Source organism: Asparagus officinalis, chromosome 4 (assembly GCF_001876935.1).
Source record: "Asparagus officinalis chromosome 4, Aspof.V1, whole genome shotgun sequence".
NCBI classification, from domain to species: domain Eukaryota; kingdom Viridiplantae; phylum Streptophyta; class Magnoliopsida; order Asparagales; family Asparagaceae; genus Asparagus; species Asparagus officinalis.
The window spans coordinates 122,768,854-122,840,942 of record NC_033797.1 but is presented as its reverse complement, the minus strand read 5'-3'; positions in this window follow the sequence as shown (position 1 = coordinate 122,840,942).

Genomic DNA, 72,089 nt, shown 5'->3' with positions numbered 1-72,089 from the left:
GCATTAGTTAGTCCAAAAGGCATTCATTAAAAATTCATAGTGACCGTAGCGACTCCTGAATGTTGTCTTTGCTACGTCCTCAGGCTTAATCTTTAACTGATGGTATCCTGACCTTAAATCAATCTTGGAAAAATATTGAGCTCCTTGAAGCTGATCAAATAGATCATCTATCCTTGGGAGTGGATACTTATTCTTAATGGTCAATTTATTCAACTCTCTGTAATCTATACAGAGTCTCATACTCCCATCTTTCTTTTTCACAAATAAGACCGCTGCTCCCCATGGAGACACGTTGGGTCTAATGAACCCTTTATCCAATAACCCTTGAAGTTGTTCCTTCAGTTCCTTCATCTCAACTGGCGCCAATCTATAAGGGGTTTTAGATATAGGAGTGGTCACTGGGACCAAGTCTATGGCAAACTCTATCTCCCGATCTGGAGGTAAACCTGACAAATCTTCAGAAAAGACATCCGGGTAATCTCTTACAACAAGTATATCTGAAAGCTTTTTCTCATTCAATTGGCCACTTATCACACAAGCTAAATATCCACTGTAACATTGCCTCAACAATTTGTTAGCCTTCATAAATGAGATTAGGTGTGTGAGGGGTCTTCTACTTTCCCCTTGAAAAATAAAACTCGCCTCCGCTTGTGATTTAAATTTTACCAATTTTCTCAAACAGTCTACAGTAGCATGATGAGATGCTAACCAATCCATTCCTAAGATAACATCAAAATCTGACATGTCTAGGCATATAAGGTCTGCATTCATAACATGATCACTCACTAAAACTCCATAATTCTCATAAAAACATATGATGCTAGGAGACTACCACCCATAGGTGTGGAGACAATTATCTCACTACTTAATAGTGTCGGTGAATTAGGAAAGTTCCTAGCAAAGTGAGGGGATACAAAAGAGTGTGTAGATCCAGGGTCGAAAAGTGCACGAGCGGTGAATGAGCATATGGGAAGAGTACCTTCCACCACAGATGACGATGCTTGTGCATCCTTCCTTGTCAGAGCGAAAACTCTTCCTTGGTTCCTCTGGTTTTGCTGCACACTCTGGTTAGACTGAGCCTTCTGCTAGGGAGCACTTAATTGTTATGAGGCATTAGCTCGAACTGTGTGATTTCCTCCTGGTGCTCATTCTGTTATCAGTTGATTCCTCAAGGTTGGACAATCTCTCTTGAAATGCCCAGGTTGACCACACTCGTAACATCCATGGTGAAGTTTGCATTATCCGGAGTGATGATTTCCACATCTGGGCTAGACTACTGACTTGTTTGGCTGGTTCATTCGATCACGACGAAAGGGAAACTTTGTTGTTGATGACCTCCTGGGCTGATTCGATGCTGACTTGTTAGTTATGAGACCTCCTTCGGTCCGTGGGTGTTTAGCTGAATTCTGCTTCTTATTACGAATCTCCTAATACTCTAGTTGATCTTTCTCAATTTCAAACGCAGTCTCGACCAGTTCTGCGTAGTTCCTGATCCTGAGAGCCACTAGTTTTCCTCTGATATTTCCCCTGAGTCCTCATTGAAACTTCTTGGCCTTATCTGATTCTTCAGCAATCAGATGTGGAGCAACCTTGATAGTTGAGTAAACTTAGCCTCATACTCCTATACCATCATGTTGTTTTATTGCAACTCTTGAAATTCGATAGCCCACTAATCCCTAACACCCTTCGGAATATATTTCTTATTCATACGCTCCACAAATCTATCCCAATCAATCTATTTTTATGCAGCCCTTTCTAATCTTAATGTTGCCCTCCACCAATGTTTAGCTTCCCCTCTGAACATGAAGGCGGCAAATGACACCTTTTGCTCCTCTGTGCAATTTAAGACTGTAAATATATTCTCCATTTGTAAAATCCAATCCTCCGCCACCAAAGGGTCAGTGGTACCCGAAAAAGATGGAGGTGTGAGCTTCCAAAACTGTTCTAGGGCTGAGATAGCGGGTGTTGGTTGGTTGCCTCTAGGGTTGATACGCTGCTTGAGGATCTCCACCAATCATTCCAATGGATCTTGCATTGGTTCTGCTTGAGCAACAGACTATTTGCTGGCATTCCTTGTTATTCTGATAGGAACAAAAGATCCTTCTTCAAAATTCTCCATGAGTTGTCCTTCCCCATCTGGGGTCTATTTGCTCTTGTTCTCACCATTATCTACATGAAAATATAGGAAAGGCTTAGATTCCACAGTGAAATATCTCTATTACTCACATAATATATATACATAAGGAACGTCAACAATCAACCTAGAGTATACTGATCTCTCCAAAAGCTTTTTCATTGATATAATATTAACATACACATATTCATCAATTCAAGAGTTCTACAAAAGTATAATAATCCATATCTAAGATATAGATGAAAGTATGCAATCCCAAAATACACCATACTTGGGTGTCCATCCAAAAGCCAAAAGTAATAAGATTCCTAAGGTTAGTGACCCAATGGGTCAACCTCTAGGAAGAGGTGGAAGAGCTGCTAGAAGTAGACTCCGTATCGGAGTCCTCAATTGGCTTGGGTTCATCATCATCTAGGCTGATCTCCTCCTGCTCATCATCCTCAATAGGATCCTCCACCATCGCCTCATCCTCCCATGCCCAATCCTCCTCATCCAAGTTGAGCTCTCATCCAAGTGGAATTCCATCTAGTATCCCACCAAGTAGAGGCTCATGCACAACCTCAAATTTCCACTCCATGGGCTCCTCCTCTGGATCCTCATCCTCCATAGGGTTCTTCTCCGACTCCTCCTCCTCGGGATCCTCCTCTATAGGGTCCTCCTCTTCGGGGTCCTCCTCCTCAGGGTCCTCCTCTTCGGGGTCCTCCTCTTCAGGGTCTGCCTCCTTAGGGTCCTCCTCCTCATAGTCCTCCTCTTCCTCATCCCTCTTCACCAATTGCCCATGGATGTGATGGCCAATCGGCGAGTAATCCACTCTCTCCCCAAACATCTCCTCTGGGTCAGTCTCCTCAGAGCTGATCTCCTAATCCTCTGAACGTGTTGACCACTCCTCTCCACTGCTAATGGATCCTTCCATCTCAGAAGCACTCGAATCAGAATCTGTCATTCCTGCAAAAGTCATCTATCAGCCTCCAATGGTACAAAACCAATCTAATAGAAATCTAGATATTACAAGAATTTCATGGAAATATAATCTTTCCATGACTGGTGTTTGACACTGACTCGAATCATCCCTAAGTCTCATTGGTATTTTATGTATGACTCTTAAGGTGTCAACCTGTGCTCTGATACTACTTTGTAACGCCCCTCGGGGAGGTACATAAAAATTTGGGCATGACTTATTTGTAATAAGAATGGTCGACCTTCTAAATCTTTATGCACATCATAAATAGATATACTGAAGGGTGAAAAATAAGGCAGTGGAGATGTATATGCAATACTCAGGATCACGAGGTTGATAGCAGAGTCCATAGAATACCAAAATAGAAGAACACTAAAGGGAACTACAAAATATTATAATAATAGCAGTGGCTACAACATTAGTACATGTTTTATAAGTCAAAAATACTACAAAAGTGAACATAAATTAACTCCTACTAAGAGTTTCCTCCGGAGCTAACCTTTAACTTCAGGGTCTGCAATCCCCTTATCATTGCCAGTAGTATGACCTGCGAGTGGATTCAGAAATAATAGGGGTTAGCCTAAGGCCCAATAGGTAACCATAAAAATCTCGGGTACAACACAAGAGAACGAATGAAAATGATAGACATAGATATCAAACTTGAACAAAGGGATCTCAACATTAAGTTACCATTCTTACATCACTATCATTGGCCAAAATAAAATAACATGTAAAGATGAATAATTAAGGTCTAATATTTAGGATTCCAAACTCCCCAATCATGGGATAATTAATAAACCACGCATACCTTTATACACTCATCGGTGAGCGTCCTCACACAGGGCATTGTCCCTACCGGGACACATTACTATTACCACCCACCGGTGAAGCTTACTTCACACAGGGCATAATCTATGAATATAGACTATCAACCATCAACAAAGAATGGAATATTATCATTACCAATAGTCGAATCATCAAAGCAAGTCAAAATGTTGTAATATAATCTTTCAAGGATATCAAAGATATAAAACTGATATAAGCAATATTAGGATAATAATGGCTAAGCAATCACAAAGAGCCAATGCATAAAGTGAATCAAATAGGAATATTACGGAAGTGATAAAATATACAAATTAGCAAAGGAAACTAACTCGCAAAAATTTTAAGAAAGTAATTAATCGAACTCTCAAAGACTTGAGAGGAAAAAATGAAAGGTTACCTACCGATTATGTCGGGATCCTCTCAGCCAACGAATGAATCTAAGATTCTATGTCCTATATACATGTATACCCACATGAGATTCTAAACACTATTGTCTTTTATAATTTTCTAACTTAAAACTTATATTATGGTATAAGCTACACTCTAGATGATTACATCCAATATCTCTAACATGCACAGCAGCACCAGTAGTGTACATGCATCAGATTTAGGTGAATGGATGGTATAACAATTAATGTCCAAAATACATGAAACTAGTTCCAAATGACTCTATTATGAGTCTAATTTTATAATATAAAAATATTACATCAATGCATAGTGTATAGTAAGTGTTATGCTCTCAGCAAACTACACATATCAAAACTGTAGCAGAAAAATAAAGATTACTATCTGGAATGAATGATTTATTTCGGGTACTTAACACTATGCAAATGAGCTCAAATTTGGTATATAAGTGATATGATGGTTTAGATTCCAAGTCTCATTGTTTGGGGAGAAAGTTGATTGATTCATTGCTGTGTTCATTATAACTTTAACCGTTATAATAAAAACAAAAAGTTAATCTTTTTATAAGACCCTTACAGAATGAAAACAAAAAAGAGTACAACTCTCGTCAAACAGCGCAACGGGTGTTTATCGGTCACTGCTTGCGTGAGATCTTGGCCTGTGATAGGGATGTTAATATCCGTGGACCACCAAAGGATCAGATCAGATCTAGAGCTTCGTCGATTCGCGAAGGAATTAAGAAGCTGAAGCAATTATCTCGGCAATGGCGAGATAATCACTCTTCTTGAGATCACCGCAATGGGGCAATCTCAAGGCAAAGGACCGGGAAGTGTAGATCTAACGAGCTCCTCTTCTTTATGCCGATCCGATCTCCTCCTCTTTTCTGAAATTTATGTTCCTTCAGTCTTCAGTTTAGCAGGGCTTCGTCAACGCTCGAGAATTTCAAATCTGTGTAAATGAAGGCCCTATGACTGTATTTATAGGCTTTGGGACCTCCGTTTTTGGATAAGAACGACCGATTCACTCTTATCCTCAGTTGTAACCACTTAACCATGTTCTTGGATGATATCTTATTAGTTGGAACAAATCCAGATGGTTAATGGTTGAAAAATAGCTTAAATCTGCCAAAAATAGCATTTTTAGGCTGCGAACACCCGTGGGTGTCTCGGCCAAGCTTTGGCCGAGACACCACTTGGTGTCTTGGCCAAGCTTTGGCCTGAACTTGGTTTTGCGCGTTCCGTCCATTTTCGCCATATTTTTATCGTCCAAACTTAGAATTACGTGGTTCAAGATGCATCGGAAAGCTAACGAGGAGATTAATAAGCTCCCATAATTGAATCACATGTGAAGTAGATAGGACATGAGGGGTACTTCATCTTTCATAAGTGACGCGGAGCTCCCGGTCCATTCGTGTTTCCATTATTCTAAAGTTTCGATGCTTCGCATAGTTCGTCGACTCACTTAATGTGCTTGTCATCATCAAATGAGCTTCTATGACTCGAATAGCGATGTTTATCATCTTCTCTCTGTCTCGAGCCACGTGCGGGGACCTATAGGAAATTTTTGACGCCTACAGATACCCCCTCCAAAGTGTTTCAGTTTTATTTCTTTTATAGAGGAGCCTGAAATACTTTGGATGTGATCAGTCCAACCTTTAGTCAGTATAAGAGGACCTGTAGTTAGCTTTGACTCTTGACTCCTTCGATTTTTAGTAGGGGTGAGCATGGTTCGGTTCAAACCGAAAAAACCGACCGAACCGACCCGAACCGACCCGAAAAAAATGGTTTTATGAATAAGACGGTTCGGGTCGGGTTGACAATTTTTCAAACCGACCCGACCCGAACCAACCGAATATATTTGTGCCTTTGATTTGTGGGTTTACTGCTGTGTTCGATCACCACGAATAGCAGTTGCACGGAATTGATTCATACATAACCAATGTTCTAATGAGTTAGCTCCTTTTTTTGTCTCCACAAAGACCAAAGTCAAAGCTTGCTGCACAAAGACAAAGCAAGTCCGTTACTAAAAAATTACAACGTCAGAGTCTAGTATTTAATCCAAAAGGACAAGTTACTTCACTTAAAAATAATATACATACATGAGCAAGAATAATAAATTAAAGTGAAGTTAAAAAACAAATACATGCTGGCATAGGGTAATAATAATATATAAAAGATAAATTGAAGTGAAGTTATACTTGATGAAGTTAGAACCAAACAAACCGAACCGAACCGAACCGCACCGAACCGACTTGTAATGGTTCGGTTCGGTTTTGAATTGTAGGTGATTCGGTTCGGTTGTTCAAATTTTGGTAAAAACCGACCCGAACCGAACCGTGCTCACCCCTAATTTTCAGTCTATTCAATATGAATAGCTAAAATTCTTCCGACGCTGCATTTATCGCCTGACCGTCGTCGAAGTCTCGAATCAAAAACTGGTAAATTGATTTTGGCTCATGTCATCGAGTTGACTCAGAACTAACTATCTCTGAACAGTATTGACTTTAGGATTTCGGATCGTCCGGCATTGACTTTTTATCGCAACACGTTGACTGGCGTTGACCTAAGGTTATGCGTTGACCGGCGTTGACCTTAGGGTTTCGGATCACCTGGCGTTGATTTTTCATCGCAACGCGTTGACTAGCATTGACCTAGGTTACGCGTTGACCGGCATTGACCTTAGGGTTTCGGATCGCCCGCCGTTGACTTTTCATCGCAACGCGTTGACCGGCGTTGACCTGGGGTTACCTGTTGACCGGCGTTAACCTTAGGGTTTTGGATCACCCAGTGTTAACTTTTCATCGCAACGTGTTGACTGGCATTGACCTAGGGTTATGCGTTGATCGACATTGACCTTAGGGTTTTGGATCGCCCGATGTTGACTTTTCGTCATAACGCGTTGACCGGCATTGACCTAGGGTTACGCGTTGACCGGCATTAACCTAGAGTTTCAGATTGCTCAGCATTGACTTTTTATCGTAACACGTTGATTGGCATTGATCTAGGGTTATGCGTTGACCGGCGTTGACCTAGGGTTTCGGATCACCCGGTGTTGACTTTTCATCACAATGCGTTGACTGTGTTGACCTAGGGTTACGCATTGACCAACGTTGACCTTAGGATTTCGGATCACCCGATGTTGACTTTTCGTCACAACACGTTGACTGACGTTGACCTAGGGTTACGCGTTGACCGGTATTGACCTAGGGTTTCGGCTCACCCGGCGTTGTTTGGTGTTGATTTTCATCAGAATAACTAATCACCGGTGAAAATAGGCGAAAGAGGGTCATGAAAAACATTTGGGGGTCCGGCCTGGGCTAAGACACCGCTGGGCCAAGACACCCCATGTCTCTTTCTTTTTTTTGTTTTGTCCTCTTGTTGTATTCTCTCTCCAAATTTTCAAAAAGAGTTTTCCCCTCTAAACTCCTTCCTCCTCTTATCCAAACTCTTGTCCCAAATTCAACAATAAGAACTCTTAACCTATTGAAATTCTTACTTTTAAAATCTTTAACCCCTCAAAGAATTTCGGATTTTCATCTCTTTATTGGCCGAAATTCCTCTCCTCTCAAGGCTAGGGTTCATCTCATCTTCAAGCTCAAGACTTGATTTTTGGAATTGGGTTTTCAAGCTTCTTGGTTTGGGTAAGCTTCTATTCAAGGACTCTCTTTTTATTCTTGTAATGAGGGTATGCAATGCAAAGATCATGCCTTTTTGCCCTCATGAGGTGGGTTTTGTGAAAAAGATTGAATCTTGATGATGGGTTTTGAAAAAGGCCGAAAATTTGAGGGACTTTTGTGTAAAATAGGGATGAAATTTTGAGGGGCTTTTATGCAAAATAGGGCTAAAATTTTGAGGGGCTTTTATGCAAAATAGGGCTGAAATATTGGGGGTTGGATTGTATGCCCATTTGGCCAAAACTTTGAGGGGCTTTTTATGTAAAATGACCACACATTGTTGAGGGGTTTACTTGCAAAAGCAACCAAAAATTGTAGAGGGACTTATTTGCAAAAGGGGCTGAAATTCTTGGGACTGAAGTTTCATGCCCATTTGGTCGAAATTTTGATGGGTGATTTATGCAAAAAGACCAAAATTGTTGAGGGGTTTATTTGCAAAAAGCAACCGAATATTGTAGAGGGGCTTATTTGCAAAAGGGCTAAAATTGTTGGTGTTCATGACTAACTTTGAGCCTAAAAAATGAGGGGTATTTTGGGTATTTCATCCCAAAGTTGGTCAGGAAGGATTGGATGCGATTTGAACCCATTGTTTACATACATAGAGCTCGTAGGTTTAATTAGACTTCAACTACAAAACCTCATTTTATTTATAGGATTTTAGTCAAAGTTCGTAATTTCCCTTTTAATTTTCGGGTTCTTGTATTTATGATTGTACCTGATCCGTTGGTTTTCGTTGCAGGTTAACCATGTCTCCGCGTTGATCACGATTTCATAGGAGTCGCTCATCTTTTCAGCATAGTGAGAGGGAGGCTCCCGTAGCTTCTTCTTATGGGGGTGAGCTTTTACACTTTCCATATCCTCGTTTGACTCCTTTGTGGGTCATTCGGGAAGAACCAACGTCCTCTTTCGTGGGGATTGAGGTTTCAGGATGATTTTGGATTCTATCATGCCCTCGTTTGGCCCCTTCGAGGGTCATTCGGGAAGAACCGACGTCCTCCTTCACGAGGATTGAGGTTTCAGGATGATTTCTGGTTCTATCATGCCCTTTTTTGACCCCTTCGCGGGTCATTCGGGAAGAACCAATGTCCTCCTTCATGGGGATTGAGGTTTCAAGATGATTTCGGGTTCTATCATGCCCTCGTTTGGCCCCTTCACGGGTCATTCGGGAAGAACCGACGTCCTCCTTCGCAGGGATTGAGGTTTCAAAAGACGTGTTTTGCTTGGCCATTTCATGTCTTCCGACATGTTAGGGCGATTTCATGTTGTATTACACTGTGTGGGTCGGCGTACATTACCACGTTGTTTACGTGATGATGCATACCGCCCTTCCTATGTAGGACACTTGAAATCATCTCGCCAATCACCCAATGAACGACTCTATCTCGCTAGCTTATGAGATGAATTCAATCCTTGTATAATTTATGAATAATCTTCTGATTCCATATTTGTGTTGTCGTAGTTGAGTTCCTCACAGAAGGCTTTCCACCTCATGCTATGACTGGTTGCAATCGGGAGACATTCACTATTAATGTTGACAGGCAAGCTATTAGCCCGACCCCTCAGTTCAATGAGAGTCGTTCCGAGAAGGTGCGTCGATTGATACGAGACGGGGGTCGTCGTTCATTACGCCAGCTGATTACCAATGCTGCCTTCATTGAAGATTCCATTTCTACCCAGGCTTTAGAGAAGCCAGATTATTTATTCGGGGACCAAGCCGAGGATCCAGCTAAGTTGATTCTTGATGATGAACATTGGTTAAATAACGATGGTGGGAACCTTTTATATATTCCTTCTATTCCTCGTCACATTCTTTTGCTCATTTAGAGACGCAGGCTGTGCGATGACAGATGTCCTGGAATCTTACAGATGACCATGACCGAGTTCATTGTGGCTTTATTTCCCATCATAAAACCCCAGGTTCTGATAGTTATAATTATATCCGTGGCCTTCGACCGGAGATTCTGGGACTTGATACAGCGCCACTGGACGAGGTGTCAACAGTCACCCATACTGTAAGGAATCGTCTAGCTAGGCTTGGGAGGAGGTTACCCCCGAAAGAATTCAGATGTTTCGGTTGGTCGTCCTCACCGCCTAAGAAGTGGTGGACTCGTATGACTAGTTACGTCTTGGGACGTTGGGAGAGTGAGCTGAAGCGCAGCGGTTTGTATGCACCTATACGTGCTACTATGTACGGACTCCCGGTCAGCAGCTGTCATTTCTTAACATTGCTGGAGTTTTATAACCCTAATAGTAACACTTTTCTAACTTGCGGTGGAGAGTTAGGGTTAGCTCTCCATGAGATGCACAAGGTTTCTGGTCTTCCAATGGGAGATTGTCCATATCAAGAGTATTTTTCCCTCTAACTTGCAGTTGGGACAGCTACAGAGGGATTCCTCCGACATGTATGACACGCTCTGGGACCTTACGTGTCATTATCATGCATCACTGGTTAGTATGAGTCCTCTGTCGAAGAAGAAGAAGTAGGTCAGCTTGAAGCAGTTTGCTGATTATTTAATTCAGCATTTGGAGAGCAGTTTGGGCGAGACTATTTGTGAGTTGGCCCCTTTTACACCTTCTGCCATTAATGGCTTAATTGAGAAAGCCGATGCTTATTCATTTACCACTATTAGTGTTGAGGGTTCCTTTCCAGCGGGGACTAAATTTCGGACGTTTCTTTGCCATACACGGAAGCCTATTCGGCCTAAGGCCCTCCTGGCGGGCTATTTCGCCCTCTGGTTGAAGAAGTGCGTCGTTCGATATCAGTTCTATGATGTCTTGCCTATTGAGGTCCTCCTCCCCGCTGTTCAGTTAGCTCACGGGAAGGATCTTTCTCTGCTTCCGGCGATGATTGCCGGTATTCATTATGGGATTAGGTATTTGGTCGATGGTTTTACATATGTGGGTTCTAAATCATCGACCGAGATTCTCTCCGTAAAGGTTGAGCTTCCGTATATGTACTTGATGGCATGGCTCGTCCTTCACCGTCCTGATTTGATGTCGGCGCCTAGTACTACCGATGCCTCTGTCCTTTTTCTGCAGTTGTTAGAGGGGAGCAAATGGTACGCGAAGAACTTCACTGATGTACAGCGAGAGCTTCAAGTTCCTAGGAGTTGCCAGTTCTTCAGGTGTTTTCCTCGTTTCTCGGGTCATTATGACGACATATTGATTAATGAGGAGAAGCTGGGAGCCGGTCGGACCTCCCTTGATGTTGGTTGCTTCTGTTGGTTGGTGAACATTCGTGCTGGGTTCCTCGTTCTTCGGGTGAAGGGTCGTTGTCACATAGAGCCCTATCTTCCTTGCCGTTTTGCTCGTCAGTTCAATTATGACCAACTATATGTTGGGAACCCGAACCGAGGCTTGAGGACCGAAGGAGGTCTTATTGACGGCGCCCGAGCATGGCTCTGGACTATGACGGGTTATACCGGGGCCTATTTCGCTCTCCCTTCATCTAAACGCAAGCCATCGCTTACCTTTCTTAGCTGCAAATGGCTCCTTTCTACCAACGAGCTTCTAGATGTGAAGAGTCTCTCAGAGTTGGAGGTTGAGCACTTAGTTCAGACTACCATTAAAGCTACTCGTAAGGCTGGGCTTTCGAAGAAGCGAGGGAAGAAACCTGTCAAACCCTCCCGTTCGAGCAAAAGCCAGATGGAGGATGATGAGGAGCTCCTTCCTATTGATGATGAGGATAAGACTTCTAAAGAAGAATTTAGGGATATGGACACCGACGTTGGAGTTGACGAGGAAAAACCTGAGACAGGTCTGTCAGACTCTTTCTTTTCGGAATTAATGGATCTGACATTTCTTCATTGGTCTCAATGTTCTAGATCTCGACTGGCTCCTCCAGAGCCGGAACGAAAGGTTTTATTTACTTATCCTAATAAGATGACTCTTGTCACTCCAGGTAGGATGATTGACGAGCATGAACCTCTCATTTTCTGTTACTCAAGATCACGTTCCGGTGCCGAGGCTCCTACACAGGTTGAGATGCATACTAAATCTACGCATGAGCGACCCACTGGTCCTATAGAGGTTTGTCACCCAAAGCGGAAGAAGACCGCTCATAAGTCACACATTGGTCAGCGCGCCCGCGAAGCCGAGTTACGAGGTACTGTAACTGCTGGTGGAGAAGAAGGTAATGTTTCATTATTTTCATGACCTTAAAATGGTGCTCTTCTGGATTCCCTAAACCTAATCATGTCCCGTGTTTCAGGAAGCCATGGCGGAGGTGAACTTCCACGCGACTTTGTATTCTCTAATCCTGGCCATTTAGATAGCCGGAGCTTTGTGTAGTAAATGTGCGATGCCATTCGTAATGAGCCTACATATGTTGGAGCGAACCGGGATGCTAACCAGGATAATACCGTTGAGCCGAGTATTTTATGGGATGCTAACCAGGATAATACCGTTGAGCCGAGTATTTTATGCCCAGGTATATCTAACACCGGTAATACACCATTCGAGTGGCAGTTAAAGGAGTTCTAACACCGGTAATACACCATTCGAGTGGCAGTTAAAGGAGTTAGGCAATTCAGAATTCGTTCCCCTTTAATCACTTCCGCGCTTCATTCTCTTTTAGACAAATTGAAGAATGCAGGCATGAATATCGGGGTGGATGAGCCTCCTGCCACTGCCACAAGTGAGTCTGCACTTCTCTATTATGAACTTTTAGCTTCTTTTTATATATCCAATACTTAAATTCTCATGCAGATACTGTGCTAGAGAGACCAATCGAGGATGAGACTTTTCATAGCATGGATCTCGGGGGATTTAGTGAGCACATGTATGTTTCAGCATCGAGTTTCTCGGGATCCGACACTAGGTTGCTCGTTGAGATGTTGGCAGAGCAGGCTACCAGAGAAGCTTCAGGACCATCCGTTGAAGATGGTTCTTCTGTAGGTACGCATCTAATCTCTGACATTGTAATTTTCTTTATTTGTCAAAATCTCTATTTGACTGACAGGGAATTCTAATCGTAGGACCAGCCACTATAATCGATACAACTGCGATTTCTAGCATCTCTAGTTTACAAGAGGGTGTTTTATCCGCAGGTACGCGTGTAATCCTCTGCATCATCATTATCTTCATTTGTCGAAATTTATATTTGACTGACAAAGAGTTGTAATCGCAAGACCAGCCGCTAAGACTGATACTACTACGATTCTTGGTATCTCTAGTCTGTCTGAGGGTGGTTTATCCGCAGGTACGCACGTAATCCTCTGCATCATTATTATCTTCATTTGTTGAAATCTCTATTTAACTAACGAAGAGTTGTAATCGTAGGACCAGCCACTAGGACTGATACCACTACGATTCCTAGTATTTCCAGTCTGCCTGAGGGTTCTGTCTCTTCTCCACTGGAGAGAAGTATGGCCATGTGTCAGTCGTTCGATTCCCATCTTCAGGCTGCTATTCCCCCAAACCCTCTGGGCATGGCAGAATCTCCTAGAAGAGTCGATATACCATCGACAGTCGTGCCTGCTATCATTCCCGAGCCTGCCGAGACTAGATTGGTGGAGCCCGCTACAGGACATCAAACTGAAGGAACCTCTGTCGGCGTTGGTAAGCTCATAATTCACTTTGAATTTCCCCACAATTACTCTAGGGTTTCTTACCTCTTCATATGATTATTTGTAGGGTTTTCACCGTCTCCATATAAGCGCATTATGGCTTTATTATTTGATACCGATCCGAGCATAGACATGTTCCGGATAGATCTTGAGAGTTTCCTTACCTTCTTAGGCAAGATGTCAAGAGGGTCGTTCATCATGGATTCCATTTTGATTAGTACAGACGATCACTTGACCGTCATATGATGATGATTAGGAAGGAGGGGTACCCTGAGCTAGCTGATTCCCTTGTTGCGGATCTTGCCATACTGGAGCGCGAATCCCAAGAGTTAGGGGAACGAAAGACTAAAGGTGCTCCCTATTTTGTTGCTACTCAGTTGGAATCTGAGTTAAAGCAGTGGCATGACTCTAGAGTATCCATTGGACATGATCTTTAGTCACAGGAGAGCTCTGTTACACAGATGAAGGCAAATCTCTTGAGGAAGGATAAGGCTAAGGCTGATTTACTTAGCTCTCTAGCTTCGGCCGACGAGGAGATAGATGAACTTAAGAAGGCCTTGAAGTATGCCGAAGAATCTCGTGCTATTCTTGAGGATGACTTAGCTAATGCTGAAGACTCTCAAAGACAGACATTGGGGAAGCTGGAGCCTACAGAAGAGAAGTTGGCTAAGTTGAGGAGCGCAACCGCGAAGATACTGGATACATCTGAAGATTCCATTCGAGCTGAGTTGCAGGCTAAACTCGAGCGGAGTTTTTCCGAAGATCTTTCTATGCTGGAACACCGGATTCTCAGCCGCAAATTGTACTCGGAGCAATTGTTCCTTCATTTTGACTTTTTTAATGAAATAAAATCTTTTATTTAGCTCACTCTTGTAAAACCCTAAAATTTTGAATATTTTGTGATAAATAATAATAAATATGTTATATATTTATAAATAACATATTATGATGTTTGAATATGCTAGGAATTGGTTTGAGATCAATTCAATGTATATATGTATATATAAGAGCAAATGCACAAATCATGCTCGATGTGTAAATCTGGAAATTTATGACCAGTAGAGAGATTTTATATTATACACACTGATATGTTGTGAATATGGAAAAACTTAAAAGACCAAAGTTGTATATACTTCAGCAGCTTTCCAACAAACCTTTAATAACCTCATTCTGAGGTCGGATGCCAAAGTTACAGCCAAAATACCAAAGAGTATATTTCTAGTCAGACTGGGTTTTCTAATTTTGGGTTTCGGGTTTTGGGCTGTAGTTTTTCGGGTTTGCTGTCATATATATACATGTTTAAACACGAAAAATACCTCTTTTCTCCTATGTTCCAAACCCTAGCAGCCCCTCTCATCCTCTCTCAAACCCTAGCCCTAAACTTGTGTTCTCGGGGAAGTTTCATGAGGCGAAAGCGAGGAGAAGGCGATATTTGCAACGTTTGGCATCGAGGGATCATTCTCTTATGTTTTTGGGAGTTCATCAACACCCCTTAGGCAAGTAACATCTTACCCAGCCCTACCCCATGTTCTTAAAAGTTTTCTAATGATTTTAATGGGTTTTTGTTGAGCCTAAAACGTATATTTGAGTATAAAAAAGATGTTCTTTATAGCATATGATGCGAAAATCTTGTGTTTCAGTTTATCAAAAGTCCACCAACAGATGTTCTTTATAGCATATGATGCGAAAATCTTGTGTTTCAGTTTATCAAAAGTCCACCAACGTTTTGGATAATAAAGATCTAGAGCTGAAACAATTTAATCATGAGTTAAATCACAACTTCTTGTTTTCGAAACGTTTTAACATGTGTGTTTATGCTTGGGGTTATTGGCGATGTATTTTCGTGTTTAATTTTCACTGCATATTATTATATGACTATTAGAAATGTTAGATTTTTGCTTAAGAAGAAATTATCAAGTTTTAGATTTGTTTTGAAGCAGACAGAAACCTGTAGAGGGCTTCTGTCTGTTTTGCGGTCGACCGCGGTGGACGCGGCGGGTCGACCGCTGGGCGTGCAGAGATGGGGCAGAACTTCTGTCAGCCCTCTGCCGGTGGCGACCGCGGTGGCACGCAGCGGTCGACCTCCGAACATTTTTGTTTAGCAGCTTGTTTCTACTCTTTGCGCGGTCGACCGGAGTGACCTCTACGGTTGACCGCCAAATTGTTTGTGCACGTTTATATTTCGTTGTGTATTTTTGCGTGTACGAGGAGTTGCCTCGATTATCTGGTACTAGAATTCAGTGATTAACTAATCATTTATGCATGTTAGATGAATTGAGGGCATCAGTTTAGATCCGTACATCGAGACACATGTGAAATTAGTATATGTATATCTTTTCATATATCTCATAGACATTTACGTATTTTGTACAGTCCATGTGTTGGACATTCATTTCATTCAGTCCATGTGTTGGGCATTTATCTTTCAGTCTATGTGTTGGACATTCATCATACATAGTCCATGTGTTAGACACTCATTTTTATTAGTCCATGTGTTGGACACCTATTAAACTTTGAGTATGACACTTAACCGAGTTAGGACATGACATTTTACATGAGATGGAGACATGACAACTATGTATGCTGGGCACCACACTATTGTGGGTTTGACATATCTTTATGTGCAAGAGTTGAGATGAGTTGTTTTTATTAAATTTATTGTTCCATGTATTAGATTTAGAGATTTGGTATTTAGGGGTTTACAATTTAAGATACAAGGTATATACATGAGGGTTTCCTTGTTTGGATTATTTCGCTCGACGTACCTATGCTCATGTTGTAAATTTCTAAATCCTAAAATCCTCAATTTTGTTAGAATCAATGAATTTTATATTATTATGTATTGACTGTATTTTTTTATATACAACGAGCCCTCTCCCTTGGGGTTGGTTGTAATGTTACTCGCTGGTGCTTTGATGCTCGTTGCCCCTCCCATTTCAGGTAACGAGCCAGGTGCACGGAGAGTCGTAGGTTGATGGTGATACACATTAGTGTTCATCCTCTCTTTATAGTTTTGATTTATTTTGGGAGCTCCACTGTAAACATTTTATTGAGTCATTGAGAGTTCTATTCTAGAAGTTGTAAAGGCTGTGTGCCTTATTTCTTTTTATCAGACATTCAGTATTTGAGACTTGTTGAGATCTCCAGATTTTTTATTTCAAAGATTGACTTTGTATTTCTGTATGTTAGATGATGAAATATTAATTCGATCTCTATCATTTCATTAGTTATCTCTTGTATTATCTTTTACTTACTTTTGTACCTACACCTGTTATTGACTCTACTAGAGAGATAATAATTGTGATGGTGAAACATGTTATTGCATGATGTGGTGCATGGCAGGTTTGACATTCTTGCTTTCACCTTGGACTGCACCCTTGTGTGAACCCAGGGGCGCCACAGTTGGTATCAGAGCTCTAGTTCCAGTATCGTTAGGATCATCCTGTGTCGAGTCATGTAGCTAGGTTAGAGTTTCCTAGGATTTATGTATAGAGTCCGATAAGAATTTTCTAGTATGAGTGAGGACAATATATGCGTATATCTAAAAATTTGAGAATGTTTTTTTAGGACAACTATTTTAAGTTGATTGAAGGTATTTGCATGAATACTATGTGTTATGAATTCGTAAGTATTTGATCGACTTCATGGCACCATTAGCAGCAAGATCTTACAAAACTCGAGGAGCAAGAGGTGTATCCGTTTCCGTCAGCAGTACCACTTTCAGGAGTTCCATCTGCGGTTTTACCCATCGTGAAAGTAAAGAGGCAGTACCAATGAGGGTATCACCACCACCACAATCAGCTATTTATAGAGCCACAAAGCAGGAAGTTTAGCTCTGAAAGAATAAGAAAGATATCAGATAATAAGAGCACCAGAGTTTCAAGGCACACCAATTTCAATTGCAACCTATAAGGGAAGGAGTATGTGAAAATTTTTTGAACATCGACTTAGTACCAAGCAGAAGTTAGATGTATTCGGTATTGAGGACATCGCTGGAGGATAGCAACGACATCAAGATTTTTGACAGGGCAGCAATTATCACCTATTTGGGAGAATTTTAGTCACTACTTCAACAAGCAGTTAGAGCTAGTCTAAGTGAAGTAGGGGGATATACTCATAGTGAAGGAAAAAATCAAAACCAGAATAGTGGCAATGACAATGGCAAGAGAATTATTGCGGAATCTAGAGAATCCTAGTAGCGGGAGAATGATTTTAACCCAGCAACAAGGACAATATAAGAAAGGAGCACCATATGATTCGAGAGCGTCGAAGTAGCGCAGAGTTCGGAGTATATATTACAATCACAACAAGATCGAACAAAGAGTGAAAGATTTGTCGCAGTACACCAGCAGGAAGCCAGCATGATAGAGGTCACGGTCAATAGTCTCAGAGTCATAATTTCGCCCAGCAGCGGGGAAATAGAGACACTACTTGTTAATCCGAGGATTTAGGGGCTAGCAGACCAGATTTGCATTTATCCAGGAGATTCCTGAAGGACAGATGGTCCCATATATGTTACACCACCAGCAGAGTTTATACAGCAGTACCGCGTGATCAGGGTACGAGCGGAGCTTTCTTCGTGATTTCCTTTTCAGCTCGGATCTAGTTTGATTTAGGAAATTCGTTTATCTCTTATCTTTCATACCTTCGTTGATAGGTTTCAGCTTGTAGCACGTTCCTTAGATATTCCATTGTCAGTCTCTACTCCTCTAGGGGGAGTGTCCCTTCTATCTGTAGGGGATGTGTCATCAGACTAGATGAGTCTAAGTTAGTCATCGAGTTGATCATGTTGCTGATGTCAAATTTCGACATTCTTTCTTAGTATGGATTAACTATCATCATATCATGTTAGTATTGACTGTTTTACTGAAACAGTCAGCTTGTGAGCATTTGTTGGACTTGTATTGATAGTAGCAACCTCACAGGATGACCGGAATGTGGAGTCATTTCTGGTATACGTCGAGTAGGTGATGCTGAGGGACCGGAGTGCTGATTTGTGTGAGACCGGAGTTGTCTCAGAGTATCAAGATGTCTTTCAAGACATACCTAGATTTCCTCCAGTGAGAGAGGCTATTTCCTACATCGAGTTGCAGCCGAGCACAGTACTGATATCCCGAGCACCCTATCGTACATCATCTGCTGAGGTGAGGGAGCTACAGATAGAGTTAGATAAATGAGTTATTATCTTAGAGTATTACTCGCAGGAGTATCTTTTATTTATGGGAACACTGATCCTTTTCGGGAGAATGAGGATGGTAACTTATGATTATGTATAGATTTTTATAATGTGAACAAGTTCACTATCCGGATTTGATAGGATTTATAACTTGTTCGATCAGCTGCGCAAAGCGTAATATTTTCTTGAAGATTGATCTTCATTTTGGTTATCATCAGTTGCGGGTTCAAGAGATGGATGTTCCTAAGACCGTTTTTCTGACTCGATATGGATCTTTCGAGTTCATGGTCATACTATTTGGACTAACCAATGCACCCGCAGTATTCATGGATTTGATGAATCGGGTTTTTCATCCCTTCTTGGATCAGTTTGTGATTGTTTTTATCAATGATATTCTCATTTATTCGAGATCGGAGGCAGAACACGAGCAGCACCTACGTTTGGCTTTGCAAACCTTGTGAGAGCATCAACTATATGCTAAGTTTAGCAAGTGCGAGTTTTGGATTTCTAAGGTCAGATTTCTTGGCTATGTGGTCAGCAGAGAGGGTATAGTAGTGGATCCAGTTAAGGTTTCAGCAGTGCTTGATTGGGAACCGCTAAGGATAGTTATCAAAATTTGTAGCATTTTAGGGTTAGCCGACTATTGTAGGAAGTTCATCCAGAACTTCTTAAAGATTTCGACGTCACTTACACGCCTTACGAAAAAGGGTGTATAGTTTATTTGGAGCGTGGAGTGTCAGAAGGCCTTGATACCTTGAAGCCTAAGTTGACTACAGCGACAATTTTGACTATTCCGAGCAGCAACAGGACATTTGTGGTCTACACAGATACATCATTTGCAGGTTTAGGAGGCGTACTAATGCAGACTCAAATGGTAGTAGCGTATATCTCACGACAATTAAGGATGCATGAGCAGAACTACCCCACTCATGATTTGGAGTTAACAGCAGTGGTATTTGCACTGAAGTCATAGAGACATTATTTGCATGAAGTGCAGTTTGAGTTGTTCACAGACCATCAGAGTCTGAAGTATCTTTTCTTTCAGAAGGAACTCAACCAGAGACAATAACGGTGGATTGAGAGTATCAAGGACTATGAGTTCGCGATTCAGTATCATCTGGGGAAGGCTGGACACCAAAGATGTACAAGGACCTGAAGAGACACTTCTGGTGGAGTGGTATGCGTAGAGAGATTGTAGAGTATATGATTAAGTGTTTTACCTGTCAACAAGTGAAGGCAGAACATCAGAGACCGGTGGGAATACTTCAGCCTTACCCATTCCAGAATGGAAGTGGGCGGACATTTATATGGACTTTATTGTAGGGTTGTCAAAGTTGAAGAAAGAGAATGATTCTGTTTGGATGATAGTGGATAGACTAACGAAGTCAACACATTTTTATTCTAGTGAAGACTACCTATACAGCTGAGACGTATGCGAGGACATTTATTCGAGGAATAGTTTGACTTCATGGAGTTTCAGACACGATTGTATCGGATCGAGGTTTAGTATTCACTTCGTACTTTTGGAGAAGTTTTTAGGATTCATTTAGCAGCAGACTATCATACGGCAGTGTATTCCTCCCTACAAATGGATGGTCAGACTGAGAGAGTGAACCAGGTGTTGGAGGACATGTTGTGGGCCTGTATCATTAACTTTCAAGGCAGCTAGGAAGATCATATTCCACTGATAGAGTTCACTTATAACAATAGCTATCAAGCGATAATCGGTATGGCCCCGTATGAAGCATTGTACGGGAGACCTTATAGATCACCGATATGTTGGGTAGAGCCGGAGGATAGCTTAATGCTTGGACCAGAGCTTGTGAGGCAGACTACTGAGAAGGTAGCATCGATCAAATAGAGGATTCTAGCCGCTCAGAGTTGGCAAAAGAGCTATGCAAATAAGAGATGAAGACCTTTAGAGTTTCAGGTTGGAGATTCAGTTATGCTGAAGGTATCGCCTATGGAAAGCGCTCAGCGATTCGGAAGACGGGAGAAGCTTGCACCGATGTATATTGGACCTTTTTAAATGTTGGAGCGCATTGACCGAAGTTGGCCTCCGTTATTATGTATTGAACAGAGGAAAAAGCCTCTGTAACGGTTGGACGATAGTAAAAAGAGCTGTGTCATACGGACTAGATCTTCCAGCATCGATGTCTAGCATACATAATGTATTTCATGTTTCTATGCTCAAGAAGCACCTACATGATGAGGAGCAACAACGAGTGTTGGATGCACTAGAGATTGAGCTTCAGGATGATTTGACTACTATTGAGATTTCCAGTTTGTATACTTGCCAGAAAGGACAAGAGACTTAGAAACAAGGTAATTCCTTTGGTGAAAGTTTAGTTGAACCGAAGAGGCGTTGAGGAGATTTCTTGGGAGTGCGAAGAGGACATGCGTCGCGACTACCCACACCTATTTGAGCAGGTAAATTAAACTTTAGTATGACTTATATATGACTTATGGTTACATGTATGGTGATGTTTATACTTAACACTAAAATGAGGGTATTAACACTTAACTCCTAAATACTCAGAAAATATGGTATATATATGAGGGGTTTCTTGTTTGAATTTTTTGCTCAATGTACTTGTTCCATTTAGTTGGGGGTTAAGTGGGGGTATTTACATTTTAGATGGTTAAGTGTAGACATCGAGGATGATTCTCGGGAGCACGAAGATGTTATGCAGCGCGACTACCTGCACCTATTGAGGAAGTGGATTGATTTATGTGTGTGATTATTTGTATGGTTATATTTAGATTTAACGCTAGAATGAGGATATTTCCGCTAAATTCTTAATCTTTTGGAATACATGGTATATATATGGGGGTTCCTTGTTTGGATTTTTCGCCCGACGTACTAGTTCCATTTGATTAAGGGTTGAGTGAGAATATAGTCATTCTGGATTGTTAAGTATAAATATCCCTATATGCTTATCAAGAGTTTAATATTACGAGAGGTGTATGTACGGGTTGGATTTCACCCTCAACATGCTTTCTAATACTATCTTTCAGTTAAGTATGATTTCTGAATTTCGAGGACGAAATTCTTTAGACGAAATTCTCTTTGGGGGGGGGGGGGAATGTAAAACCCCAAAAATTTGAATATTTTATGATAAATAATAATAAATATGTTATATATTTATAAATAACATATTATGATGTTTAAGTATGCTACGAATTGATTTGAGATCAATTCAATGTATATATGTATATACATAAGAGCAAATGCACAAATCATGCTCGATGTGTAAATCTGGAAATTTATGATTAGTAGAGAGATTTTATATTTTACATACTGATACGTTCTGAATATGGAAAAACTTAAAAGATCAAAGTTGTAGATATCTTCAGCAACTTTCTAACAAACTTTTAATCACCTCATTCCGAGGTCATATACGAAAGTTACAGCCAAAATACCAAAGAGTATGTTTCTAGTCAGACTGGGTTTTCCAGTTTCGGGTTTCGGGTTTTGGGCTGTACTTTTTCGGGTTTGCTATCATATATACACATGTTTAAACATGAAAAATATCTCTTTTCTTCTGTGTTCCAAACCTTAGCAGCCCCTCTCCTCCTCTCTCAAATCTAGCCCTAAACTTGTGTTCTCGGGGAAGTTTCATGAGGCGAAAGCGAGGAGAAGGCAAGATTTGCGGCGTTTGGCATCGAGGGATCATTCTCACATATTTTTGAGAGTTCATCAACACCCCTCAGGCGAGTAACATCTCGCCCAGCCCTACCCCATGTTCTTAAAAGTTTTCTAATGATTTTAATGGGTTTTTGTTGAGCCTAAAACGTATATTTGAGTATAAAAAAGATGTTCTTTATAGCATATGATGCGAAAATCTTGTGTTTCAGTTTATCAAAAGTCCACCAACGTTTTGGGTAATAAAGATCTAGAGCTGAAACAATTTAATCATGAGTTAAATCACAACTTCTTGTTCCAACGTTTTGGGTAATAAAGATCTAGAGCTGAAACAATTTAATCATGAGTTAAATCACAACTTCTTGTTTTCGAAACATTTTAACATGTGTGTTTATGCTTGGGTTTTTTGGCGATGTATTTTCGTGTTTAATTTTTGCTGCATATTATTATATGACTATTAGAAATGTTAGATTTTTGTTTAAGAAAAAATTATCAAGTTTTAGATCTGTTTCGAAGCACTTTATGATGTTGCTCACTAGCGCTTTGACGCTCGTTGTCCCTCCCATTTCAGGTAACGAGCCAGGTGCACGGAGAGTCGTAGGTTGATGGTGATACACATTAGTGTTCATCATCTCTTTATAGTTTTGTTTAATTTTAGGAGCTCCACTGTAGACATTTTATTGAGTCATTGAGAGTTTTATTCTAGAAGTTGTAAAGGCTGTGTGCCTTATTTCTTTTTATCAGACATTCAGTATTTGTGACTTGTTGAGATCTCCAGATTTTTCATTTCAAAGATTGACTTTGTATTTCTGTATGTTGGATGATGAAATATTAATTTGATCTCTATCATTTCATCAGTTATCTCTTGTATTATCTTTTACTTATTTTTGTACCTACACCTGTTATTGGATCTCTATCATTTCATCAGTTATCTCTTGTATTATCTTTTACTTATTTTTGTACCTACACCTGTTATTGACTCTACTAGAGAGATAGTAATTGTGATGGTATTATCTTTTACTTATTTTTGTACCTACACCTGTTATTGACTCTACTAGAGAGATAGTAATTGTGATGGTGAAACATGTTATTCCACAGTGTGATACATGACAGGTTTGACATTCTTGGTTTCACCTTGGACTGTAACCTTGTGTAAACCCGTGGGTGCCACAACTCTTCTCTTTATTATGATTATTATCCAATCTAGGATGAATAACCATAATATTTGCAGGATTTTTGGCAAACCCTCAGCCATTAAAGGATTTAGCTTGCCTTTACCGATTATCGTTTGAATCGGCCTAGCATGCAGATTGTTCAAATCCGTTCTGCATGTGACGTTGTGCTAAAAGAATGAATTCTTTTAGACTTAGCGCTATGATTTTTTGAATACATAGACTTACTCATCCCTTGCGGGGTTCTCATAGGATTTTTGGCAAACCCTCAGCCATCAACGGATTTGACATGCCTTTACCGATTACCGTTTGAGTCGGGTTAGCATGCGATTTGTTTAAGTCCGTTCCGCATGTAACATTGTGCTAAAAGAGTTAACTCTTTTAGTGCTACGATATTGAATACGTAGACTTCGTCTTTCTTACGGGAATAGTCTACCCAACAACGCGTGTTAAGCGCTGACTTATCTCTAATTAGGGATCAAGATAAAATCCCCTGTGTATGAAGTGTACGGATTTGAAGTCAGGAATTATGTCTTTTCTTAGGGTAAAAGACAAACCCGATGCTGGAGAGGAAGAATTTTATATTCTGTCCCCAGGTCTTATTTATGGTAAAGACGAACCCAAAATGGGAGAGGAAGAATTTTATATTCTATCTCCCAAAACTGAAGAGGAAGAATTTTATATTCTATCTCTAGTTGCAAAGGAAACTCGAGGTGGGATCTCCACCCCCAGAATTCGAAAAGGTGAAACTAAGAGTGGGATCTTCACTCTGAGAATCAAAAAGATTCAAGCAACCTTAACTTTTATAGGATTGGTTGCTAAATCCAAGAAAAGAATCCCTTATTTATCGAGATGGAATTCCATTTTCGGCCCTAACTTTTATAGGTTTGGCTGAAATCGAAAAGGTGGACGTTTCTCGTTTATCGAAAGTGGGAATCCGATCTTGGTCCTAACTACTTGCAGGTTTGACCAAGTGGGGTTGGAGGCAATCCTAACTTTTATAGGTTTGATTGCTCAAATTGAAAGTGGACCTCTCGTTCATGGAAGGAATCGAGAAGGGATTTTGGCTTTGGCCCTAACTTTTATATGTTTGACCAAGAAAGTAGTAGGAGTGTAATACCGATAGCAGTGAAACCTGCCGATTTGTACTAGTCACTCGATGGAAGATTTTGATGTTAAGTGATCAAGACTTAACATGTCAAGTTTGGCCGATTTGTACTAGTCACTCGATGGAAGATTTTGATGTTAAGTGATCAAGACTTAACATGTCAAGTTTGAAAGACATTGAAGATTGGTGGATAGAAGTCAAGACTTAACATGTCAAGTTTGAAAGACATTGAAGATTGGTGGATAGAAGTTTTGGTGGACCCACCGTTAATTGATTTGATCAGTGGGGGATTTTGTGGAGAAAGATTGATCTGTCAAAATGGTCGAATCTCGTCTCAGCAAAAGAATTCACGAGAGTCGGTGAATTCAATATCAAGATATGTTCCAACTTTGAAAACATTCAGAGTCCAAGTGTGGATCTCTTATTTATCATTTTTGTAGTAACTGGGTTATCCCTAAGAATACTACACATAGTATTCTTCCGGAAACTTCCCAATACATGGGTTATCTTGAATGTACTAAGGGTAATACTTTTTCAAGAACTTCCTGTTTATCGGCATCATGAGCCGAGCGCCTTCCTTGGTGATAAGGCGGTATGTGTCGTTCGAATAGACTATCTCTACCACAAATGGTCCCTCTCATTTGGGTTCAAACTTGTCTTTCTTCTTGGAAGTGAGGATCATTGGTCGTCGGACAGCTAAGACCAAATCCCCTTCTCTAAAACTCCATTGTCGAACCTTTTTGTCAAAAGCTCGGGAAATTCTGGATTAATAGAATTCAATGTGCTGTTGGGTTTCTAAGCGCTTTTCATCAAGCATCTCTAGTTCTTCGAGATGTTTCTGATGTTGTTCTTCAGTGGTCATCTCTGTTGCAAGAGTGATCCGAAGTGATGTAATTTGGATTTCTAATGGAAGAACTGCTTCACATCCGTACACTAGAGAATATGGGGTTGCTCCAGTAGGCGTGCGAACTGTGGTGCGATTAGCCCATAGAGCTTCACCGAGTTTATCGTCCTAATCTCGTTTATTAGTCTTCACGAGTTTTGACAAAAGTTTTATGATAGTCTTGTTAAAGGCTTCGGCCAATCCGTTCTCTATGGGATTATAAGCTGTCGACGAGACGTCTTGAATTTTGAACTTCTCGCAAAATTTGATGAAGGTATTACTAACAAACTGAGGACCGTTGTCGTGTATGATTCATCTTGGGACACCATACTGATAACTAATATGGTGTTTGATGAAAGGCACCACGTTGCTCGTCTTAACTTCTCTGAGCGAAATCACTTTAGCCCATTTGGAGAACTAATCAGTAATTGCCAAGATGAATCAGTCACCTTTGACCGACGGGGGGAAAATAGGACCCACGACATCCATTACCCAAGTTTCAAAAGACCATGATGTAGCCAAAGGGTGTAGATGCTCCAGGGGTTGGTGCATATAATTCGTGTGCACTTGATACGCGTGACACTTTCGGGCATATAAGACTGCTTCTTTGATCATGGTGGGCCAAAAATATCACATCCTTCTGATGCGGTCATAAAGTTTAGGGCCGGGTTGGTGTGCGCCACAAACCCCTTCGTGCGTCTCCTTAAGGACATCTTCTGCCTCTTTAGTCGATAGGTAACGTAGTAGTAAGCTATTGTACCCCCGATGATATAGTGTTCGACTCTCTGTATTATAGAAGAATCACGATGCTCTCCGTCGGATTGAGTCCCTTTCCTTTACGTCTTCTGGTAAAATCCCGTGTAGGATGTAGTCTATGATAGGGAAGCACCAGTCTCGGGATTCGAACTCAACTTGGGTTGAATGCACTTCTTTAATATCCTCTTCTCTATCGTCTACATCGTAGATTAGTACGATGAGCTGGTGAGTTCTCACCGTAATGAAATTTTCCATTTCGGGAGGCTGTGCCAGAGATACTGCTAACGCTGCTAACGCATCCGCGTAGGCGTTCTATAAGTGTGGAATGTATTCGATGAAGAATCCTTCAAACGATTATGCCATCTCAACGGCCATCTTATAGTATGGTATCAAATCCTGATGTCTGACCTCATACTCTCCTTGAACTTGTTTAACTACCAGTTAAGAATCACTGAAAGCTTCAAGGTATTCGACCCCTAGCTCTTTAGCAAAGCTGAGTCTAATAAGCAGTGCGTTATATTCGGCTATGTTATTTGAGCACGGCTCGATCAGTGAGTAGGCTCGGGGTATCACATGTTTCCTGGGGAAACTAAGACAACTCCGAATCCGGAGGAGATCTTAGAACATCCAGGAGCACTTGCTACATTAGCTACTCTCAAAGCACCGTCGAAGTACAAATACCACACCTGTTGATGGGAAGTCATGTTGGCTTCGTAGGTTTCATCTGGCAGATCGTCGTATACTCCGACGGTATCCATAGTTAGGTTAGCTGCCAGTAGATCACAAATAGCTTGTCCTTTGACTGACTTTTGTTGTTTAAAGTGTAGGTCATATTAGGACAGGAGCAGTGCCCATTTTGCTAACCGCCAATTTATGAAAGCTGACTGCGTCATGAATACTCAGACTGGGTTAACGTTGGAAATAACATAAATAGTCTGTCCAACCAAGTAATACCGCATCTTTTGAATTGCAAACACCAAGGTAAGACATTCTCTCTCAATCATTGGATACCGGGATTCGGTACCCACAAGGGTCCGACTCAAGTAATATACTGCCTGTTCGTGACCGTTGTCGTCGTCTTATGCAAGTAATACACTTAACGAGTGGCTCGTCGCCTTGACATAAATCAAGAACGGTTTGCCCGATTTCAGTGCAACGAGTACAGGAGGTTTCTAGAGATATTCTTTAATATTCTCGAATGCTTTTTGACAAGTGTCGTCCCATACGAATGACACACCCTTCTTTGTGAGCCTGGAGAATGGTTGACATTTCCCCAAAAGGTTCGAGATGAACCGACGGATATAAGCTAACTGTCCTTGTAATCCTCTGAGTTCTTTAAGGTTTTTTGGGGGTTACAACTCGTTAATTACCTTCACTTTATCAAGGTCAATGTGAATACCCTTGGTGGTGACGACGAATCCAAGGAATTTGCCGCTGGACATTCCGAGAAAAGATTTGGTAGGATTCATCTTCAGCTGACGAGTCCGCATCAAGTCAAGCATCATCTTTAAGTCTTTGATGTGATCATTCTTGTCATGGCTTTTCACAACTAGATTGTCCACGTAGCATTCGATAGTCTTCCAAAGATGCTCCTGAAAAATCTTTGACATGGCTCTTTGGTATGTGGCACCTGCGTTCTTCAAGCCGAAGGGCATAACTATGTAACAGAAGACACCGAGGGGTATTCTGAACGTAGTATGTTTCTTATCATCTGGATGCATCTTTATTTAATTATAGCCAGAAAATCTGTCCATGAAAGACATTCTCTCAAACCCACACGTCTTGTCGATGATAATATCTATGATGGGAAGAGGAAAGTCGTCCTTCGGGCATGTCGTGTTAAGATCTCTAAAATCGATGCAGATCCTTATATTTCCGTTCTTCTTGAGGACTGGGATAATATTAGCAAGCCACTCAGGGTGTTGCTCCTCCCTGACGAAACTTAAGTTAATAAGCTTTTTAACTTCGTACTCTATCACCTCCATAATTTGCGGACAAAACCGTCTTTGCTGTTGTTTGACTGGTTTGGCATCCGGCTTAATATTGAGGTGATGCATTGCCACATTGGGATCGAGCCCTGGCATATCCTCGTAGTTCCAAGCAAAAACATCGATGTACTCTCTAATGAGGGCAATTATCTCTTCTTTCTCATTTGGCGGGAGATTGTCGCTGATGAATATCGGTTTCGGGGTTATTCTCGTCATCTATATTTACTTGGATTACTTGGTCCTCGGTAGGGGGTTCCCTTTGTTCAAATCTATCACCGTACTGCATATTCAGGTGATGAACCCAAGGGTCTTCCCAAGTTGGTATTTGATCGTCTTCTTCAACGGTGACGGAGTTAATTATAGTCATGTTCGACATTAGTCTTTTGAACATTTCCCCAAGACTAGCGTCGGAGTCCCAGGCTGAAGAATCGGAAGAATATCCGTCTTTACCCTTATTAGCTATTTGATTGATGACTTGCCAGTAGCACTCATCATCAGACGAGGAGACGTAGCCTAAACCTCTTCTGTAGCTATAATAATTATCGGGTTTTCCTTTTGGTACATAAGCCATACAAAGTGGAACTCGCGGACCTCGACCGAAACAAAGACCCTCTCCGAGTGCGAAGTCATATTCGTATCTCTCCATGAGGTTTTGTGCTTTTGTATCATATCTGAATAAATGAGGAGCATGTTTATCGTCATCATCATCTTCTTCCAAGAAGTGGTCTGGTATTGAAAATTCATTTCTTTTACCGTAGATAACTTCCTTTTCACCCCCTGCCTTTGCGGGGACAACAAGTGTTATTCCGAACGAATCCCGAACATGCTTCTTCATCATGCAACATGATTGAAGTGGCATATACAAGTCGGGGTCATCATATAACCCTTTCATGATGTTATCAAGACACAATGAGTACTCTAAATTATCATTTATTACTATTTCTTTGGCAAGTTGCCAATTACAACTACTATCCGATGACTCTCCATCGTCAAGATTGATTACAATGGGTATATGTTATTAAGAACAAAACCATCGTTATAATCAAACCCAGCTTCGGTGTCAGCTTCTTCTCCGCTATCCGTACCTTGGGCCGATGGTTCAGTATCGGATTCAGCCCCGTACAGAAGAGAGTCGGTAAAATAATTTTCTAACTCCTTAAACGGCTACTTATTCGCGACCACCATATTAACTTCATTATTAGTGTCTACATATTTAAGACACTGATGGAGGGTGGAAGGGACTATAACGTTACCGTGGATCCATGGTCGACCCAATAGTAAGTTATAGGAAGTATTTGTGTCGATCACATAACATGTGACTTCCGACTTCAAGTCTCCGATCTGGCACTTCACTCAGATTTTACCTAGTGGTCTGGACCCACTGATGTTGAATTCGTAGATCATAGTGCCCGTGGAGGCCAGCTTACTAGCCGGTATTCTGAGATTATACCTCAATTAAAATGGCATGATGCTAACAGTGGAACCCGGATCGGCTTGGATCCGGTTGACTACGCTGGAGCCAATGTGCCCGGTGAAATACAAGGGTCGATCATGCTTTGAATTCTTCATCTGCATGTAGGGAAAGTGGTGTGCTGCGAGGTTGCAATGTTGGACTGACGGCTCTGGTTCTTCAGGAGATGGCTTGATCTGAGTCAGGAAAATATCAGAATTTGTTAAGGCTTCTTGCAATGCTTCCCTCGTGTCTTTCGAAAGACGTAGCAGCTCATATAGAGTTATTCTGGTCGGTATATTGGCTAACTGTATCATAATATCGAAGCGGTGTGGAGTGTTCGAGTTCTCCGGTTTGTCTCTCCTAATTGGTTGATTGAATCGAGACTGCTTCGGGTTCTGGCCCTCTTGGTATAAAGGCTCTTTTTCCTTTAGCTTTTGTCGAGTCTTTTCAACAGGTGCTGGGGGAGTTGTGATCACTCCCATTTCTGCTAATATTTTGGAGGGAATGGTTTTGGTTACCCCCTGCTTAGCTAACTGCTTGGAGGCATCTGGGTATTTGCAATGGTATTCATTCCTACTCCGGGTAGCAAAGACCAATTCTCTGTTGGTTACAAATACTTTTTAATCATTTTCAGAGAGTGGGAAAGTAGGAATTTTTTCATCATCTTCTTCTGGAATGACTGCGGCTCCACAACAAGACTTCCATTTTCCCTTTGATTTCTTCTTGGATGATGATCCGGCCCACTGTTCATCTTCAATTAGATTGAATGGACCCAGAGAATCTCGTCATTTGGGGCTATGTGTGGCACAAGTCCTTTCTGGCGTTGTTCGTGAGGATCATCGTTGACGGTCTTCACCGCTACATTCATTATGGTTTCGGGCTAAAACCAATTCAAAGGAACAGACCCGAAGCTGATTGACACTGCGTTCGTACCCACCTTCTTTTTCTTAGACTGTTTCATAGTAATGACCCCGACATCGACCAAAGCTTGGATATTGTCTTTGAGGGCATAGCATGACTTAGTCGGGTGGTGGACTGCTCTGTCGAACGCGCAGTATTTCGGATCATTAACCATTTTGGCGTCTTCCTGATCTTGGATCGAATACAACTTGATCTTGTTATTCTCTATGAGGTATTTGAAAATACCGGGGACTTCGTCCTCTTTAAAAGAGTAAACCTTCGGGAATTTCGGTTCTAAAGTCTTCTGTTTTTTAGGTTGTTGTTGCCACCGTGACTGCTGAGGCGCCTTTTGCTGATGTTGTTGCGGTTGCGGTTGTGCTTGCAGCTCGAATATTTGGTTCGCATCCACTGCATTCGCTTGTGCTTTTGCCTTACCCTAAGGGATAAAATTTTGCTGTGGAGCATTCGTCGTCGTTTGACCTCTTTCAGCCTTCTTCCTTTTGAGGAAGCGTTCGGCTCGTTCTCCTTGGACCTTCAAGTCCTTCCAAGTCTTGGATGGTACCATTCCCATGGCTTTGAGGATATCCAGAGAAAGATTGTTGTGATAGATTTCTAGGATGAAGTCCTCGCTGACCGGATCTCTATAATTCATAGCTTTGTTCCGGAATCGTTTGACGAAATTTTCAACCAACTCTCTGTCCTTTTGTTTCTCATCGAATAACATTCCGATTGAAACCTTGGTATCGTCATCGAAGAAATTTGTGAGAAACATGTCTTTCATGTCGTCCCAACTGCTGATACTTCCCGACTTAAGACGACGATACCAATCGAAGGCCACTCCGCGAAGGGTGCCAACAAATGATCGTACCATCAAGGGCTCATTTTCGGAGATTATTCCCAAATGAGATTTGAAGTATATTAAGTGTTGAGTGGGAGAATCCTTTCCGTCAAATGGCGTGAAGTTAATCAAATTAAACTTTGCCGGGTACGGGATTGATTCCCACTTTCTTGGGTAAGGACAGGGTATTCCAGAATTCTTTACTTCTTGAGCGCTCATCAACGCATTGATTTTGCTCTCCAAATCCCTTATCTTCTTATCCTCGCTCGTATCTTTCTTCGAGCGATTCTGGGGAGAAGTGACATGATCTTCCTTCATATTGTTATCATCTGTAGGTGTGAATTTTGATCTCCCGAAATAGGGATTTCGTTTGTATTTATAAGAATAGCTTATTACAAACTAATGAATCAAAAGTTATAACAGAAGTGGAGGGAAGGCCCTCCTTGTTTAACTTGGGGACTTTTGTAGCTATAGGACGCCTCGCTCGGTTCTCGCGCCGAGTCTGTTTTCCTTAGACGATTCGACCGAGGTTGCTGGTGAGCTTCAGTACGCAGTAGAAGCTCGTGCTAGTCGAGTTCGAGTTTCCGAGTTCGATGGCGATCAGGGCCCGAAGCTAGGAGAAGATGCTACAGTGCAAAAGTCATGCAAAGAGCTTGTCGTCAACTCCGTCGAGAGTTGAGAGCAAGGTTGTTGATAGCGGATCGCGTCGCGTCGCGGCGAGGTACCGCTTAGGCTATTGCGTGCTATTGCGACAAAATAGCGGCAAATAGCGGCAAATAGCGCACAGTCAAATAGCGGTCAAATATTAATATATTTAAATATTCTTAATAATAAGAAAAATCATATAAAAATCTAAAAATCCTATAAATGCATACATGATGCCTATACATGAAATAGATGTGCGATAATTACATAATATTAAGAACATACTATAATTATAAAGATTAAAGAATGAAAAAACGTACCTGTTTATCCAAAAGACTGTTAGTTGTCCTTCTTCAACTTTCAAGTCTCTAATATAAAAATGCTCGACAATAAAAAAAATCATTGATTAGTATCATCATCATCATATTAACTACTAGAAAGTTGACCTAAAAAATAAAATATTTAAGTATAGATAAATGACTAAATGAGCAAAGCAAGATAATATCACACATATTTTATCCCAAAGCATGTTGCATTATCAACTGTATAGCACAAAAAATATCTAGCAGAGCTATTTCCAAATAACCCACAACAGAGAACAAAAGAACCCACAACAGAGAACAAAAGAACCCACAACAGAGCTAAACAATAGCAAAACAAAAGAACCCACAACAGAGCTATTTCCATAATAAACAGAAATTGTACGCAGGTATATGCCCAGTAGCCCAGTGTTCATTTAGGAACCCATAATAAACAGAAATTGTACTTCATTGAAAGGGAAGACAGAAATTGGATAAAAAAGATGAAATTGGATCAAAAAGAATTTCTGTACTTCATTGAAAGGGAAGAGTCGGAAGACAGAAATGGGATAAAAAGATGAAATTGGATCAAAAAGAAGGTTTAGAGGAGATTTATACCTTTTCCTCTGTTGCAGATGTTTGGTGGAAAATTTGTAATAAGAAAAATGAATGAAAGAACTGTATTTGATTTTATTCTCTCTAACTGCTTAGAAAAAGAATGATTACAACTCTCTCCACTCTCGATTACAATTGGATTCCCGATTACAAAAGAGAAGAGAATGATCTGGATTCTCTCCTTTATTTAATTCTGGGTTCTTCACGGTGGCGATGAGATGCCTCCCTCGAATGCTTGCGTTGAGTTTGCTTCTCGTTGACGATCCAAATATCTATGCTCACTGGAACAATAGTCTTGTCTGGTTGATAACTCTTGATGAGTTTCGTGATTCAAAACAAACAATAAACTCTAGTAATAGAGTTGTTCAAATCGAAAATAATTCGGTTAATAAGCCAAATATCGACGGTTTAGAGCTCTTCTGTTTGTTGATTTCCCAGACTGTGTAAGGATTCAATCCTCTTTTTTTCTGATTCTAGGAAATCTGATCGAAAGATCCTCTCTAAGTAATCCAATCTCCAAAAATCCGAATCCAGCCCCGATTATCAAAAATCCGATCCTTAACTCTGTTGAGTTTGTTGATATTTATAGGGGGATTAGGGATGTAACTGCCCCCATAATCCGCGCCTAAATGGGGGTTTAGTTACCCCATTAATCGGGTGTAACAACCCACGTAAGCCACTCCTCAAATCGGGGGGCAGTTTTCGAAACTGCCTGGATCGTGTTTGAACAGGTCAGAACTTTGACATGCATTCTGGCCTAAATTCTGTGTTTGAACGCAGCATCTGGAGGTGCGTTCTGCAGCGATATTGAGTTGCGTTCTTCGATGTTTGAAGGTGCGTTTGGCAGCAATATAGAGCTGCGTTCGACGTCGGTTGGAGCTGCGTTGGGCAGCGATGATGAGCTGCGTTCGACGTCGGTTGGAGCTGCGTTGGGCAGCGATGATGAGCTGCGTTGGACGTCGGTTGGAGCTGCATTGGGCAGCGATGATGAGCTACGTTGGGCAGCGATGATGAACTGCGTTGGGCAGCGATGGAGCTGCGTTCGAGCTGTTTGTTGAAGTTGCGTTCGAGCTGATTGTTGAAGCTGCGTTCAGGTTTCTCTGTCTTTATATATGGATGACACCAATGACCAGTAAAGGAGGTCTTATTCAGGCCATTTGTGACAATTGAGGCATCTCAATAACGCTCTATCAACTGCAGGTCACGATCTCCACTAAGATTTCTTTGCATGATTTACCCATGTGCTCCTCGGTGTGTCGAATATCATTACACTGCTCATCAACACCTCTAATAGTTACTAATATAATATTAGTTATGCTGTTGTCGCAGCCATCAAGATCAATCATCTTACATAAGAAGCTGCATTCGTGTTTGCAGCGGTTGAAGCTGCGTAGGTGATTGAATTGGTGTTGTGTCTTGACGATGGTACGCAGGGAGGACTTCCACGTCTTGGTTTGAAGAGATCGTTGATTTGTAATCTCTTTCTGTCAGAGCAGTTGCTAAAAGATGTCGTTTTTGTAATCTTTGCTTTAGCTCTTTGATATGTGAAAGTCTTCAATTGTAGCCTTGCTGAAGTCGTCAGATGTATTCCATTCATCGGTGTTTATGGGAAATCAGCTATCTATTATTATTTTTAGAACAGCCTACAGAACCCCCTCCAAAGTTTTCGAAAGTTTTCGGCGTTGACTGGGACGAATTTTCGAAACACCTTTGGAACCCAAAAATCTTTGTGATGTAATGTATCTTATGGCATGATGGAGTGAAGCATCTTCACGTTGACATTCTTCATTCTCTATGTTTTTGTTTGTTCATACCGTAATGACTTGGCTTTAGCTTTGTTTGACTAAGTTTTCCCGTCACATCTAGGGGAGTTGGGCATTTCTGGGCTTAAGACAGATCTGACGTCATAGATGGAGAGAACCACAAGCCTGTATAAGAAGGACTTTATCCCCAGCTTAGTCAGGAAGACGGTCCTCAGAGGGATTTATCTTCTCTCCTGATCATATCGCCATTACTTGGAATATTAACCTCTTTGAAAGGGTTAGTTACGTGATAGGCTGAGATTGGCCACCAGAACACATGTCTAAATTACGCGTTCTGCTGTTTGAACGTGAGGGTGCGTTCGGAAATCAAAACCCCCTCTTTTGAAAACGTGAGAATCACGTTTCGGGTGAGATTTGCCTAAAATCCCGCTCTGATTTGACAGCTACAGCTGTTTATAAATGGACCACTGAGGTCGAATCACAAAGTCATTCGACTTTTCCCTTTCTTACTTGATTTTTAAACAGGGCTACTGTTCATCTTCTCCAGCACTTCAACGGAGGAAAAGATCCGTTCCTAAATACTTCGCCCATCTTCGTCTTCTTCACCACAGTTGCTATGGGACCTAAGAAGAAAATGGCGTCCAAATCGAAGATCGCCGAAGCTCAGGGTGCTTCTTCGGCTAGAACCTCTGGGGACGATCAAATCCCCGTGCCTTCGTCGCTGGTTTCTTCAACTAACGGTAAGATTGAGCCATTGGCAGTTGGTTTGATAGATCTCACGTCCCTTACCCCTGATTGACGATCTGTATTTAAACACAAGAGATAATTCTGGGCTGGTAATCGATTTCAAGAAAACGCATGGCCAGCTCCATCATTCATAAAATTTCAACGCAGGTTTAGACCATGCGTTCGAGAATCTGAACGCGGGTCTAAATCTTGCGTTCAACATTAGATGCAGGTTAAGACCCCGCGTTCGAGAATCTGAACGCAGGTCTAAACCTTGCGTTCAAAATTAAATGCAGGTTAAGACCCCGCGTTCGAGAATCCGAACGCAGGTCTAAACCTTACGTTCAAAAAATTTAGATGCAAGTTAAGGCTCTGCATTAAATGATCTGGACGCAGGTCTGAGACTTCTTCTGACTAACTTTTCTATTTGCAGTATGCTACTCCAGCGAGCCTCTTTCCTTCAACTATTACTTCGGTCATGCGGGAGGTGCGGTGAAGAATACAATCTTCAGTTTTGCCTTCGAGTATCCAATATTCCAGGGTACCCATAAAGAGCGGGCGAAACTCATCACTCAGGCTTTTCCTGAGACTCTCAGGTCTTTGGTTACAAATGCCAAATTTGAAACCGCAGAGCGTGAGATTTTAAAGAAGCTGTCGTTCCTATTCGGGGATTCTGTAAAAATGGACCCCAAGCGGATGTCCGAGGGGAATTACAAATGGCTGAAGGTAGTTAACAACCGTCGTCTTTTCCTTCCCAACTTGGAGCGGATGTGGCCAATTTCTTATTATCAGTGCGCTTCTATTCCGCGGTCGATGAATTGGGAACTTGTTCAAGACCAAGGCGGTGTTGCTACGGGGCACATCACTCATCGGGGTACTCATCCCGCTGGTTTCAATAATTTTATGGCTTTGAAGCCGGGTTTATTCCAAAAAGAGCATCCTGTCGGGGAGCCTGCTAAATTGGCGGAGGTGTTCATTAGAACATTTATTTCTGTCAAAGGAGAGTTCCCTGCTCGGGATTTCAGGGCCCCTACTTGGGTTCACTCCAGTGATGCGGACTGGTGGGCCCGGATGATAAATTTCGTCTTGGAGGAACTAGAAGAACCTTTGAGAATTTCGGATTTGAGAGTTCCTATAACAGCCACTCGATACGGTATTCCTCCGAATTACAGCGGACTCTTCGCTATGCTGGAATTCTACAACCCTCACACCGGCACCTTTTTCACTCCAGTTGGTGAGCTGGGCTTCGCTCTCCACGAAATGTTTGAGATTTCTGGACTGTCTTTTGGAGAATTGCCTTATGAGGAGTTCGTTCCCGGAAGCAGGGAATTAGAGATCCTGAAAAATGGTGCTCCCGAAATCTACGACACTTACTGGGAATTGATGTGCCATTTCCAGATATGTGCACAAATTACTGGGAAAAGAGCAAGCGGCGTAAAACAAGGACAGTGGTCGGAGCATCTTTTCCGCAATCTATGGGACAAAGAAGCCGATGTGACTCGCTTAGCCGCCAGTACTCTTGAGGAGATCGCGGAACGCATCAATGATGCAACTTCTCACTACACTTGTGAGGTAGAAGAGGATGTTTTCCCAGCGTTCACCACGTTTGAGAGCTTCCATTATCAGGCAGAAGTCCCAATCTCCGACATGGCTTTGTTTGCTGGTTTTTTAACTCTTTGGTTGAAGCGTTGTGTGGTACCCACAAGGCCAGTGGATGCTATTACAGTAGAAGTCTTGTATCCCGCCGTTCTATTGGCTTATGGACGACCCTTGAATCTTCTTTCAGCCATGGTGTGCTGTTTACAAAGTGGCTTGCAGGAACTATCTTCCGAGTTTATTGCTGTCAAGAAAGTAGATTCCGACGGGAAGACTATCATTCAGACCCCAACCCCTCGAGTGCCGATGCCATACATTTATTTGGTATCTTGGTTTGTGTTGCATTGCCCTCCGATAATGACGACTCCCGAATCAAGTGGCACTTCAGCTCCTCTTGTTCAGCAGTTAGAAACCTCTGAATGGGCCGGTTGGTATCAAGTTAAATTCCGTGAAATATTGAGATGGGATTATAATTACGAGATCGCTTGCAAGTTTCCTGCTTTCGAAGGTGGCGCGTATGGAGAACTCCATCAAGACACTCCGGGACCGAATTCTTTCACCAAGCTTAGCAGGGGTGCCTTTTGGTGGCTTATAAATATTCGTCCGGGCTATCTTGTTTTTCGACAAGGGAGGAAATGCTTTATTGAACCTTATCAGCCTTATCTCTTTTCTCGGCAATTTGGCTATGATCAGCTCTATGTTGGGAACCCAAACCCTACTCTTGCGTACACAGGTAATGTGTATGAAGGAGCACGAGCTTGGTACTACTCGGTGGCTGGTTGTACCAGAGCAAAATTCCGGCTACCACATAAGATGCCCAATGCACGTACCTCTCTGAGCTTCGGTACCTGGTACCAGGCCGCTTCTCAGATTTCAGCTTACAATATGAATACTTCTTGTTTGAAGGCCATCCGCAAATGGTATGCTTCAAAGAAGAGTGCCAAAAGGTTCCGCGCCCGTGGTGCTAGCGAATATTTATCATATGAGAAGTCGATTCCAGAGGACGAACGACAACAATCACCAGAGCCAATTCAGGAAGAGGTCAGGATGCCGGATACTCGCGAGGTAGAACCTTCAAGAGTTCAGACTCGGAGTAAGAGTGCCACTGGAAAGAGGGTACTAGGGCCGGTCGAAGAAGCCAAGTATGACAAAAGAGCTCGTCGGAAGTTAACGCTCGAACCCCCTGCTTCTAAACTTATGACGGATGCTCAGAAAGCATGGTGTACCGAAGATGAAGAACAAGAATCGACTGCTATGGAACTCTCGTCTCAGCCTGGTCTCCCCTCAGTTGGTCCTGCTTTAGGAGGCCATGATTCTTCTGCTCATTCATTGTATGAAGAAGAGCGTGGAGATGAATCTTTTGCAGGGGGTGCAGATTTTGTCCCTGAAGACACGCTTCATGATACAGCCTCCACTGCCTCTCATGTTGCAGAAGACATATCCCATGTCCCAGAACCTCTAGAGGCTGCCCAGCAAGGCTTAGCCACGGAAAAGTCTCCTTCCACTTCTGTGTTATTACCAATTATAGGCGACTAGCAGCCTAGTCCTACTACTGGAATCATAGCAAAGTCCACTGTCGCCGAAGATGCGCCAGCATTTCCCCCTGTAGGCGAAGAGGAACCTATGGATCACAGCGAATGTGCAGATGCCACAGATGATGAAGGCGACCAGCGTGGGAATGAAGGGAGCAATGACAACCTGGGTGATGACAGCGATGATCCCGATGACTGAGATATTCCACCACCATCTTTTTCCGACAAAGCGTCGGCCTGCATTCCTCTACCTCTCACTGGTAAGTGTTGTTTATTTCGGCTTGCGACTAATCTTTAATCTGTATTTAACCGATTTTCTCATGCAGATCCTATGATACATGAGGCAAGTACTGTCACCCCTCCTTCGACGCAACAGCTTCTCATGCAGATCCTATGATACATGAGGCAAGTACTGTCACCCCTCCTTCGACGCAACAGCTTATGCCAGTGCCGGCTCAAGTGTCAGAGCCACCTCGCTTGGAGACCTCGACGACGGTCCTCCCACCGACGACTTTATTGACGATTTCTTTAGCCTCTACGGAAGTTGTAGACGTGCCAAGGTTATCTCAAATGGGGGAACTGATGGCTTTGCAATCGAGTCTGTCTCAACTAGATATTGGCACTCCTTCCCAAGCTACTACACCGAAATCACCTGCTGGTATTTTACTTGGCTTCGCGTGTTCAGAAATTTCTGTACCGTCGCCTATTGCTGTTTCGAGCCCCGCAGACGTACCAGATTTTGTCAAGATTTCCCTTGACTACTTGGGAGGGCTTACCAAGAAAATAATTGAGGTTGTGCTAGCCGGACGAGATACTTTTGATACCTTCAAGCCCATGCTCACGAACAGTTTGAACAACCTCAAGCTTGTAGGTGATGTCGACGTTGTTCAGCTCTGCTCCGAAGCTATCTCACGTCTAGAGGGACAACTCAGATTCTTGGAGGCTTTGGGTCGCGCTGATATCCAAGCGCAGATTGCATCTACTTTTGAGGATATTCGAGCCGAAGAACTCAATAAGTATGAAGCCGCTCGACGTCATATAGCTGAGGAAGAGGTTGAGGTTGAACAACTGCAACAGCTGTACGCTCAAAAACAAGCTGAGCTGACACTTTCGAATACTTTTCTGGAGAATTTGCGAGAGAAGATCGCTGCCGCTGAAGTGGAGTTGACTAGGATGAAGGCTCAATTCAAATGAGAAGAATCTATTGTCACTGAGCTCAATGTCAAAAGTGCTACGTCCCTGGTGAATTACCGTGCCAAAGCTGGTGATCTGGAAGAAGCTAAGAAGGAGGTAGCTGACATGCTGTCTAGTGAGGACGAGCTTCGGAAACGGGCCGAGATGCTGGTTCGGGCCGACCATGAAGAAAAACTTTCTGACATTAAGTCTCAGCTAGCTTCATTTAATCTGATGAATTAATGAGCCTGTTTTTGTATCGTTCTTTTGGTAGGAACAACACTTATCTTAGGTCACCTTGTTTTCCTTTAAATAAAAGTAGTGCTGCCGTTTGGCTTTTTATTATTTCTTTTTCATATCATGTTTTGACATGGAACAATGAAATACCAGTTTGATATTGCGACAACAACTATTTATTCCTCTTGTAATATGCTTTTGTCTTAAATACTAGAAAAATCCTGTAAGTGCCAGGAATGTAATATTACCGTGGCGCACTTCGTGGTATTGTCGCTCTACTATTAAGAGTCGACAAGTGGAAGGTGTTGTGATTGGTGCAATTTTGAGGACCTATCACTCTATTGACGAGAGTCGATAAGGTAGGAGTGTTGCGTTTGGAGCAACTTTGAGGACTTATCGCTCTATTGATGAGAGTCGATAAGGTAGGAGTGTTGCGATCAGAGCAACTTTGGAGACCTATCGCTCTATTGATGAGAGTCGATAAGGTAGGAGTGTTGCGATCGGAGCAACTTTGGAGACCTATCGCTCTATTGACAAGAGTCGATAAGTTAGGAGTGTTGCGTTTGGAGCAACTTTGGGGACTTATCGCTCTATTGATGAGAGTCGATAAGGTAGAAGTGTTGCGTTTGGGGCAACTTTGGGGACTTATTGCTCTATTGACGAGAGTCGATAAGTTAGAAGTGTTGCGTTTGGAGCAACTTTGGGGACTTATCACTCTATTGATGAGAGTCGATAAGGTAGAAGTGTTGCGATCAGAGCAACTTTGAGGACTTATCGCTCTATTGATAAGAGTCGATAAGGTAGGAGTGTTGCGATCGGAGCAACTTTGGAGACCTATCGCTCTATTGATGAGAGTCGATAAGGTAGGAGTGTTGCGATCGGAGCAACTTTGGAGACCTATCGCTCTATTGACGAGAGTCGATAAGTTAGGAGTGTTGCGTTTGGGGCAACTTTGGGGACTTATCGCTCTATTGACGAGAGTCGATAAGTTAGAAGTGTTGCGTTTGGCGCAACTTTGGGGACTTATCGCTCTATTGATGAGAGTCGATAAGGTAGAAGTGTTGCGTTTGGGGCAACTTTGGGGACTTATCGCTCTATTGACGAGAGTCGATAAGTTAGAAGTGTTACGTTTGGAGCAACTTTGGGGACTTATCGCTCTATTGATGAGAGTCGATAAGGTAGAAGTGTTGCGTTTGGGGCAACTTTGGAGACTTATCGCTCTATTGACGAGAGTCGATAAGTTAGAAGTGTTGCGTTTGGAGCAACTTTGGGGACTTATCGCTCTATTGATGAGAGTCGATAAGTTAGAAGTGTTGCGATCGGAGCAACTTTGAGGAAAATAGAGTTCAAACTCTGTAGCAATGAAATCCATAATGGGTTTAATGCTGACATAAGAAATGTACAAAAGTTTTAAGCTAAAGCGGTATATTTCCCAAGAATTCCAATTCCAGAACTAGGGGTACCCCCTGCGTTCATGTCCTTGAGTGGGACTGCGTACTTTTGAAAGAACGCATCTCTGAACCATTGCGTTTGGTCTGACTTTTATGGACACAGGGTTTTGACCCGCGTCTAACAGGAAGCTGAAGCGGCCGTAATGATAACGAAGAGGCCTTTCTCAACGGGGAGTCTTGGAACTCTACACCGTTATTAATTATTATAAAATGGGTTTGATTAGTCTTGTCAGAAGCCTTAACGCTTAGACTTCTCCCTTGAACTCAGAAACGAGTTTCTTCTCGTTAATTCTTCCACGATTTGATTTCGTCGTCTGGCCATGGCTCCCAAGAGATCTCACGAACAGATGGCGGACATTCTTCCGCCGTCGAAGGGTGCTTCTGACTCCGCCTCCGGACCGCCGTCGACGCCTCCGACGTCTGGTCATCGAGGTAATCCTCGTTGTCTTAAGCATTTTTCTTTGATTGATTTTCTTGAAATTCCTTAGATGAGGTCTGGTTGACGATGACGAATATAATTCGTCTCTTCAATCTTGAATGTGAAAAGAATTTCAATGTCTCTTGATGAAAACTGTTCATCTTCTTGACTTTGGATCCTGAAAGAACTTTTTGTGTCCATTGTTGTAAACAAGAATCAAACCCTCCTGTTGAACACACGGAAAAGTTCCTGTGTTTATTGATAAGAACTGTTTAGATTTTGAACGTAAAACAGAACTTTTTATGTTTGATGATAAGACAAAGGGTCGATCCCTTAATCTTGGACGCAAGTCTAGATTCTTTGCGTTCAAATTGATTTTGACGCAGGTCTGAACTCCTGCGTTCGAATTCAGTTGTCCAAAAGATTTACTGAATTTATGCTGGCTTTGTTGACAGGTGGGACTTCTGCCCAAGAGGACGCCCCTCTGATTACACCCCTTGCTATGGTCCCTCCTGGTAAAGTATTCACCCCAGACTTCGAGAGTGTGCACTTCCTCACAGAGCTCCTGGAGAACATGGTGAAGCAAGCATACATCATCTCTGAGCAAGGATGGGCCCCATTTTCAGATTTTCTGGATTCGTTCTTTGATGTGATGGACTTGCTGGAATGTATCAATCGCAGCTGGACTGATCACTGCGCCAAGAAGGTTCACTTGTTCAGACGTACTGTGGAAACCCTAGAGAAACTGCAGAGCGCTGACTTGAAGCCTGAGATAGGGGAGGCTCTTCAGGCTTTGCGATCAGAAGCTGGTGCCGCTGCTGTTACTGCTGAAGAATTAAGGGGGAGAGCTGAAGCAGAGATCCGAGCCAAGCATGCTGCACGTATTGCTCAAGTCAAAGCCCGCCTTGCATCCTTTTCCCTTCGGGAACCACCCTTTTTTATTAAGTAAATTTTTAGTCTGTAATAACTTTTTGGTACTTCCTCAAACACCTATTATCTGCATGAAATGAACTGCCGCTGTTTTTTCTTGCATTTTTCTGTGTTTTCCTGGGATGTTGCAGTCTTGTTGTGATGTTGGAGCTTCTGCAAATTATTCTTTTGTGTTCGTATGATCTGAACGCAGGCCTATTGAGGACATCTTCTGGAAGTTAAAATGATCATGTTGTGCGTTCGTTGGTGCGAACGCAGTGTCAGGTTCTGCAGCTGTAGGACTTGAAACGTAGCTGTAGACTTGTTTTGAACGCAGTCATGGGACTTGCGTTCAAGAGAACTGAACGCAGTCAAAGGACTTGCGTTCAAGAGGACTGAACACAGTCAAAGGATTTGTTTTGAACGCAGCCATAAGACTTGCGTTCAAGAGGACTGAACGTAGTTAAAATTGGGACTTTTTCACCAAACAGATTATGCTGATAGCTATCTGAAAGACTTTGGAAAATTCTTTTATTATAATGATTCTCAATAACTTAAATCGTCAGAGGTGCAGTGTTAACTTGACGACATACAAAGTAGGAGAACTTCTTTACTCAAACGAACATTTGATAAGCAACCCCCAGCTGAACTCAAGAGACTTGCAGCTTACGGGTAATATTTCTTAAGAAACTTCCCATTAATTAGCATCATAAGTCTGTCGCCTTTCTTATTGATGAGACGGTAAGCTCCGTTGGAATAGACTGTCTCAACGACAAAAGGCCCTTCCCATTCAGGGTTAAACTTCCCTTTAGTTTTATGAGTCATCACCATGGGTCGTCGATTAACCAAAACCAGATCGCCCTTCTTGAAAATCCGTTCCTTAACCTTTTTGTTGTAGGCTTTGGAAATACGAGCTTGATATAGTTCAATCTGTTGTTGAGCTTGGAGTCTCTTGTCGTCTAAAGCTTCGAGTTCCTGCAAGCGTCGTTGGTGTTTCTCTTCGTCTGTCAGTCCAGTTGTGACCGCGACTCTCAGAGATGGGATCTGAATCTCAAGTGGTAATACAGCTTCACAGCTGTATACTAAGGAGAACGGCGTAGCTCTGGTAGAGGTCCTCACTGTTGTTCGGTAGGCCCATAAACACTCGCCAAGTCTTTCGTCCCAATCACGTCGGCTTTTGGAAACAAACTTTTTGAGAAGCTTTACTATGGTTTTGTTGAAAGCTTCCGCAAGGCCATTTGCTGGCGGATAGTATGCCGTAGATGCGACGCTTTGGATGCGCAATTTATCACAGAATCTCTGAAATCCAAAACTGACGAATTGTGTTCCGTTGTCGTGAACTATTCGTCTCGGGACTCCAAAGCGATAGACAACGTGATGTTTAATGAACTTGATCACATTCGAAGTCTTGACTTCTTTCAACGGGATTGCTTCCACCCATTTGGAGAAATAGTCGGTCACGGCCAAAATGAATCGGTGTCCTTTGGAAGTCGGAGGAGAAATTGGTCCCACGATATCCATGCCCCACATCTCAAATGGCCAAGTTGCAGATGTAGGATGTAAATTACCTGGCGCTTGATGGATAAAATCTCCATGAATTTGGCATGCGTGACAGCGTTTAGCATAGTCGACTGCGTCTGAAAACATCTTTGGCCAATAATAGCCAATTCATCAAAGACGATCTCCTAATTTAGCTCCGGGCTGATGAGCCCCGCACATTCCGTCGTGAGCTTCCTTAAGGGCCTCCTTTGCTTCCTTTCGAGAGAGACATCGAAGCAAAACTCCGTCGTGTGATTTACGATATAGGGTTCGAGAAACCGCATCATAATAGAACTGGAGGGCCTTTCGTTTGATAGTGGCCGCTTCCTTAGGGTCATCAGGCAATATTCCGTATATGGCATAGTCGATATACGGGAATCGCCAATCTCTAGCTTCAAACTCCATCGAGGTTGTACAGACTTCCCCTGTCATCGTCTCATCGGAGCTTTCCTCCATAGGAATCTTGAAGCAGTATAACTCGCGTCCTGTAACCGAGATTGTAGTTTCAACCCCTGGAGGTAGCGCTAATGAAGTTGCCAGCGAGGCTAAAGCGTCTGCGTAAGCATTCTGAGCTCGTGGAATGTATCCGATAAAGAAACCTTTAAACTTCTCAGCTTGCTTTAGCACTGCGATATGATACGGGATAAGATCCTTATGTCGCACTTCGTATTCCCCTCGGACTTGATTAACGATGAGCTGAGAGTCACCGTAAGCTTCGAGGTGCTGAACATTAAGTTCTTCGGCAAATTGCATTCCTAATAGCAGAGCATTATACTCGGCTACATTGTTGGTGCAAGGTTCGATTAGGGAGAACCCCCTTGGGATTACGTGGCTGTTCGGAGAAACGAGTACGACCCCCACTCCTGCAGTGATTGCTCCGTGAGGGTTTGCTCTAGATGCCCCGTCGAAGAATAATTTCCACACATGCGTGGTTTGAGTAACGCAAGTTTCAGCGACTTCATCAGGCAACTCTTCATACAACTTAGATGTCCCTGGCACCAGGTGATCAGCTAGGAAATCTGCCAACGCTTGACCCTTAACTGCCTTTTGGGGCATAAACTGCATATCATATTGCGACAAGAGAATGGCCCACTTTGCGAGCCGGCAATTTAGAGATGATGGTTTCGTCATCAAAACTCTCAACGGATTCACCTTAGAGATGACGTGAATTGTCTGTCCCACTAGGTAATGTCGCATCTTTTGAACCGCGAATACCAAAGCGAGGCATTCTTTTTCAACTGGATTGTATTGGTGTTCGGCTCCCATCATAGTCCTGCTTAGGTAATAGATGGCTTGCTCTTGACCCTGATCGTTATTCTGGGCCAACAGAGCTCCAAGCGAATGTTTCCATGGCCCTCACATATAACAGGAATGGTTTTCCTGATATCGGGGCCACGAGAACTGGCGGTTGAGTTAGATATCTCTTAATCTCCTCGAATGCTCTTTGACACTCTGCGTCCCAAACAAAGGATACTCCTTTCTTCATGAGCTTAGAGAAAGGTTGGCAACGCCCTGAGAGATTTGATATAAATCTACGAATATAGGCCAGTCTCCCTTGCAAACCCCTGAGCTCTTTGATATTCTTCGGAGGTGGCATGTCTTGGATAGCGCGGATTTTCTCTGGATCAAGAGAAATCCCCTTAGATGTAACAATAAATCCCAAGAACTTTCTGCTTGATACTCCAAGGAATGATTTTGTCGGGTTCATCTTCAATTGATGTGCTCGCATGATCTCGAACATCGTCCTCAGGTCTGTAAGGTGGTCACCTTTACGTTGGCTCTTTACTGCTATATCGTCAACGTAGCACTCGATCTTCTTTCGTAGGTGTTCGTGAAAGATCGTGTTCATTGCACATTGGTAAGTTGCACCTGCGTTTTTTAGGCCGAAGGGCATCACTGTGTAGCAGTACACCCCCAGTGGTGTTCTAAAAGCAGTATGCTTCTCGTCGTCCGGGTGCATCTTGATCTGATTGTATCCGGAGAATCCGTCCATGAAAGACATCCTTTCATACCCGCAGGTGTTGTCTATCATGACGTCAATGATAGGAAGCGGAAACTCATCTTTTGGACAAGCTGCGTTAAGATCACGGAAGTCGATGCATATTCACACCTTACCATTCTTCTTGGGAACTGGAACAATGTTGGCCACCCAGTCTGGGTGCTGCTCTTCCCTAACAAAACCTGAGTCTATAAGCTTTTTAACTTCTGACTCAATTGATTCCATGATCTCTGGACGAAACCTGCGTTGTTGTTGTTTAACGGGATTTGCATCCGGATCGATATTGAGACGGTGCATGGCAACCTTCGGGTCAAGGCCGGGCATATCTTCATAGTTCCAAGCGAAGACATCTATATATTCTCGGATGAGAGATATAAGGTCTTCCTTCTCGGATGATGATAGGTCTTCAGCTATAAAGATAGGCTTGGGGTCAGACTCATTTCCCATGTTGACCTGGATCACCTTATCTTCAGTGGGTGGTTCGCGTGGTTCGAAACGCATATCCTACAGAATGTTAAGACGTTTGATCCAAGGATCGTTAGTCGACTCAATTAACTCTTCGTCACCCCCTGCATCTTCATCAGGGTGACTAGTTGAAACCATGTTCACAGTCAAACCTTTAAAGAAAGGTCCGACACTGACGTCGGATTCCCAACTTTACCAAGACGGATTGGCTTTTGCCCTTTCTTTTTAGACGGGACTTCGAAGAAAGCCTTTTGTGCATCTTCTACTTCTTCATCGGAAGTGAAGTATGACTTAATTGGCAATGTGAGGCATGCTTCTTCACGCAATGTATGCCACGAGCTGGTACCTGTATTATGATTATTCTCTATTTGTCCAACTTTAAAAGATTCATCCGACAAGTACGCCAAAATAAAATCTTCATTAATGCACCACTCGCCCTCACTCGGTACATTATTATTGTTCTCGACTGGACCAATTACATTAAAATTCAGCTCCCATGGACAATTCCCTTCCGGGTCTGGTTCGACATATGCCTCATTACCACTGCCGACGTCTTCTTCCTCTTGCGACTCTGAGTAGAAGACTGAATCGGTGTGGAAGTTTTCCACTCCCTTGAAGGGGTATCTCTCCGCAATCAGGGTTCGAACTTCGTCTTCATCATTGACATACTTCATAACTTGATGCAATGTAGATGGGACAACGCGATTTGCGTGAATCCATGGTCGTCCTAATAACAGATTATAGGATGTGTCCGCATTTATAATGTAACAAGCCACTTCGGATCTGAGATCTCCGATTTGACATCTGAGCTTGATCTTTCCCATAGGCCGAGTACTGTTAGCATTGAATCCGAAGATGGTGGCTTGGGTAGCATGCAACCGGTGTAAGGGAATCCCTAAAACTTGCATGACTCTATATGGCATGATGCTAAGTGCCGAGCCTGGGTCGACCTGAACGCGGCTGATTTCTGATGACCCGATATATCCTGTGTAATACAGGAGTCTGTCATGTTTATGTTTCACTTGCATATCTTCCTGAGTGAATGATATGCATGGCAGGCTTCTGACTGCTTGTAGACACTGCAGACAGGATTGATCTTCAGATGCTTCGGGAATTGGAGTAACTTGGGTAATGAAGCTCTCCGTGTTCTTCAAAGCTTCAATCAGAGCTTCTCTGGTGGCTTTGGACAACTTCAAGAGCTCGTAAAGGGTGATCCTGGCCGGTATGTTGGCCAACTGTGCCATCACATTAAATTGGTAAGGGGCATTTGTTTCGTCAAGATCTTGGTGAAGATTTTTGTTGAACCGGGGCTCTTTTTGCTTCCCTTTATCATCCGGCTTCTTTGGCACAGAACCCCCAGCGTCTTGGGGCTGTTCTTCAGCTTCTTGAGCGTTCTGGTCATAATTCCTCAAATAAGTTTTCCCCGACCGAGTACCGGGGTTACCTTCTGGGTATGCTGCTAGGACGATCCTCTCTTCTTCTGAGTTTGTGAGAGGTTTGAGATGGTCATTATTCTCATTAACAGAGGGGCTAATCATGTTGGATGACTTAGCCTTGCCTCTTTTCTATTTGAATGTAGTGTTCGTCCATTGCTGATCCTCAATTAGGTCCGGATGGACCCACATGATCTCTCCCTTTGGAATAGTGAGGGGTACCAACCCCTGCCCTTCTGGTTGTGTAAGTCGGTGTTTTTCAAGTGCATCTCCCCTTTATGGACGGGAATAACACCATCTGCAGCAGCTACAGGAGGGGAATCAGGTTAGTGGATACAGTCTTCTGCTCCGGCTTCAGAGTAAGTACATTAGCATTCACCAAATTTTGCAAGATGTCCTTGAACACATAGCATTTTCTGGTAGGATGTCCCAAGAACCTATGATAGCGACAGTAATTGGGGTCATCTACCTTTCCTGCTTCATCTGGTTTTCTGATTTCAGGGAGCTGCAATTTATTATTCTTCCGAAGTAGTTGGAACAGAGTGTCCACATGCTCTTCTTTGAACGAATACTACTTGGGCACTCTTTGCTGATTAGGTGTCTTGCCTTGCTTAGTCGGTGGTGGTACTTGTGTATAATCAGCTGCTAAAGTATCTTTTCCCTTAGATCGCTGGGCGTTGTTCTGATTGCGTTGCTGCTGCGGCTTGGGTTGTGGCTCTTCTTCAGCTTTGATCCGAGCTACAATCTCTTCAGCTTGCTCTCCTTGCGACACCAGTTGTCTCCAGGAGCGACATTCTGCTACCCCCATCTGAGCAAGGAGCTGGGTCTGCAAGTTGTGCCTGCAAGTTTCAACCAAAGTTGATTGAGTCATACCTGATGGGCATCGCAATGCCATGCTGCGGAACCTTTCGACATAGGTCTTGATAGACTCTCCTTTCTTCTGTTTAGTGGCGAGAAGAGTCGGGACTGAGATCTCTGTATCGTCTTCAAAGAATCTGGCCAAGAAAAGCCTTTCCAAATCTACCCATTTCTGAATAGATCCAGCAGGCAGTTTCATAAACCATTCAAAGGCGACACCTTTGAGTGTACCGATGAATAGCCGGGTCAGAATGGCGTCATTTGACACTACATCTCCAGTCTGAGACTTGAAGTAGTAGATATGCTGATTTGGTGATCCTGTACCGTCAAAAGGTTGTAGTGTCGGGGCCTTAAACTTTGGCGGATAGGGAGCTGTGTCCCATTCTGCAGGGTAAGGTCGTATCACTCCTTCCTCGCGAAGCTCGCTTCTGTTGGCCATTGCATTAAGGTGGGCTTCTAGCTCATCTACTTTGGTTGACTGAGGATATAACTCTTTTTCCACCTCCTTCTCACCTTCAGAAGATGATCCCAGGTTGTGAGTCTCACGATCTAAATGTTCGTGTACTTTTTGCTTTCCCTTTGATGTTGTCTTCCGGGAAGATTAAGGTCTTTGGCCTTTTTCTGCCAGAACCTGGGCCAGCATGTCCTTTAATTGGAGAAGTGTCTCCTGTTGCGCCTGGAGCATGACATGATGTTCGTCCACCCTTTTGGCTATGTCTTCGGGGTTTCCCGTCATGTAAACAGAAACTTTTTGTGCTCCAACAGAACTTGAAGATTGAGATTCAGCTATTGCCGAATGTTCATCACTCGTTATAATCCCTTTGGCTAACTTTTGATAATTAACCGGTCGTATAGCTCCGGTCCGTGACCGAGTATGCCGATACACCCCTTCGAACTCGTCACAAATTTCTCGAACAGTCGGGGAATGGCTCCTTTCTGATTCATCAGAACTAGGATACGAGATCTTCCCTCTGCCGGTCATGTTGATAGTAACCTGAGGATACTCGGCTTCAGAATCTTTCTTCTTATGATGGCGTCGTCTCTTGGTGGGCCTGACAACATCCGCTAATCTGTCGAACACCGATTGTCGGTGTTCAGGTGCGCAACATTGGCACTTGGAGAGGACTGCTGAAATAATCCTCTCACAATGGCAGGAATGATTTGCCTGTTGTATTGGTTTTCTTCTAGAGAGTAACTCTCGCAAGTCAGGGCTTTGAGATTGACTCTTCATTGGAGATAGGACCCTCTGTTTCTGAGGGGGCGAGACTGGTTCCTGGTGGACGTGAATCTTGAGTCCACTTCGATTCTTTTTAACTTGGCGGACCACATCGTATTCGGGAAGCGAAGTGCGAGGGTCGCGTTGTGATTTATAAACACCAGGCCTTGGCCTGCGTTCAGTTGATGAAACAGACCCCTTAAGGTCTTGTTTTGTTTGGACGCACTCATGAGGCGTCTGTTTTCCCTTAGCAGGGCTGTGTTTTGATTGGACAACGCACCACTGAGGGTCGCGTTTAAGTTGAATCACCCGAGGTTCATAATTGGATTCGTTACCTCGAAGTGTGCGTTCTGGAGTATGAACGCAATGCTTGGGCAGAGCTTCGGAAATGCAATCCTTGCGTTGGACCAGGGATTGATTTTCTCGGAGATATGCTCGTCGGATGGATCTTCTCCGTCTTTGAGCGGCGTTTTTCTTGGCTTGTTTCAAAGATTTAGCAGCAGCGTTGTTGGAGTTGATCGGGCCTTTCTCTGTCATAGGCCTCTTATAACCCAGTATACGCTGTGTCGAAACAGGTGCGGGATCTTCAGCTTGCAGAGCAAGTTTGAGGCTTTGGCCAAAGGAGAGGGCTTTCTTTGGCGTCTCAACAGCAGTTAAAACCTCTTTAGAGTTCTGACAGGCATCTCGCCTAGCCTTGGGGCTAAGCGATCCAGAGGAGAGAGCCTCCTCGTACTTGGCTTGGTCAAACTCCACAACAAGAGTTTCGACAGTCGTTCCAGTGAGGTGAACGTCGGATTGCGCCACCACTTCCTCGTCAGAGAAGCTAGTCCACAGCGGAGTCGCCATCTTTTGTTTGTGGAAAATTTGTAATAAAAAATGAATGAAAGAACTGTATTTGATTTTATTCTCTCTAACTGCTTAGAAAAAGAATGATTACAACTCTCTCAACTCTCGATTACAATTGGATTCCCGATTACAAAAGAGAAGAGAATGATCTGGATTCTCTCCTTTGTTTAATTCTGGGTTCTTCACGGTGGCGATGAGATGCCTCCCTCGAATGCTTGCGTCGAGTTTGCTTCTCGTTGACGATCCGAATATCTATGCTCACTGGAACAGTAGTCTTGTCTGGTTGATAACTCTTGATGAGTTTCGTGATTCAAAACAAACAATAAACTCTAGTAATAGAGTTGTTCAAACCGAAAATAATTCGGTTAATAAGCCAAATATCGACGGTTTAGAGCTCTTTCGTTTGTTGATTTCCCAGACTGTGTAAGGATTCAATCCTCTTTTTTTCTGATTCTAGGAAATCTGATCGAAAGATCCTCTCTAAGTAATCCAATCTCCAAAAATCCGCCCCTCGATCCGATTATCAAAAATCCGATCCTTAACTCTGTTGAGTTTGTTGATATTTATAGGGGGATTAGGGGTGTAACTGCCCCCATAATCCGCGCCTAAATGGGGGTTTAGTTACCCCATTAATCGGGTGTAACAAGTTTCCGAAACTGCCTGGATCGTATTTGAACAGGTCAGAACTTTGACATGCGTTCTGGCCTAAATTCTGTGTTTGAACGCAGCATCTGGAGGTGCGTTCTGTAGCGATATTGAGCTGCGTTCTTCGATGTTTGAAGGTGCGTTTGGCAGCAATGTAGAGCTGCGTTCGACGTCGGTTGGAGCTGCTTTGGGCAGCGATGATGAGCTGCGTTCGACGTCGGTTGGAGCTGCGTTGGGCAGCGATGATGAGCTGCGTTGGACGTCGGTTGGAGCTGCGTTGGGCAGCGATGATGAGCTGCGTTGGGCAGCGATGATGAACTGCGTTGGGCAGCGATGGAGCTGCGTTCGAGCTGTTTGTTGAAGCTGCGTTCGAGCTGATTGTTGAAGCTGCGTTCAGGTTTCTCTGTCTTTATATATGGATGACACCAATAACCAGTAAAGAAGGTCTTATTCAGGCCATTTGTGACAATTGAGGCATCTCAATAACGCTCTATCAACTGCAGGTCACGATCTCCACTAAGATTTCATTGCATAGTTTAACCATGTAATCCTCAGTGTGTCGAATATCATTACACTGCTCATCAGCATCTCTAATAGTTGCTAATATAATATTAGTCATGTTGTTATCGCAGCCATCAAGATTAATCATCTCACATAAGAAGCCTGCATTCATGCTTCCTTCATGCAGCGGTGATGCTGCGTGTAAGTGTGATTGTATGCGTTGTGTGCTCTTGACGATGGTACGCTAGGCGAGAGACTTCCACGTCCTTGGTCTTGAAGAGCATCGTCGCATTTGTTAATCTCTTTTCTGCTCAGAGCCATTGCCTTAAAGCATCGTCGTTTTTGTAATCTTTGCTTTAGCCCTCTTTGATATAGTGAAAATCTTCAAATGTAGCTTCGGAAGTCAGTCAGGATTTTAAACTTCCATCATCGGTGCTTTGATGGGCGAATCAGCTTCTACATTATTATTTTTAGACAGCCTACAGCAGAAACTTACGCCAACAGAGCTGGAGCTTGGAGCCGGCAGAGGGAGCGCTGAGCACTGGAGCTGCGGAGTGCGAAGATGATGAAGTCGAACCGTCGAAGGAGCCTGGAGCGGAGAAGATGGGAGCGGAGCTGCGGAGTGCGGAGATGATGAAGTCGAACTGTCGAAGGAGCTGGAGCGGAGAAGATGAAAGGCGGCTAGGGTTCGGGAGTGAACTGAGGGATTCGTCGCTTTTTTAGCCTCTTTTAACAAGCGGGTTCGGGTCGGGTTTGGGGCAAAAAAAATCAAAACACATTTGATAGCGGGTTAGCGGTTTTAGCGGGTTTGGCCGCTTTTATCCGCTTTTGGCCGCTTTTATCCGCTATTGAGCGCTTTTACGCGCTATTCGAGCGCTTCGCGGTTTTTTCCGCTAAATCCCGCCGCGAACCCCCTACGCGTAGCGCTGAGGGGCCGCGATCCGCTATAGCCCCGCTATTGCCCCGCTATTGGCCGCTATTTACAACACTGGTTGAGAGTTGTGGTTCAGCTAACTGATCAATTAACTGTGAGTTAATCGAACTTCTGCACTTGCTGAACTGCTCCAATTGTGAACAACCCTCTCCGTGGCCGGAAGAAGTTCTTAAATAGAGGAGAGACGGCGTGGCCACTCCTTGAAATGTGACCATGTACTGTTGAGAGATGCCATGCCTCTCACTTGTACTGTGAGCGGCTGTTTGAGGGGCTCGGAGCACTGTACTTTCCCCCTTCACATTGCGGGAAATGGGAAGGTCCACTCCTGTACGTGATACTACGGCTGCCTAATACTCGAGTGAGTCTGGCAAGCTCGTCGATTGCTTGGCAGTTTGTTTGGTCGTTCAGGCGAGGCTTGGCTGCTTGACCGAACTTGACTCGTGCAGGCGAGTTAAGTACAACGGCGGTGTCCAACAACTGCAACGACTTGATTAGCCACTAGTACTGTGGGCGACCACTTGAAGGACTTGAGTACTATGCTCCTTCCTTTCACGTCGCGGGAAGTGGTAAGGCCTTCCCTGTACGTGGTATAGCGGCTGCTAAGTACTCTGGCGAGTTTGGCGAGCTTGCCGTTTGTAGGCAAATTTAGCTCTTGACTCGTGCAGGCGAGGCGAGCCTCATGCAGGCGGACTTGACGACTGCAAGGATTTGAACAATCACTCATACTGTGAGTGGCTACTTGATGGGCTCGGAGTACTGTGCTCCTTCCCTTCACGTCGTGGGGAGTGGGAAGGCTCATCTCTGTACGTGGTATAGCGGCTGCCAAGCACTCTGGTGAGTTTGGCGAGCTTGCCATTTACAGGCGAATTCAGCTCTTGACTCGTGCAGGCGAGGCGAGCTTCATGTAGGCGGATCTATGGTCACCTGATGTAGACGAATTTGGTGATCGCGTGGCCTTGGCTTGTGCTAGCGAGCCAAGCCCTTAGGTGAGCTTAATTTCTAAGCTGTGCGGGCGGCTTGAATATGCAGGCGAATCTCGTGCTTCACCTTCCAAGGTAATTTTTACCGACTACATCATCCAAGGGACCACCCCTAGTATTGCTGTCAATAGGAGGGGGATCCATGTTGGCATTCTCATCCGCTTCCCGATCGCTATCAGCTTGGTTAGGATTATTATGACGGCTGGACTCTCCCTGCTGATTCGTCAGTGCTACAATTTGTTGGTTTTGCATGTATCTCATCTCCTACATACCCATGTCCATCTCGAATTTAAAATTCTCTTTCTGCTTGGCTAAAGCATCCTCGAGAATTTTAGCCATTTGTTAAGCATTAATCATGAATGATTCATAAGATTGCCTTGCACTGGACGTTTGTGACGCCCCTGTTTTCACACATGGCTGCAGTCCAAGGTGAACCCAGAGATGACAAACCTGCCATGCACCCACACTGTGCAACAACACGTTTCACCATCACAGTAATATCTCTCTAGTGGAATTAAGTAAAAGTGCAGGTACAAAACAGGCAAAATAACAAATACAATAGACATGATGTAGAACGGAATATCTCATAAATGATATCATGTCTGAACTGAAATAAACTGAAATACATCTGGAGTCTGAAATAAAGTAAAAAGTCTCAACATGAGTCAAATGAAAATCTTACAAAGGCATCTAGCCTTTACAAATGGAATACAACCCTAATGTCTGAACAGTGAAAATAAATCTACGGTGGAGTTTCTACTAATAAATCATACGACGGCGACTATGCCAGAAACTCCGTCATCCTACGGCTCTCCGGAATTCTGAGCTGCCTGAAAGGAAAATTTAAAAAAAAACAACAGCAAGAGCGTCAGAGCGCTACAGCAAGTTCACCTCCATCCGCCCCCAGGGGAAGGGCTGCTAGATGATGAAGTGGAGGCTCTATCTGTTAAGCATAGTCTACCTAGATTATTTTTCCTGTATCTAATGGAATTAATATTTAGAAACTTACAACTTGAGACGTGGTACGTCGAGCGAAATAATCCAAACAAGGAAACCCTCATGTATATACCGTATGTCTCAGGTAGAAAATAACTAAATATTAACTCTGAACTAAGCAATCAAAATATAACGGGAAAGTAAAGCATCATAATAGACATCAACATATGTATCTCGTGTACTCGTATAGCAAAGTATCTTAACAATGAGTAGAAACATTTTTGGCATCCGCCAAATACTTAGGTAAATAGTTTATAATATTATCATTCTGAACTTCTTCTAACTCATCGCATCACCGTGCGGATCGAAAAAATAGGTATCATCGCGTCATCGCGCGGATCGACAAATAGGTATCATCGCATCGTAGTGCGGATCGACAAATAGATATCATCGCATCATAGTGCGGATCGACAAATAGGTATCATCGCATCACCGTGCGGATCGACAAATAGGTATCATCGCAGTCTCATTTGCGGTGTACTAACTCACAAGTAAATAGATCTCAATTCGTCATAATCCCCGTGGGATACTCAAATGCGTATTTCGTCATATTCATGACTGTAAGTATAACATCAAGCGGCTCAAACTCCGCGATCGCGTCACAAACGGCGCAAACAAACTCCAGAAAATAAAACTGGACCAAACTGTCCAGTAAAAGATCAGGGTTACCAACCCCGACTATCTGTTGTATTAACTAATCGTGAATAGTAGCAGTACTTACTAATAGCAACAGTACTTTACGACTAGTATCCGTACTCATGAATAGTAATAGTACGTATGAATAGTACAGTATGCATGAATAGTAACAGTATGTATAAATAGTACTCATATGTATGAATAGTGTCATATGTATGAATAATAACAGTACGTATGAATAGTACCCCAGTATGCATGAATAGTAATAGTACTCATGAATAGTTCCGTACGTATGAACAGTACAGTATTTATGAATAGTAACATAGTACGTATGAATAGTATTAGTACTCAGGAATAGTACCATACGCATGAACAGTACGATGCTTATGAATAGTACCGTACATATGAATAGTAATGGTATTTATGAATAGTGTCGTGCGTATGAATAATACTGTATGAATGAATAGTACCATACGTATAAAATAGTAACAGTATTTCCAGCGGTAGACATGTACGTATAGTTCTAGCTAGCAATATCATGTCTTTAGGAATTTGGTCTTATATTCTATTCATCAATTTTCATCAATATCAAGTCTTTTCTTCAATATCATGTATATTCATTAATTTTTATCAATATCATGTCTTTTCATCAATATCATGTATATTCATCAAGATCAAAATTTACTGGGGATGGGTTTGGAAAGAGATGAACTTGTCTTTCTTGATCTCTGAAATTGGAATCCATATCTGTTCCTTCTTTTCGAATTGCCAAAATCCCTTTCTTCTTTCCCTTTCTTTTCTTCCTCTCTCTCTCTCTCTCTCTTCTTTCTCTATATATATATATATATATTATATTATTTTAAAAATAGGATTTCAGACTTCGTTCTCAGAAAGCAATGAAAATTTACCCATAGCACCGTCTCGTCATTTTAAGATCAATGGTGTAAACCTCATATCCATATGATCAATATAAAAATTATTAAAAATACAAATACAATTGATGTCAGTAGACGCGATACCATCTCAAAATAGTATTTCAGTCACCGTCATCAGAACTCAATGAAACTTTACCCACAACACGTTCTTGACATTCTAAGATCAATGGCATAAATCTCGTGCCTATCTGATCAATAGAAAAAATTCTAAAAATAAAATAGTATCAATTTTCAGTAGACTCGCGATACCGAGGCTGAATCTGCGAATAGATCTTAAATCGATTCCAATCTGTTCCATTCATCCCAAAATGATCACCAATCATAATAAAACTCATTTATTATCATTTATAATAATATTTTCAAAATTTTTTGGGTTTTACAACGTTGTATTGTTAGAAGCCAATGCAGAGCAAGCATCTGACGTTTCGTCATCCGAGGACCGTGCCCTCCTGAGTCTAGGTCTGATAGTTCCAGACCGTAGCCAAGTCATGTGCTGAGATACTTCTGCAAAAGGTTCAGGATTGAAGCATCGCGATGACTTGCCTTTGTCGGCCATGTTGATAGTTACTCGAGGGAACTCATCACCTAAACCAGTTGGCCTTCTCCTGCGAAAATGCTTCGTCTCTGGTTCGAACGTTTCAGTAGAGATTCGTTCAAATACTGAGACCCTCCGAGGAGCAGTCTCATGACAGCTGCATTCTGACAACACTGCCTTTATGATTTTCACACACGGACAACGAGAGTTCGTCACTCGCACATTTCTCTTCCGAGACTTGTTCGTATTTACCGCTTGATAGTACAACTCACCAGTCTGATGATTGGAGCAACCTATCATGTGTTGGCACGGCTTTCCAGGTATAACATCGTCATTAGACAAACACATTTCCCTCTGGGGATACGACGCTTCATTGGCATCTCCAAGAGTCACTCGTTCAGATTTACGCCCTCGTGAGTGCGGAACTCTAACGGGCTCTTGTACCTTGACTCGCAATCCGACGCGGTCGGTCATAAGAGCTTTCCTTTTATTTTTATTAGGGGGATTAGTACAACCCCCAGCCTAAATGGTTGTTTAGGAGCCTTTCAACGGTCCCAATTGCTCCTTAACAGGTGCTTTACCTCGATCTTCAGGGAGAGGACCAAGGCGGTCTGGGGATAACATCATCATCAGACAAACATGTTACCCTCTGGGGATACGATGCTTCATTTGCATCTTCAAGAGTCACTCGTTCAGATTTACGCCCTTATGAGCACGAAACTCTAACGGGCTCTTGTACCTCGACTCGCAATCCGACGTGGTCGGTCATAAGAGCTTTCCCTTTATTTTTATTAGAGGGATTAGTACGACCCCCAGCCTGAATGGTTGTTTGGGAGCCTTTCGACGGTCCCAATCGCTCCTTAACAGGTGCTTTACCTCATTCTTCGGGGAGAGGACCAAGGCTGTCTTTCAGAAAAACTCTGAATTTGGTGAGGTCCACACTACCAAAGGGAGTGAGATCCGGAGTTGACAAAGGTTGAATGGTAACTTCGTCTGTTTTTGCCTTAGGCGCTGATTTGACCTTTTGCATCCAAACTCGTTTCTGCTTGGGTGGTTTTTTAATCACCTCTTCCTTCTACATTTTCCGTGCTTCTTATACAAGGATTCGGGCATACGACAGCAATGCGTGGCGCTTCTAGATTTGCTCCTCAAGGGTAGAGCGGGTCCTCTTGATGTGGACCCATTCGTTCTTCTAAGCTTTAGAGGAGAGGTTGCTCGATCGCCGTTGTTGTTCTTGGCGCTGCCTAGATTTCAGATCCACATCATAGCGGATCCCGTCCATTTACTCCAAAGCCTTAGCAAGTTGACGCACAAGACGTTGACGCCGTCTTTGGTGCTCCCTCTTTGACAACGTTGGTGCACCTTCAGCAGCTGACTCTTTGGTGAGGGAGGAGTTCAGATCCGCTGATCTAACTTCGCCGAATATCAGCGACACGTCGCGATCTACGACTACAGCAGCGATGATGTAGAGATCATCTTTTCAGGTCTTCATGTCAGAAGACCAGGGGACTTTTCTGGATCTGCGAGGAGAGGCAAATCTGGAGGAGGACAAGTATTCCTCGAACTTTTGCTGGTCGAACTCATATTCGACCTCTTCATTCACTAGGATCTTGATCCCTGGTTGCGTCACGACAGCTTCGGCAGTGAAGCTGTTGGCTCCCACTATGGTCGCCAGCTTGTTTGGAGAGAAAGTTGATTGATTCATTGCTATGTTCATTGCAACTTTAACCGTTACAATGAAAACAAAAGGTTAGTCTTTTTATAAGACCCTTACACAATGAAAACAAAAAAGTACAACTCTCGTCAAACAGCGCAACGAGTGTTTATCGCTCGCTGCTTGCATAGGATCTTAGCCTGTAACAGGAATGTTGATATCTGTGGACCACCAAACGATCAGATCAAATCTAGAGCTTTGTCGATTCGCGAAGGAATCAAGAAGTCGAAGCAATTATCTCGGCAACAGCGAGATAATCACTCTTCTCGAGATCACCACAACGGGGTAATCTCAAGGCAAAGGACCGGGAAGTATAGATCTAACGAGCTCCTCTTCTTTATACCAACGAACTCGATCCGATCTCCTCCTCTCTTCTGATATTCGTGTTCCTTTAGTCTTTAGTTCAGCAAGGCTTCGCCAACGCTCGAGAATTCCAGATCTGTGCAAATGAAGGCCTTAGGGCTGTATTTATAGGCTTCGGGACCTCTGCTTTTGGATAAGAATGACAGATTCACTCTTATCCTTAGTTGTAACCACTTAACCACGTTCTTGGATGATATCTTATCAGTTGGATGAAATCCAGACGGTTAACGGTTGAAAACAGCTTAAATCTGCCAAAAAATAGTATTTTTTGGCTGCGGACACCCGTGGGTGTCTCGACCAAGCTTTGGCCGAGACAACACTTGGTGTCTTGGCCAACCTTTGGCCTGAACTTGGTTTCGCGTGTTCCGTCCGTTTCTGCCGTATCTTCATCGTCCGAACTCGGAATTACGTGGTTCAAGATGCGTCAGAAAGCTAACGAGGAGATCAATAAGCTCCCATGATTGAATTACATGTAAAGTAGATAGGACATGAGGGGTACTTTGTCTTTCGTAAGTGACGCGGAGCTCCCGGTCCATTCGTGTTTCCGTTATTCCGAAGTTCCGTTGCTTCGCATGGTTCGTTGACTCACTTCATGTGCTTGTCGTTGTCAAATGAGCTTCTGTGACTTAGATAGCAACGTTCATCATCTTCTCTTTGTCTCGAGCCACGTGTAGGCACTCATTAGTTTCATCAAATTTTTATTTTTATAATACATGTTACATGCAAAAAAACACAGGGGGTAGACTGGAATTACCAATACATATACTAGCTATTAGAACTAGGTGTAGACTTACCAAACGTTATTCGAATTAATTAAAACTCATATTAATAGAAGGACAATTGAGTTTAGTTCTAGAATAGAAAGAATTTCATGCATGTATGTTATATGTTGAGATTTATGCTCTTTACAAAGGACGTAACTCAGGCAAATAGTTTCAGACATATGTATTGGGTTAAACCATATTTTCAAACTAGTAAATGATTTTAGAATTAAACAAACAGGGTCTCAAATGAAAGCCACGAAAATTTAGTTTCTAGAACAGAAATAATTTCATGCATGCATGATATATATTGAGATATATGCTCTTTACAAAGGACATAACTTAGGCAGACAGTTTTAGACACATGTACTGAGTTAAACCATATTTTAAACTAGTAAATGATTTTAGAATTAAACAAACATGGTCTCAAATAAAATCCACGAAAATATAGTTTCTAGAATAGAAATAATTTCTTCATTTGGATATATACAAAGAAAGTTATGATCTTTTTACTGATAGTGTATCTTGTTGGAATTTCTGCACGAAATTTTGTTTCAAGATAAATTGACATGCATGCCCTAAAATGTTACATGCAAGACTAAATCCAAATTAAATTATAGCCCTAAAATGTTACATGCAAGACTAAATCCAAATTAAATTATATAATTCAGTTCTAACATCCTTAATAACAACATGCAACAGAGAATTTTAACTAAATCCAAATTAAATTATATAATTCAGTTCTAACATCCTTAATAACAACATGCAACAGAGAATTTTACCGTGGGCTTTGACTTTGCCCCACTTCCTCCACCAAAGTCCTCAACTACCTTCTTTTTTTAACTCCTTCTTCAATGTTTAGAGCTTGAGAGATGAAGGCTTATGGAATCTATTGTTATTATTATTTTTATATATGAGGAAAGGTGGTGGGGATGTTCAGAGGAGAGGGAGGAGGTTTTGAAGAGATTTTTCTTCTTAAAATGGCAAAATGAGAGGTGGAGGGCACATATATATAAGTCCATGTGAAGAGAAATCTTCAATTTGGCCAAAGTTGAGGGGTTTTGTGCAAAACTTCACCCACTATCATGGCTGAACTATTTAAATAGCTATGTTAATTAGAGGGTTTCAAATTAGGTATTTAATAATTAGGTTATCTCTAACTAAAGTTTAGAGCATGGTTGGTTTAGGTTTATATGCTAAGTTTGTAGGCATGTTATAACTTTGTTAACTAAATCATAATATGGAAATTAGGCATGTTATAACTTCGTTAACTAAATCATAATATGGAAATTAGCTAAGTTAAAATTCTCATGCTAGAAGATTATCTGGGACATAGTGAAGGAAAGAATTTACTAATTTATGGAATGGTATCGGTAACGGTATCCGATCAATGGAAGGAAAAATGGAATGTTACAAGATGGATGTTATTTTTACATTATTTTAGAATTATTTTTAACTTTTCTTGTATCTTGTGTATCATTTGTGATTCAATCTACATCTAGATGGATTCTTTGAAGCTCTCTTGGGGATTCTGAAGGAATTAGATGGGAGGTAGTGATTGAAAATGGGTTAGGGGAGAAGAGATAACCATCGGAGAAGAAGATGCAAATTTGTTTGGATTTTTATTTGGAAAACGGGTCTAATTGGGTCCAAACAGGGACTACAAATCATATCCGAATGCCCTGCATAATGTCGAGCATTCTGACCCTAGTATGGACACTACACATGGGGCATTTTGATAATTCTTTTGGCTCATATGTGGTTGAATTTTTTTCTTGCATAGAGTGATGTTCTAATTGGAATATTACTCCAAGCAGGTTAGATGTCATATGGGTTTGTTTTCTTTGGAATATTCTAACGTTTTTGCATGTAATTTTTTAACTTTTCTATTTTGGTCTTTTGAGAGAGAAGTAGTGACTTTTTTAAGCATGTGAATTATTTTTGTACATCTATCAATCAATATTATTTATGAGCTAAATTAATCTACTACATGATAATTTTTTAGTATTGTATTATTAATAAGTAATATATATTGAAGGTGAACTCGTACTCTCATCCTTAATGGAATATGAGGACATAATTTTGAATTCTTGTGCCACTAAAATTAAATGGTATCAAGTCTACAATTTGTATGTCAGCTATAAAAGTTTCATCATTCGAAGGGATAAAATGAGATATGATACAAAATGTCATATTTATTATCACAAGTTTGTTTGCTTCAAAGAAGGAATGCGTAAAACAAAGCATATGGATAGGATTGACAGAACATACAAGGAACAAGCAATATCTAGATGCAATTGTGATGCTTCCCTTGAGATTATTTTTTGTTATCAAACAAGGCGATGGTTTGTTTGTAGTTTCATGGATATGCATAACCATGAGCTAGCGGGCCCAAATGAAGTTCCCTTTCTTCACTCTAAACGAAGAACTGATGATATACAAATCGAGGAAATTCAAACTCTTTCATGGTGTAGTATTCCTAAAAATAAGATTATGGACTTTATAAAGTATAGAGATGGAGGTTACGAGAAGGTTGGCTTTATCAGAAAAGATATCTACAAATCGGGCAAAATATGTAGAATAAGGATAGAACATGGAGATATATTAACTATATTAACTATGATTTGTTATAGCCATTTTAGTGATGGAAAATAATCTCTAATTAATGGCAGACAAGTATTCCACATTGTAAAACCCTATAAATTTGAATATATTGTGATAAATATTATTTATTGATGATTGAGTATGCTAAGAATTGATTTGAGATTAATCCAATGTATATATGTGAGTGTAGAAGAGAATCATGTACGAAGCATGCACAAACAAACTAATTTCAGTCTATCTAGTCAACTACTACCCTTAGTAGTCGACTAGTAAGGTGATTAGTTGACTAGTAAGATGATTAGTCGACTAATAATGATATTAGTTGACTAGTCGGGCTGTTCCAGATTCCTAACGAGTTTCGGGTCGGATTCATTTTGTTTCAAACCCAGGCGTATACCTAAACATATATACTTGTTTTAAAGCCCTTTTAATCATCTTTCACACGAATTTAATAGCAGCCATCTTCCTCCTCAAACCCTAACCCTAAATTGTGAGTTTTGGGAGAGATCTCGAGGCGTTTGTCGAGAGAAAGGTGAGGCTTCGCGGTTTTTGGCGGAGAAGAGATCTTGCACGCGTGTTTGAGGAGTTGCAGCACGTTGTTGAGGCAAGATCACTTGCATCCAATCCTATCTCGTAGTTAATAATTGCTTTAATATGTTTAAATCTTGGTTTTCATGTTAAATCTTAACTTGATGTGTTAAAAGTTAGGTTTTTTTTGTTGTCAAAACTGAAACTCATACTAGATATGAAGTTAATTATTGCTGTTTACATTAATTTCATGATCATGATCAATAGAGTTTCTTTTAGTTTCGTTTTTACCTTGTTAATTATGGTTAAATCATGTGCTAACCCTAATATTGCTATTTAATTGAGTTTACATGTAATCAAAGATGACAAAACCCTAAGTTTGTGATACCTATGTGCTACAAACATGTTTAAATGTTTTTATATCTGTTTTAATTTAATTTGCATCATGCCTATGTTAATTACCTTGATAATTTATAGGTTAATTGAAGAAATTGGTTAAAAAAGATGTTAAACCCTAATTAGACTAAGTTAATTTTATGTTTTATGTTCAAGTTGGTCTCTGTTGAATATTTATCTTGTTTAAACCTTGTTTAATACCTAATGATAAGTGCACGTTAACGGTAAGTGTTGTTCGTGCATGTGAAATTTATGTTTTACAGGGTAGTCGACTACTAAGCTTAGTAGTCGGCTACTCTGTCTCAGATTCATTACACAGAAACTTAATCACAGCAGATTGGTCGACTAATATCCTTAGTAGTCGACTACTGATACTGGTTCTTGTCTTCATAGAGTCTGGATAGAGTCAGTGTAGTCAACTACTAAGCTTAGTAGTCGACTACTAAGACAGTTCTTCCTGAATGTTGTTTTGCACCGTTTCGAGATGCAATCGTGAGTTTCGAGCCGCACGATAATACATGTACAGTCATGAATGCACACGAATAGTGTCATAGCACACACTTGGGTATTCCGAAGGGGATTATGATGGGTTTTGACCTGATTATATTTGAGATAGAGTTGATTACACAGTTACACATATGTTTGGGTATCGTTGATGAGCTCAATTCAGTACTACGTAGGGTAGTGCGTCGATATTCCATTCATACAGCCTATTGAGTCGGGTTCAGGATGCTTAATCTAGAAATCCATCTGCACTAGGGTGCGATGAAGCTTGTGAGCCGTATTTTTAGGAAACCTATATGGTAGGTCATCCTGCACTCATGTTACTACTGAGAAGCGATGAGACTAATGAGCCATGTACACTATTTAGGATACCGACCAGGTAGTCCGTCCTGCATGATAATGCGATAAATCAAAATCTTGCAAGGATTTGCATTGAGATAGTTATTGATAGCCTGTGTCTTTGGCGGATGCCAGTTATGTATATGACTCATTGCTAAGATATATGACCGAGGTACTTTGCCCTTGAAAGTACGTGAGATTATATGTTGATATTTATCTTATCTTCCTAGTGATAGTGGAAGATATTATAAATATGATATTATGAATGTCTTTATTTTATGTACTACTTTATTTTATTCTTAGGTTGGGATCAATGATTAGCGATTCATAATTTGAGACATATGGTATATACATGAGGGTTTTCTTGTTTGGATTATTTCGCTCGACGTACTAGTCTCGTGTTGTCGGTTTCTAACTATTGATTTTATTTAGATTGTTTATCTTTAGTTTGGTGTTAATGTTTAGGTATCTATAATTTGAGACATATGGTATATACATAAGGGTTTCCTTGTTTGGATTATTTCGCTCGACGTACTACGTCTCGCATTATAGGTGTCTAAATATTAATTCCATTAGATACGAGAAAAAATAATCTAGGTAGACTATGCTTAATAGATAGAGCATCTACTTCATCTAGCAGCCCTTCTCCTAGGGACGGATGGAGGTGATCTTTCTGTAGCGCTCTGACGCTCTCTTTATTTTAAATTTCTTTTCAGGCAGCTCAGAGTTCCAGAGAGCCGCAGGATGACGAAGTTCTAGCATAATCGTCATCACGCATTTTAGTAGTTGAGACTCCATTATAGTTTATATTCTCATTCAGATATTAGAGTTTTATTTTCATATTGTAAAGATAGTGTGCCTTAGTACGATTTTCAGTTGATTCATGATGAGATATTTTCATTATTTCATATATCAGATGTATTTCAATTGAGACATGATTTTTATTTATATGATATATCTTTCTATATCATGTATATGATTTTTATTTCCTTATTTTGCCTGTTTTGGTACCTACACTTATATTTGATTCCACTAGAGGATATTAATATGATTGGTGAAACATGTTATTGCACGATGTGGGTGCATGGCAAGTTTAACATCTCTGGGTTCACTTTGGACTGCAGCCATGTGTGAAAACATGGGCATCACATACATTATGCATAATCAGGCCATCATCTCAAGATAATCAGAAGCCTAGCTTGGTCGACTCAACACACCGACATCCTGCGAGGACGAATTAAAAGGCATCACATGCTGACGACTCAAAAGGCGTTACAAGCCGTCCCCCGGCTGAGTCGACTACTTAACCACTCAACTCGACCGACTAATCGGCCGACTCGAAAGGTAGTACTTCTCGACCACCAGACGAGTAGAAAGACAACAAAATGCCTCGAGCCTCGAGCCCCTCCTGAGCACTAATGACCAATCACCTCACCATAAATGCTATTAAATGCATATGGGCGCTATCATTCCTCTACCTCCAATAGTATTTATGACACATCGGACCATGTTGGCACCGCACATCCCACGTCACTTTACATTAAACTAAAGTGATCTCTCCTCTACTCATCGGCCGACACCTGTAAAGTTGAAGCTGACTTGGCCATCAGCCCATGCCCATACTATTTTCTATTGCAGGGTAAGCTTTTTCCACTATTCTTTGAACTTAAGAACTACTACAATTCCTTTTACTTCTTCACACAAGCTACCTATTGACTTGATCTTCAGAGGAACAATTGGGGAATCACACCCCTCCCTCTTATGATTCATTACTTGTGCATGGAAGTACAGCTTGCCCAAAGACCAGACATTTGGAGAGTTAGAGGACCTCTGCAACTTAGTCTACTTTCATTTGACTGTGTGATTCCATAAATCAATGTGATTGAAGAAAGAAAACATAAAGATGTTGACTTTTTCTTTTTTACATAAAATTAATATGGAAGGTCAACTCACAAATTTGTTTTGAGCGGATTCTCAATCACGAATTGATTATGAAGCATTTGGTGATGTTTTAATATTTGACAGCACTTATCGCACAAATAAGTACAACATGCCTTTTGTACCATTTATTGGCTTAAACAACCATCGGAGAACAACAATATTTGGTTACGGAGTAGTTTGTAATGAAACGACTACGAGTTACTGTAGGCTGTCTAAAAATCACAATAGATAGCTTATTCCCCCATCAAACACCAATGATGGAAGTTACAATCTGACGACTTCCAGAATGCTACAATTTGAAGACTTTCACGTAGATCGATGAATGTTACAATCTGACGACCTTCACAACAACTGATAAAAGCTCTAATCAACAATCTTCACAATCAACATCAGGAGTTACAATCTGACGACTCTCACATATCAAAGAGCTAAAGCAAAGATTACAAAACGACGATCTTTGCAACGCTCTGACAGAAAGAGACTACAAATCGACGGTCTCTTCAAACCAAGACGTGGAATTCCTCTCCGCGTACCATCATCAAGATGCAACACCAATTCGACCACGGACGCAGGTCAAACCTGGATGCAAACGCAGCTCACATTCAGCGCCAAACGCTGCAAACGCAGCTCAAATCCAGCTGTCAACGTAGCTCATGTTCGGCCACTAACGCAGTGCAAACGTAGCTCCAAATGCTGCAAATGCAGCTCAGATCCAGCTTCCAACGCAGCTCATGTTCGGCTGTAAACGCAACCTCCAAAAGCTGCCAACGCAGTTTCCATCCGCTGCCAAACGCAGCTCTTAAATACTGCTAAACTACCGCCAACGCAGCTTCCAAATCACTGCAAACGCAGCTCAGACACAGCTTCCAAATCGCTGCAAACGCAGCATCCAGACACTGCGTTCGAGCTTCCAGACATTGTGTTTGAGCTTCCAGACACTGCGTTTGAATGCAGAATTCATGCCAGAACGCGGATTTTGCGTTTGACTCATTCAAACACGAGCTGAACGGTTTCAAAACTGTTTCCCACGATCTGAGGGGATCACAACTCCACTCAGGAGTAATTTAAGGGGCGGTTACATCCCATTAGCCCCACTTAGGAGCGAATTAAGGGGGCGGTTACACCCCTTAATCCCCTATAAATAACTAAGAAATCAGCTTAGTTCGGAGGCTGATCCTGAATCTTTGGGGCTGGATCTTTCATCCTGGTTTTGGGCAGCAAAGAAGAGATCTTGGGGAGAATTGCTGGAGCTTTGGAGATCAGCAACGGGAGCTTTCTTCATCCTTGGCTTATAGACCGATTTTAGTTAAATTAACTCTTTCATAGAGTTTCAAACTCGTTCAAAGTTCTCCACAATGTTAAATCGTAAGGAGAAGGTACTGTTCCAGTGAATCAAGACGTGCGGATCATCAACGGAAAGCAAACTCGACACGAGCATTCGAGGGAGACACTCCATCGCCACCGTGAAGAACCCAGAATTAAACAAAGGAGAGAATCAAATTCATTCTCCTCTCTTTTTTAATCAGGAAATCCAATTATAACTGAGATTAAAGGAATACAAATCAATTTTCCTTTGTTTCTTTTACTGCAAATTTTTCCACAAACAGTTACATTTGGTAAATGAAGGCATTTAAGCAATATGCTAGCAAGAACCATTGTCTGTAATTTACTGATGGTGATAGTGCCATGCATGAATCTATTGTTACTAAGTTTCCATATGTAAAGCGTCGATTGTGTTATTGGCATGTGAGGAAGGACTTATATGATATTGTTGTAGGCAGTGAAAAATGCCTAAATGTCAAAGCCCGCCTGCTAATAGCTTAGGCTCGTTTGCATTCAATGAAGCCCAGCAGAGCTCGCCCGTAAAGCTTAATCGCCTGTTTACTAAGCTCACCTGCTCAAGCTCAATCACGCCTAATTGTTGAGTTTGCTCGCAGAACTCAACCTCTCCTTTATTGAGCTCGCCCATAGAGCTCAACCTCGCCTGTCTATTGAGCTCGCCCGCAGAGCTCAATCACCCATATTCATTGAGCTCGCCTGTAGAGCTCAACTTCGCCTATTTATTGAGCTCACCCGCAGAGCTCAATCACCCATGTTCATTGAGCTCGCCCATAGAGCGTATTTATTAAGCTCGCCCGCAGAGTTCAATCAGCCATGTTCATTGAGCTTGCCCATAGAGCTCAACTTCGCTTATTTATTGAGTTCACCCGTAGAGCTCAATCGCCCATGTTCATTAAGCTCGCCCGTAGAGCTCAACTTCACCTATTTATTGAGCTCACCCGTAGAGCCCAATCTCTCCTATTCATTGAGCTTACCCGTAGAGGTCAATCTCGCCTGTTCATTGAGCTCACCCGTAGAGCTCAATCTCGCCTATTCATTGAACTCGCCCATAGAGCTCAATTTCGTTTGTTTATTAAGCTCACACATAGAGCTCAAGCATCGCCTGTTAGCTTGACTCACCCGCATGAGTCAAGCTCATCAAATCATGGAGCTTGCAAGCACGAGTTCAACCTCGCCTGAATGCTTCGCTCACCCGCATGAGCCAAGCATGCCTGCAGNNNCAGCCAACCCCGCCTATTCACCAAGCTCGCCTACAAGCTCGCTTGCAAGCTCGCCTGAGCATTCAGACAACTCTCAAGCTCACCCGTAGTTTTTCCAGCCTCGCATGAGCAATGCAAGCGGGCTGCTTCCTTGTGGGAGTGAGCCTACCCACTTCCCACGTCTTGGGTAATGATGAGGCATGACTCTCGTCACCCCCATAGTGGTCACATCACATAGCTAGGGGAGGGCATGGTGCTCCTCACCCATTAGTGGTCAAATCCCACAAATTAAGGGATGACTCATGCCATCACTTGCCTATTTAAAGCCTCCTTCAGCCAACGTGAAAGGGGTTGATTGGCTAGGCTTAGCATTTCTATTGGCAAGACCCTTTAATCAGAGACTTGTTTTGGCTCACTTGTTTAGTAAAACATTCCTAGCTCCTTGCTTGGATTGTTAAAGTAGACTCAATCTGAACTCTCAGATTTGAGGCACATCAGCTCTTTGCAAACTCTTGCATCGTAGCTCTCTCCAAGACCGCGGCTTTGATACTTTTCAAGCTCGGGTATAGTCGAACTCAATCACTCCGGAGCCTCTACTGAGCACTAAGGCCCCAACCGTAACTTCGATCGGATCGGATCGTCTAAGGGAAGCAAACTCGGCGCGAGCACCAAGGGAGGCGTCCTACCACTGCCAACGAACCCATGTTAAACAAGAAGGGTCATTCTCTTCTCCTCTGTTGTAAACATTGATCATTAATTTGTAATAAGCCAATCTCATAAATACAAACGACCCCTTGAACCGGGAAGTCAATTTTTACACCTGACAGAAGATGGCGACCATAGTGGGAGGAACCATTCACTCAGATGAATTGGTGGTGGTGCAGTTCGACCAAGTTGTGGAAGGGACGACTGTCGAGTCCCTTATGATCGAGTTCGACCAAGTCAAGTATAAAGAATACTTGTCTTCTTCCTCCTCTGGTAGCCGTGCATCACGCAAACACTACAAAGTCACGCGTGTGGCCCGACCCCAAGTGGTCGAGGCAGCCACGCCTGAGAGCTCTACCCGAGCTAAAGCAGGGGGTTCTTTCCCCCCCCCCCAAGCCAATCAAAGCCAAGCAAGCAAGCCAAAGGACTAATTGATGGGTTCCCAAGCAACCCGCGTCGTCCCCCATGCAAGAGGAGACTATGGTACGTGTCAGCGCGGACCATGCCTTCACCATCAACATGAGTCTTCCCCTCTCCAGAAGAGCCCAACGACGGCGATGACAAGCTCTCGCTCATCACGAAGCCCAAGCCTTCGTCTCCTACGATGGCCTGAATTACTATTCAGGCCTAAGAAGAGCCAGATAGGAACGTAAAGTTCCCATATTTGGCGGATCGAGTCGATCAGGCGAGCCTACCTATTCAGGAAAGTTCCCCTGTATTGGCAAAGTTACCAAAACTGGCGAACTTAGCGTTCTAGGCGAGCCTAACATTTCAGGCGAGCCTCACTCTAACAGCCAAGTTCCCCATATGGGTGAACTCAGCAACTCAAGTAAGCCCACCAAATCAGGTAGGCTTCGCTCTTCAAGTCGCCTGTCCAAAACAGGTGAGTCGTCCAAATCAGGTGAGTCGCCCAGATCAGGTGAGCCACGCCTTCAAGCAGGTGAGCTCCACATAACAGACAAACTTCGCCCCCCAAATAGAAGCCAACATGCTGGCGAACCCCAGCAGGACCGCCTAAGAACTAGCCTTAGCCAAAAAGACAAAGTTAGAACAACTCAAGCAAGTGAACATCGCCTGAATGAACAGACAGCATGAGCTCACTAGCAGTCGGCTGAAGCACGATCAAATTCCAGACCTCGTCTGACAAGGCAAGGTCACCTGAATGAACAGACGGCTCGAGCTCACCAGCAGTCAGCTGAAGCTCGCCCAAACATGTGGGAGACGAGGCAAATCCCAAACCCATATTTATCAGTGTCAGCTTACCTCCATAGGAGAAGGAAGACATCATATCCCTCATACGGGAATATATCGATGTCTTCGCATGGAATTATGAGGACATGTCTGGCTTGGATCCTCAGGTCGCCATGCATCGCCTCAACATCAGCTCAGATGCCAAACCCATCAAACAGCAACAGAGATGGTTTTGTCCACAAATCATGGAGACGATCGAAGCCAAAGTGAAGAAGCTGATCGAATCAGGCTTCATCAGAGAGGAGCAACACCCTGATTGGGTGGCTAACATTATTCTGGTCCTGAAGAAGAATGACAAGATCCGCATCTGCATCGACTTTAGAGACCTCAGTGTTGCATGTCCTAAGGATGAATTTCCTTTGCCCATCACGGATGTCATCATCGACAACACATGTGGTTTCAAGAGGATGTCCTTCATGGACGGATTCTCAGGGTATAATCAGATCAAGATGCACCCTGAGGACGAGAAGCACACTTCATTCAGGACTCCGGTAGGGGTGTACTGTTACACGGTCATGCCCTTCAGACTCGAGAATGCCGGCACAACCTATCAACGCGCCATGAGCACCATCTTCCGAGAACATCTATGAAAGACAGTCAAATGCTATGTGGATGACCTGGTCGTTAAGAGCCGCGACAAAGATGATCATCTTCAAGACCTGAGAGCCATGTTCGACCTCATGCGGTCCCATCAACTGAAGATGAACCCCACAAAGTTATTCTTAGGCATGACATGTGGCAAGTTCCTCGAATTCGTCGTCATGATGAAGGGGATCCACATCGACCCAGACAAGGTGTGAGCTATTCAAGAGCTCCGACCACCCAGGAATCTCAAGGAATTAAGAGGACTACAAGGACGTTTGGCCTACATCCGTAGATTTATCGCAAATCTTTTAGGCAAGTGCCAATCCTTCTCTAAGCTGATGAACATTGGTGTTTCATTCGTATGGGATGGGCCTTGCCAACAAACGTGTTATGAGATAAAGACTTATCTCTCGAATCTGCCTGTCTTAGCGGCCCCCGTCTCAGGAAAACCTTTTCTGATCTATGTGAGAGCAATGGAACATTCTCTCGGCACC